At 37.2% G+C, this 72,089-nt stretch overlaps 3 protein-coding genes across 4 annotated transcripts in view; 2 read left to right on the top strand and 1 right to left on the bottom strand.

Annotated features, from left to right (window-relative positions):
- Hil (peptidase hillarin) overlaps positions 1-10,585 on the top strand; it is a 233,271-nt gene extending 222,686 nt beyond the window's left edge. Inside the window, exon 11 of the mRNA XM_069825515.1 lies at positions 1,167-10,585. Coding sequence (XP_069681616.1) covers positions 1,167-1,469 — 303 coding nt within the window. The 3' untranslated portion in view covers positions 1,470-10,585. The remainder of the gene's footprint in view (positions 1-1,166) is intronic.
- A 2,929-nt stretch (positions 10,586-13,514) lies between these two features.
- LOC138699543 (dystrophin-like) lies at positions 13,515-45,965 on the bottom strand. 2 transcript variants are annotated; one of them, XM_069825518.1, is made up of 12 exons: positions 45,836-45,965; positions 42,470-42,534; positions 37,891-38,027; positions 36,121-36,328; positions 32,711-32,954; positions 32,303-32,414; positions 30,790-30,956; positions 30,229-30,347; positions 27,041-27,217; positions 22,248-22,368; positions 19,564-20,053; positions 13,515-14,505 (listed from the first exon to the last, which is right to left on the bottom strand). In XM_069825518.1, exons 2-12 carry the CDS (start codon positions 42,505-42,507, stop codon positions 14,387-14,389), a joined length of 1,932 nt encoding a protein of 643 aa, XP_069681619.1. In that variant the 5' UTR covers positions 42,508-42,534; positions 45,836-45,965; the 3' UTR covers positions 13,515-14,386. The 2 variants fall into 2 exon arrangements, with proteins under 2 accessions (XP_069681619.1, XP_069681620.1); XM_069825519.1 differs by lacking the exons at positions 42,470-42,534; positions 45,836-45,965 and adding an exon at positions 40,666-40,827.
- Positions 45,966-46,068: 103 nt separating this feature from the next.
- RpL12 (ribosomal protein L12) lies at positions 46,069-52,518 on the top strand. The gene is made up of 6 exons (XM_069825520.1): positions 46,069-46,236; positions 46,375-46,448; positions 46,535-46,715; positions 48,435-48,553; positions 48,669-48,763; positions 52,484-52,518. Exons 1-5 carry the CDS (start codon positions 46,200-46,202, stop codon positions 48,753-48,755), a joined length of 498 nt encoding a protein of 165 aa, XP_069681621.1. The 5' UTR covers positions 46,069-46,199; the 3' UTR covers positions 48,756-48,763; positions 52,484-52,518.
- The last annotated feature ends 19,571 nt before the right edge of the window (positions 52,519-72,089 follow it).

Here is a 72,089-nt window from a genome sequence, read left to right as displayed (position 1 = left end):
TTGAAAATATTGACATGGAAAATATTTGTAAGAAAATTAATTAATAAAGGAACTACTGTTTAGGTGAGGGGTTTGGACTTTTTCCATTGCTGGTTGTCACAATAAAAAATTAAGACACAACGTTTTGAAGGGTGGTTCTCCCTTCGTCTTCAGGTGGAAGGAAGGAGAGAAGAGAAAAAACCTACTGTTGGGATCATTACGTACAGCTATTGTGAATGACTGATTTTGGTTTTTTTCTCTTCTCTCCTTCCTTCCACCTGAAGACGAAGGGAGAACCACCCTTCGAAACGTTGTCTTAATTTTTTATTGTGACAACCAGCAATGGAAAAAGCCCAAACCCCTCACCTAAACATTAACAATCCACATTGCTTTCCAACCCCTCATTTAGATCAAAGGAACTACTGTTACATCATAAACAAAGATATGTGCCCATGTGTTGTAAAACTGTCAGCTTGAGCAGATTTCGAGAAAATAATTTAATATTCTGATGATTGGAAATTGCGCACCAATGTCACCTTAAAAGCATAATGCGATAAGGGTTTTGTTATGTAATATTAGTTACATATACCTACGTAATTTTGCTTTGTACTGTAATATTGTTTTGATTAGTTTATTGATTACTTTTATAAGGCTAAAGATACGATCAATATCAATTCTAACTTACCATGTCATACTTAATCTCTTTCTTTGGGATACCACTTTCTTTATGAATGATGTTTCATTCACTTACTATAGTAAAGTTTTACTACTATGAAATTTATGTGAATATTCCTTCTTAACTCTTGATTATGTTATTGACTGCAATATTAAGAAACTGGTGTTAGTACTTTGTTTTACAGACAATATAGATAATACCAAACAACAAATAGCCATATAAAATAACGACATAATATTTCACGTTCTGTTTGAAGTTTGTACACCATTGTTTTCTTAATCCAATAGGCTCCTTATTCATATACATAATTCTTGCTCCTTCCATATCTAGCGCTTGATGCCCGTGCACGTCAAGGTCAGAAAAATGCGCTTGCTTTGACATCACTGGTGTAGGTGATAATACAGCCCCTTGAGGAACACCTGCATTAATTAGGTTTTTTGAGGAAAATGTGTCTTTTATGTTATGAAACATCGGTAATAGCGATACTAATGCTCTCTTTGTTGTTCATCAGGATGCTCTAGTGTTTGCGGGCCGAGAACTCGAGCTTCAGTTCCGTATGTCACGGCCTCTGACAGACTTCATGGCAACATTGCACAAGAATGGTGTAGAAGAGAAGCGACTTTCTAAGTTTGTGTCACATTCTGTGTCAGATGACGACGTGGTTACTTTTGTCATCAGTTTTCCCGAGGAGGGACAATACGGATTGGACATCTACACCCGAGAGCTAGGGGGTAGTCAGACTGATGGCAGTGGAGAAAAACATCTGCTCACACACTGCTGCAAGTACCTCATCAACTCGTCCAAGAGAAATTGACGTGCAAGTATGGAGTTTGATTAATAAAATTAGCCTTTATCAAGCAGCAAGAATGCCTGCCAAAGCGACACCAATTCTCTTTTGTACATTTCCGTTTATTGCATAAGCTAGCCGTGTGATTATGGCTGAAATAGAAAGAAACATTCGATGAATAAATGGATTTCAGAGCAAAAAGATGATATGAGCACTTGTGGAAGGAAAAAAAATGGAACTATGCTCATGCAAGGATGAGTAGGAAGCAAAATAGTGGATGTACAAAGCCAAAATATTGCGGTGAATGAGATGAACAAATGAAAAGCAGCCTCCGAGACAGATTGCCAGTATATATATAAAATGTTACATACTACATTTCCTGCCTACACAATATTTCATATTTCTCTTCTTTCACTGTCAGAATTATATCTATAAATCCGAAAAAGGAAGGCATTTACTGTACACAAATACATAGCGTTCGCCTACGGGTGAGGCCAGGAAAGCGGCATGTACTGATACGCCGCTTTGTGCGCACAGTTGTTGAGACACGCTCGACAATCAAGGACATCAAGGTCGACAAGTTATCAGTTGTGAGCCAGATGTTGCAGTATTTAACACGTACCTACAGTGCAGTTCCTTGGCACAGTTGCTTAAATATTCAGCGTGTGTGTAAAATTTGTTAACAATGCAAAACGCAAAATTCACGCTTGAACAGAGAGTTTTTATGTATGATGCATATGTGAAAACAGAGTCATGTAGAGAGGTGCGTAGGCAATTTGAAGTGAAATATTCAGGTGCTCCAATTCAGGGTAGAGAAGCTGTTAGACGTCTTGTTAACAAATGAAGGACAGCAGGGTCGATAAATGCTACAATTCCTAAGCAAAAACGAGGAGTATTGACAGGAGAAAAATTGATGAAATCAGTGCATTATTTACACGCTCTCCTAATAAATCTCTAAGACGTGTTTCACAGGAAGTTAGTGTTTCAAAAACATCAGTCTTTACTGCTGCTACACTTTTAAAATGAAAACTCTACAGAGTATAGTATAGAAAGCGGAAGCTTACGGATAGACGATTTCCGCAAGCGACACCGCAGGCAGGCCGCTTTCCTGGCCCCACCCGTAGGCGAACGCTCTGTACAAACGTGAAACTTTGTTCCATCCATTTAAATGTAAGTGTAGTATGAACAAGGGGATGTCGCAATGATGAAACGCAATGACACTTATACCAAATTGTAGGGTTTAAAAAGTAAACTCAAATATATCTAGGTTACGAGGTCTGTCCAGCCATTTTTCAGTTACCTCGTTATGCTCTTTCCTGGTTTGCACAATTTGCCAATTTCATCATCATTGTCTTTTTGACAGGAGGACATCACACTTTGCTAGTAACATTGTCGTTTAGACATGTTGAACCAGACATCTGTGGCGTAAAGAAAAGAATTAGTCTTCATTTAATCACTAAACCATTAAATAATTGCAAAATAAACTAAATTCAAAAGAAATAAAAGACTCGGTTACCTTAGAATTATAATTCGTCATTGTACTTACATACAAAAATGTTAAAACAAAATTAATGAGGTTATAAGTTAAATTAAAATTCATTTTTGTCAAAAATTTTATGTTCTCGACTGACTAAAAATAAAGGACTTTATTAATAGTCGCAGTTTTAAGGGACACTACCGTAAAGAGGGGTGACTTTGAATGGCGAGGTGACTTTGAACAGTAATTTAGCGCCTTTCAAATTAAATGCTGTGCCCAATTGCGATAAAACTGTTTAAGTTGTCAATAAATTAGTTCAGTTCTTTCGCAATAGGATCCAACATTTAATTTAGAAGGGCGCTAAATTACTGTTCAAAGTCACCCCACTTTACGGTACCTTTAAAAAGACATTTGAACACAATGAACTGCCCCACAATTGTCTCAGTATTGTGAACAGTGGGAGAAAATAATGCAGGATGGGTGGGAAATAATTACAGAGGATGAGGTGGAATTAGGGTTTTGTTTGCATTTCATCTGAGTGCACATATTAGGTGGTCTGCTATAGCTGACATCAATTTGGCCACAATGACTCATTGTATATGTAGCTGCAGCTTGAGAATAGTCCCAATGCCATACAACCACTGTTTTAAAAAGTGATTTTTATAACTGTCTAGGCATATAACGTAGATGTGACTGATACTTCCAAACCCTTACAATTTCATTCGACTTTAATTAAAATACATATCGCATTTCCACATTGCGACTTGTGCATCTCTCTTTTCAGAAGAAATATGCATTAAATTTAATTCTAATCATTTAAAGCAGTTCTCCAGGTCTATAAAGACTAAAGGGAATAAATATTCAAGTTTGGAATTAAATCTTAAAACTTCTCAATTCGAGAAAAACATATATTCAACACACTTTCTGTTTCGTGCTGCAGTACACATTTTACAAATTTAGTTTTATAGAATGCAAAGATATTGATTCATAAGAAATAATTTGATACGATATTTTCATAACATGGGACATGTATGTCCAATCAAAGATAATGTAACTATGACTTAACAAAAGCGATCACAATTTTGAAGTATAAATTAATAATTGAAGGTAAGTTTGTGAAGTTATTTTATTATTTTGTAGTTTTCCTAACACGAGTTAACAATGACAATATGAGACAGTGAAGAAATCACCATTATAATAGCAGAGTCAGTGTAAAAAACATCACTCCATTACTAGTAGTTATAAATCTTTCCTAAACAACATGAATGAAGTATGTTAGGTTAGTGTCACAATGTGAGCAACTTTTCAGAGGATATGTTTAAATTCTACACACAGACTGAGTCAAAATAGCATTATCGATTATAGATATTTATTGAACAAAGGATACTGAGCACAACAAAATGCAGCATAATTATTTGAAACAGTTCTTAAAACTTGTTTATCCTCATTTAATGTGTGTAGCTTACATCAAAATCAAAGTGATAGCAATTTTTTGCCACAATGAAACTAGCTGCGGATCAGTAATTTGAACTATCCTTAATATTCTATTCAAATCATTTACGTTTTATGGTAAACTTGTCTGTATCTTCTGTATATTTTATTCTTACATATTTCTACAGAAAGGAAATCTATCTAAAGATATAAGATTCAGTGGCAATGTAGGTCAAGTGCTGAGACTCATTTGGCACATCCATCTTCCAGAAAATTGTATGTTTAGGAAGCAAGACTGTTAGATGTAAAGAGGTGCTCCATCTTGCTTAAAGATAGCAATGGATTTGCCTTCTACACTATGAGTTGTTCGAAATATTGAAATTTATATTTTTCTGATTACAATTGTTTTTCTTTTAAAAAATTCTGAAATTGCTGACATCTTCAGAAGCTACAGAATATCTTTAAGTTTGCACTTTATTATATATTTTATGCAATTCTTTTGTTGTCTGTTTAAAAATTTATTTTTTTATGTATTGTGTGTTGTTAATTGGTTTCAAATAATGTATACTGCATTTTTTGTGTTAAATAGCTTCCATTCAATAAATATTTATAATAATTGCTCGCATGACTTTGAATCTCTTTATATACACATATATTCCAGAAATCTTCATAATCTACCGAAGTACCTGCAAATTAAGCACAAATTCAATGAAATAATATTCAGGTATTAATACACCAGTTATGTTGTCACTAGCGTAAGTTCAATACGAAATTACAGAACAATATTCCCCAAAACTAATCAACTAGTTCTAGAATTCTAAGCCTTAAACTTCCTTTACTTACATTATTAACTTTTCTTTAAGTTTCAGAAAATATTAAAAGAAGCTTTCCTCGTTGACTCTGGGTTTAACTTTGATCTGGCTGCATTTTACATGTTATCGTTAATGTAGTAATTAATTATAATACTTAAAATACTTTCATTTTCTTGCAGTATGAAAGTTCGTTAGTTATATTCATACAATGTTGGGGGAGATTACAGTAGTTTACGCTTACAGAACCTCATTATCAGTTCCCACTGTGACATTTGACAGTAATATAATATTCTGTATCATTTCTTCTCTTTTTTTTTATTATTTTTTTACAGCTGTGATTCGCAACACTGACACTAAATTTTCAGTTTAAGCTGGATATTCATATTTTTAATATCATTATTTCTTTAGAAATGTATACAATTTCCAAAGAATGATATACTATGCAGTTCCAGAAAAAAAAAAAAAGGCCCGCCTGAATTTTCTAAGTTCCAGGTTCATCACATTGCCCATGCTCAGTGCTCCAAACCAGTGGTACAGCTGGCGCCAGCGTTTTTGGCGTGTGTCCTAGAGTATAATGCCCAGTTTATGAGCATATTGCTAGTGGAGCTCAGAATGGTACCACTTCCTATGCATGTCAGATCAACCATTTGCCAAACACAGTTGTCAGACTGACTGTGGCAAAAGTAAAACACCTGTACTTAATGTTCCCATTACTTATTTCACACGCCAAAAACGGTGACGTGGACTGTACACATGAGATCGCTTTGGCAGTTATTGATATTCATTTTACTTCGATTGTTGTAATAACCCGAAAGGCATTTAAAAAGATGCGTTGAAAATTGATCTATTTTTAATAGTAAATGGGTATTTATAAATCGTGCAATAAAGCAGAATGATGGTAAACGAAATTAACCAGCATAATTAATTAAAAAAAATAAATCTTTCCTCAACAGTATCCAGATCCTGAACTGCGAGCAAGCACACTAGCACAGAGCTATTGGAATGCTTGCGATGAATTGTCATACTGTATCACGTTTGTTTCATAATGGCTCTTAGGCATCAATTTGATCTTTCAGATTAATTTCGTGCTTTTAGTTGTGAAATACCTTCCTGTAATACTATTCAAATAATACTGGATTGAGAACCTTTGTTAAATCGTTATGGTGTGAATCATGCTCTGTAAGGAGCTTCAAGTGTCGGGCTAATTGTTTTTTTTTCTGGGACTGTACATAAAATACTAACCAATAATGAAAGCAAAGCCAATTTACTATCAAGTCTTCCATTTTTTATCTTTCAGTTTTTAGATCATAATTTTTTTTTTTTGTATAATTTATGTCACCTGGAATCTACGTATTCTGCTTGCAAAACGCACATTTTTTGCAATCACTGTACAGTGTCGTTTTCAGAGGAGGAAGCCACTGTTTTTGTTCTTTTCTTATTATAAGTAGGAATGGTAGGGAGGAGTAAGAGACGAAGACTTGTGACTTATGTTCAGTCATTACACAGCAACTTCAGCTTATCAGATGATGTCACAGTTTGCTTCTATAGATAGTCATTGGCACATATAAAATGAACTATCACTACCTAATGTAACAGCCATAGTTTACAGGAAGTTTCGGCTTTACCCCATTAGGCACTCTAATACTTTTTCATATTTAATTTATCCTGCATGTAGAGTAGAAGTTACAAATAATCCATAATTATTTGATTCATTCATATTTCTCTTATTTTCATATAAGGAAATTCAGGGAAACCATATTAGTAATCCAGGAGAACCACATTTACAGAAGTTAGGAAAATTGTTTTGGTGATATTTTTCTAGACAAAGGAAAGAAATTCTAAGCAATGACTTATAGTAAAAAAAAAAAAAAAAAAAACACTCAACTGTGCAACAACTTTTTATTGAACAGTACATTCTGGTTTCTCTTAAAGGAGTATAGATTTGATATTTTGTGTCATGTGTACTGTCTGTCCAAGTGGTTATGTTGCAGGATTGTCGGAAGAGGTGAAATCACATAACAGTTACTTAACAGGACACTTTTCTTTAAATTATTTTAAACAGTTGTATAATATTACGTAGCTTCCAATTCGGTACAGCAAATATTTTCAGGAAAGATCCTAATGGCCCAGCCACTAACCTCTACAGAGGGGCCAGCAGAAATAGGTTGGGGAAACCGGAATGTGACATAACCACTTGAACAGACAGTAGTTTACTGTGATTATCAAACAGTGTATCATTTACAAGAATCCTGAATGTGACAAGACCATTAACATCATATAGGTATGCAGTGTCGCAGTATTGTGATTTTAGTACAACTGCACACATTCTGACAATAAAAGACAGTTATTAAAAATTTTAATTAAAATAAAGAAACTGCATCACAGAAAGGATTGCTATTATTTGGAATTATTTTTAGTAAACATACTGAAAGATTTTTTAACATTACTAAACGCTGAAAGTAATATAATATGAATCTTAACTACTATTGTAACGAATTTCATGTAAACTTGTACCCTCTTGTTACAAGAAGAATTATGTAGGCATTGTTAACTCGGTTGCTAATGACAACAGAGAAAAGTTGTATAAATTCAGTTGGCAGAGGCAAAGACGTTTCTTTTCATATTCATTTCACTTCTTTTCCAGAAAAAAAAAAGTGGCTTAATTTCGAGACTGATCACTGAAGGACATGTAAAGTTCACTTTCATGGTTGCTGTAAATTAATTTAGGCAGCTATGAAACACGAATATAACAATTATTTCCACAGGTCATTTCTATGAAGAGTGTTTTTTGCCAATTGTGTCTTGTTCCAATAGGTCATAATTTATTTGTGAAAATTTCTGCCTGCCAGAATAATTTCTCCTACAATACGTCCATTTCATACCACTGAATTTATTCATGCTCTACTTTCATTCTGTTCCTCAGTCTTGCATACAGTAAAGGCTGGTTCACAATAAACCAGGAACAGAAACGGCAACGAGAACGAGAACGGAAATATTGTTAAAATAAATGTATTTAAATGTGAAGATTCATAATTGAATATTGTGAACGTTCACATTTATGGTCTGTCCAAAACTACTTCCGACTGACAAATGGCGCCTTTAGCGTGTTACCATGGCAACCATTCAAATCAACCAATCACGAGAGAAGCGTAACCATGGTAACGGGACGGTGTTGCCGTGTCTATGTTTATAAGTAGCACGTGAATACCATGGCCTAGTGGTGAATAGTGCACGGAATGACTTTGAGTTGGCTGGTTAGCGCGTGCTTTGTGTGAATTAAAATATTATTTAGAAGTATTATTGTTTTAGTGTATCGATAATTATGTTTAAATTATATTACACGTATTATCTTCGTTGTTATTGATGGAGTGTGTGACTAGTGTGCGTTTTCTAGTTTCTGCGAGATTTTCTAAACGGGTGACTTGTGCAGTGTCGGAAGGACGGAGAACAAAGAATATTGGACAAGGTGCCCCGTTAAAGAGTCAAGCGCGAGAGATGGTGTGTTATGTGATAGAGTATTTTGAAAGGAAAAAGATAATGACGGGCTTCTTTTACCTTTGGCGCAAGTCGTAATGAGAACTGCTGCTTGTGTTAAAATTAATAAGATCTCTGTTAACGATATTGGAAAAGAAAAAGGCCGTGCAGATTTTTAATCATAAATATTTTTACATTTTTTCAACGCCTTTGTAACAATATTACATTGAAGAATACCGGCACTCATACAGGTAAAGGCTTCGTATTAAATTTAAATCTATTTTTAAAGTTTAGAGTCCTTTCGACGCTTTTCTAACGGTATTACATTGAAGAATATGGTACTACTACTATTAATTATAATAATAGACTAATAAAATAATAATGTAGACAAATTTTAATGCCTAGTGTTCAACAAATTGGTTAGAAATGTATGTGTTTATGTCAGCCGTTCATTACTGCACTCTATCGGCAGCGTGCTCGCTTACACGAAAGATGGGCAACATGACAACATTGCTCCCCCTTCTCTGTAAACTGTCAAGTCGGAAGTAGTTTTGGTCAAGGTATAAATACATTTATTTTAACATTATTTCCGTTCTCGTTCTCGTTGCCGTTTCCGGTTTATTGTGAACCAGCCTTAAGCTGTAGCAATTTCATACTCCCCAAACATAACTCTGAACGTGGTACAAGAACTTGTAGCTAACAAAGATATTTCATTTGAAATGTGTAAACAAGATGGCCAATCAAGTGGACTTAACATTTTGTAATAGCCTAAAAGAATGGTATATTACCTTTTCCATCTGAAGATGAAGATAGATTGAACATTCCAAATGTGTTTTTTGTAATTCATCGACAGTAGGAAAGGATCAATTAAAACGCTTCCTATTACTTCTTCACCTCAAATCAGTAGAATTAAAGAGCGTTTATAATTTTGTTACTGAAGATCCATTAATACAGTATCATGACATGCAATAATTCAAATGTAATAACGTTTATATGTAAGCATGTTACACAACATGGTTATGGGAGCAAAGATAAGCTAGTTTTACTATTAAATTAGACAATCATCATGTGTCGGTGTTAATTCAAATGTAAATAACATATTTTGTCATTTATTATCCACAAGTTTCTGGCTGAACCATTTTGTCATGTTGAAACTGATCAAAACAGGTAGGATCTATTACATAGGTATTGTAGTTATTGTATCAAGACGAATTCATTCCTCAATTGTAAATACAACCGAGAGGCTCAGAGCTACCTTAAGCTGTACATTCAAGTCATTTAACACTCTGAGGCTGACAGGTTAGACTATGACACGGTCTTGCTACTTTGTACATATCTTATCTCCATGCTTGATATATTTTCTACTACTTAACAAATTCTAGTGATTGTCATAAGGGATAGGTATAAGAAAAATCTCACCCCAACATATTTGGGAATAGTATATTTAAATCACACACAAAACAGTCATAACCTGCATATGTATTAACATATTTTGTTGATCTTCCAATACCGACTGACAGACATTTTCTATATATGAATCATATTTAATTAATTTATACTGACCATGGAAGAGAGTCATAATATATATAAATAGGTATTATATTAAATGAATGTAATGCTCTAACATGTAAAACTGAAAGATTGCAAAGCCTCTGTTTTTTACTGATCATAGTTCAAGGACTACACAGTATTTCTGTACTTTAGCTTAGACAACTTTGGAGTATCAATCAGTGCATTCCAATAATATTTTGATACTTGAGAGCTTTAATTTTACATAATTATACTGTGATTGCTTAGTCACACAAACACACACATACATTTATACATACATTACAATCCTACTGAAAATTGCACATTGTTTTCTGGTATTATTGTACATTTGTTATTCTGTCTTTGGATTTGTATTTTAAGATAACATGTTGCTTTTAATAAATACAGTGAAAACCATATTCCATTGTAAGTACAGGAATCTCTGCACACAGAATACTGGTTTGATAATGTTGCTATTTCCTCACATCTTTTTATTATGTTATTGTGTGTATTAAGACGTATCCAGACTTGCAACCGAACATCATCTCGTTGCGTTTCTTTCTGAACTGCACTTCGTAACTTCAGCATGCGACCTGAGCCCATAAACTGAACATTGTGGATCAGGTTGCACTGCGTTCCATTGCTTGTCGGTTTTTCCGCATCACATCAAAGGATCCAGCATGCCCAATTTGCGGTAAGTGTGGACGTGCATAGAACCTGGATGCATAATAGTGTGACTAGTGGCCATGGAGTGGGAAAAGCAAAACACACTGCATTTTAATAAAATTTTAAAGGAATCATGCTTGGGATAAGCTGGAAACCGAGCTGAATACAATGGCCAAGGAATGGCAGAAGAAAATGACCACCTTGCTTTCTTCATTCCGATGTGAAAAAGGAAAAGTGAAGAAAAGTATGGGAACACTAGTTGTCAGAAATCTCACTGTCACTGCCAGTCTAATGAAACAACCTCTCTGAATGTGGTATCTTTCTTTGTCCAAATTAATTGAATATTCAGAGTGTGTAGATGACATTCTGGTAAAATTTTTATAATGTCAAAAAATTGTTTGAAACTTCATGTCAGCTAGCAAATTTGAAACACCACATACTTCTACGTTTGTATAACTGTGTTTGCCATCATGTCTCTGTTTCCGTTTCTTTTTGCACGCAAATGCAAATAAATATAACCTGCTAAAGACATGTCCATGTTTGAAGGCAGCAGTATCTTAACTGACAGAATACTGGTAATTGCGTGTTACTAAAAGTTGGAAAAATTTACTATGTAATCACAATGTGTAACCTCACCTCATTTTATCTCGATTGTGGTATGGGGTTCAATGTGCTTGTCTGTATGTGCCTTTACACAATATATGTAGGAAGATTTAGTTTTTAAATATCAATATACATTGGTAACACAAATTAACTTCACTTGTTAAGACAGTAATCTCATAATAAGATTTTAGAAGTAAAATATTGCACTACCTCAGAATGGTACAAGTTGAGATATAAAATACAGAGATAAAAAAAAAAAAAATACTATACAGTAATGGATGCAGCTCTTAACATCACAGGTTAAGTTACTTTCTAATACATATTATCTGGAATCATTAATGCTCAAAAGCTTTTTCATGACAGTAGTGAAAGAAAATAATTTTCCTTAAATGTGCCTTCATATTAATTCCAGCTAGGACTATGATGAAGAGCATTTGTCTTTATCATAATACACTAATCTAACAATATCGGTAATTAAAAAAAGGAATTCAAAATATCATAAAATGATCCTGCTGATCATACAGGATTATGATCCTGAATCACTCAATTTTTGTACACTTTATTACAGTTCAAATCTTGCACAAAAATTGGCACTTGTCTTGGAATTCGATAGAATTCCTATATAGCCTTAATAGCAATAGTTTCAACATACAGAGAACAGACTTCATCTTCTGAATGTTACTATCCAGTATACAAAAATATCTCAGAAGAAAAGGTGTGGAAGAACTGTTAATGGTTAGGCCCTTCAAATATGAGATGGATACTATTTCTAATACAAAACCCTGTGTAAAGGGTGTTTGAGTGAAATTTTTACAAACTCTGGGGAATGACAGGAAGTGTGAAAATAACAAATTTTATCAGTCAACCCATATCCAGTGGCATTCCAGTATGACGCCCTTAAAAGTGTTACACTTAGCTCAACAATATCCTGTAAGGTGGATCTGAGGTGGAGATTATATTAGTTGAACACCATGATCCCCAAACCTCGACTATTTGATCTAAAGCCTTGTAAAAATCCAATCTATGAAATGCCAGTGATCAACCGGGAACTTTTAGCGAGAATATCAGCAGCTTGTGATGATGTTGAAATGAAACCAAGCATTTGAAAGAATCAGACAGTCAACAGTGCAACAATCAAATGTTTTCTGTAAGCTGGACGTGCACCATTATCAGACCTTCCTCTGAACCATAAGCAATAAAATCTCCATTAACCAAAAACCAGTATAACCGAAACGTGTAAGTTGTGTAACTGAATTTTTATAAAGAAATTTTAAAAGTTATACTACGTACTGCATGTACAAATATACATATGATGTATGGTACACTCATATTCATTTTAACTTCAACACTTTATGACTAAAAAATAAGGCAATTAATATTTGAGGAGAATAATTCGCTCCGGTGCCAGGGATTGAACCCAGGCCCTTGGTTCTACGTACCAAGTGTTCTGACCACTGAGCTAAACCGAATTCAATCCACAGCACCGGATCGAATCTTCCTCCTTCAGTGTTTCCCTTTGTGGCCTGACTCCGAGTTAGGCATATGCTGACATATATGTCTAGTGTCAATTGCCATTATACTAGGAGCGCACTCAGTTGAGTGACTTATTTGGCTGGGATTCCGCAGTTGAGTGACTTATTTGGCCGGGATTCCGCAGTTATGATGCACTGCTAGCTATGAGAATATTATGGATTTATTAATTTGTCCTACAGAATAATCTCTGTAATGTTGGCAATTGAATTCGGCGTAGCTCAGTGGTCAGTGCGCTTGGTACGTAGAACCAAGGACCCGGGTTCGATCCCCGGCGCTGAAGCGAATTTTTCTCCTCAAATATTAATTGTCAACATTACAGATTACTAGATAAGTATAGACGGTATATTTCAATTTTAACATTGTATTACAGAGATTATTCTTAGGACAAATTAATAAATCCATAATAAAAAATAAGCAGTTCCAAAGACAAGTAGTTGTCACTAACTAGGTCAGAAGAATGCATATGAGGGCAGCATGTCCTATTGTTTATGCGAGCTGGCTAAACCCACCTCTAACACTAAGAAGATGTGACATTTCTGCCAGAAAAAAAAAAAATTCTGATTTTTCTTAAAGCAATAATAAAGAATCAATGGTTAGATTTGGCAATATTGTACCTACAGTACATGCTGTATCAACTTTTTTAATACACGTGATGTTTTCATGTGCACAACTTTTGAGTCAGTTTCTAACCTTTTAACTCTAAAAAAGGGTATACATATATTAACCGAAATAGAGTCAGCCCCTTCAGTGGTTAACAGAGGTTTTACTGTAATTATAACGTTATATTAATAATTATGTAAATAATATTATACACGATTAAAACACAAATAAAAATTAATTAATTAAGAGTGTGGTCTTAATACAAATTACCACCTAGCTCTACATATTCCACTATGCAAATGAGCAAGAGAGTTGTTTAATGGCTAGGAGTTCAACGACTTTCTAAGGATATGCAGCATCATAGTAGAGTATCACTGGGTATGGATTTATTAGCAAAACTTGTTCCTTTTTTGACTCCTGTCATTTTCTAAAGTTTGTAACAAATTCACCTAAACACTTATATAATACAAAATAGAACATTATTTATTTGGAACCTAGAAGTCCATAATTCCAAATGATCTGGACTATCATTCCTGTTCTATTTACATTACAAAAATAAAGGTTTATGAACACTAATCGAATATAACAATGAAATTTTATATAATGTACTGATGCAGGAAGTTGGTAAATTTATTATATTACCTCTTGTGACTTTTGACTCTTTGAAAGGAATTAGATTTGCATGCTTTAAGAATAACAGTTCAAACAATTACATAAATGTGATGACTCCAGTTATACTATATAACACATGAACAGGTTTATAACTTTTATACTTTTCTATAAGTCAGAGAGTAAAATAGTAATGTGAAGTGCAGTTACTACTTCAAATTTGAATAAGTCTTCTGAGTCTCAACACTCTTGATTAGTCCAGCCAGCAGATCCTCTACTTCTCTTGCCCCTTGCTGCAGCTGGGTGTTGTCCCTTCCAGTGAAGGACTCTGCAAAAACGTAAAACTGTTAGTGGTATCTTTACAACATATTCATTCACATTCTTAGCCATTGCAATTTTTTTTTTAAATACTGTAATTAATTAAAATTAAATCCATAGTGCGACAGTCAATGAAAGTCCAAGACTGACCATCCAGCACTGGCCTCACATTCACATGCCTCAGCAAAATTCAACTGGAACAGAGGTATCGTGTGGCTAGTGCAATGTCCCTGTACCATTTTTTTTTTTGTGTGAAATACTCGTGATATAAACAGAAAAACAATTAGAATAATTTAAAGGGAAAAATTGTTCCGGGGCCGGGTATTGATCCCGGGACCTCTGGTTGAACGTACCAGCGCTCTGCCAACTGAGCTACCCAGGAACTCCACCCGACAACATCTCAACTTTTCCCCTTATATCCACACAACTCGCGTGGGCTGACAAAACGCCAGAGACCCACATCGAGTGCATACAATCTCTGTGTGACTTGGAATTGTGGTTTTCTGTTAACATACACAGTACACATACACAGTGTGTGGATATAAGGGGAAAAGTTGAGACGTTTTCGGGTGGAGTTCCTGGGTAGCTCAGTTGGCAGAGCGCTGGTACGTTCAAGCAGAGGTCCCGGGATCGATACCCGGCCCCAGAACAATTTTTCCCTTTAAATTATTCAAATCTGCTTTACAGGGAGCTTTACCTGAAAGATCACGGATCGTTATGTACTAAATCCAGAGATGCTATAACTGTGATCGTCTTTGCTAAGAATGGGATGCTTATTATTATCATTTCGCAGCTAATTCTAATTGCAGAAAATAGAGTTTCGATCATTTTCTATTAAAAGATGACAAAAAGTATGGAAGGCAAGAATTCCGCTAATTCAATGTTGTGTACTGGGGGACTCTCATCTAAAAATAGTTCTTTTCTTTTAATTATTAATTTATGTACGTTATTTATTATACTTTTAATCAAAGCTACATGTTGAAATTGTAATTAACTATTTCAATACCCAAATAAATTCCATTTCCTTTCTTTTTGGCGAAAATTTAAATTAAATCTCTAGTTTTATTATTCGTCTGCACTGTCACTTTTCATCTTAACCTCATTGATGTGAACAGTCGAGCATGTCTTTCTTCAGTATCCAGGAGACATTGGTGAACTCCAGGAGACATTGGTGAACTTATGCGCATGCGCGTCTCGCGTACTCTTCCATACATGCCTCAATCTGCGGACTATTTCTGACCGTTCCAAACCCGTGTCAAAAGCTTGTTGGAACGCCTGACTGCAGTACATGTTTCCGGTTCAGGACTAGTTTGGATTGTGTTGGAACGCTTTTTCTGTACTGCGCATGCTCACGATGGTTACGGACAGTTCCTGACTGCTGTTGGAACGAACCTCATGTTTAATGTTAAGTTATGTGTGCCTAATAGATCTTCTATTTAACATTTTTTATGAAACTAAAAATGATAAAGTTTTTTTTACACTACCGATACTGGTACTTATCTTCTAAATATTGGGTTCATGGCATTTTTCGTTGCTATGGTAGCTGTGTCACTATAGTAATATTAAATGAATGCAAGTACAGAAAAACGCTACGTACTTATGCACCAATCCAATAAATAATTGCTATAATATATTTATAATTACTGCATGTCAGTATTAAAGAAAAGTAAATTATATATCAAGCAGTGTTTTATTTACAAATAATAGGTAATTTTGTCAAGAATAACTTTTTAAAATGTAGAAAAAGTAAACAATTCCGTACAGAATAATTCATTGTGTATACACAATAAAAGAGTCAGACACGTACGTACTTACTATTCTGCATAGATAACTGGATTCGAAGATTATGTCATAAGGCTGTACTGTATTGTATTGTAATATTCTTTCTTCTCTCACCTCGAAGACATTTCTAACATAAATAATTTCTCTAATTTCTTGTATTTCTACCTTTATCCCTCGATTTTCGAGAGGCCTTCCTCCAAAAATCCACCTTGGCTACTAATAACTTTTCCTTTTGTATAATCTGGATCAGCTTACTTAATACCCTAAGGGTAAAACCTAACCATTTTTCCCCTATTACTATACGTGCAAATGGATTATAGTGATTTTCTAGCTCTCAGGTTGAATTCTCTTTTACTAACTTCGTTTCGAATTTTGGGTACTGACAAATACTACAACTGGCAGTTATTTTCTAACTGTTATGTTGGCACCAATAACTTGGAGTTTGTAGTAAAGTAAACTGATGAAAATGCAAGTACCTCGGTTTGTGAATTAATGATTAATTATTAATATTAATACACAATTCAGTTCTGTTGCGTTGTGATTCCAGTTCAACTCTATATTCTGGTAAGTGCAATTAAATAAGAAATACCTTATAGACTTACTTCGTATGAAACATGCACAAAAATATATTTGACATTTTAATGAAATTCTTTTGTGTTTAGATTTTTATTATAATGTTCAAGAGAGGAAAGAGCATGGTAGTGACTTCTCCAAGAAAGAAAGTGCTTGTAAGTATTTTAAGTAAGCTATACATTTTAAAGTGGTGTTCTGAATTCGTACTAATTATCTCACATGATCAAACTGCATTTTCAGGTTAGGTCTCGTGAATCGTAAACTGTTTAGCGAAAGCAATGAATTTCATGTTGCCAGGCAAAATAAATTTTTAATATTAGATCATACTAATCCTAATTACCAACATAATATGCGAGAAGTCCAGGAGGAAAATAAACTATTTCATAATTTTTTAACCATTCAGAAAACACCTCGCAACATAAAGATGAGATGTGGTAAATAAGTAAGACATTGTTATTGTTAATTACGATATTATTTCAGTATGTAGCATTGTGATTTTTCCCTCTTTGGTGATAACCAGTATTAGTTGGCAACACTGAAAAGACTGCCAAATTAGACTTTTAGGAACTACACTTATGTGATCCTCACTATAGCTAATGTCTACCTTTCCATTCTCCATATTTGTTTTGTTCAAAATGTTTCTACTCCATAGTAGAGCCCGGACGAGAAGTTATGGCACCAGCGCGAGGGACGCATTTTAGTTCGTTTGCTTGGACTCGCCCTCACACTCAACTGGAGGGGTGTTGGGTTAGTTGGTTACTAGCATTCCGAGTGTTCAGATCGTTCTGCTACTACCGCTATTGCTAATACTGAAAACATTGTCCTTCTGAGCGCCCTCATTATGGCATTGTCTAAGGTGTGAAATCATAGAGTAGTTCATAGTCAAGGTCATGAAATAGCATTCGTTGTATGGAAATTCATGTCAGAAGAGGCTGTAAATGGAATACCAATTCCATTGAAAAGCGTGTGTGCAAGAGTACTGGCTGCCACTGGTATTTCAAAGCGAACCTTGGCAAGAATCAGGAAAGAAGGGAAAAATATTGAGGCAGGAACAGTAGATTCTTTCTCCAGTCCGGAAAAATCACAGCCGAAGAAGAAGATTGTTGCAGCTGTAGACAGTTTTGATGAGGAAGTCATAAGAAGACTCATCTATAATTTCTATGCTACGCATAAGCAGAGGCCAATTCTGCAATCGCTTCTTCCAAGAATGGATATGATTATGTGAAGAAAGTAGAGAACAATTACATTGAAAGTGAGCACGTGATGGACAGTACTTTGGAGAACATTTCTATGAACTTAGGGACATCTGATTCCAGCACAGAACAGTCATCTGATTCGGACGGAGAATAAGAATGTAAAGATGGAATAGCGGGCGTAGTTCCATTAGGTACCTTCGGACTCTTGAGTAGGAAAGTGGTGATACTAAGGTAAGACGAATGTTTTTAGAAAGAGATGAAACGGATATGCCTGCCGCTCTGAGCTTGAGAACCGTAACCCAAACAACCCCCACTCCTCTACCCTGCTGGCCGGTAATTTAAAACTTCGCGCAGGTTGGTGCCATAACAACTCGTCTTAGCTCTAGTATCGAATTTAACATTTCAATTATTTTTCTTATTTAACTTACTGGTACTCTTTTTTTATATTCCAAATGTACTATGGTGGACAAAAAGATTGCCCAGTTGGAATATTTTCTAAAAGTCAAAGAAATAAGCACAGCACATGCCCAACATCAAAACCTCTGTTCACAACACACATTTTCAGAAATACCCAAGCAAAATTGACGAGTAGGTAAACTGCAGGAGGCAAAGTACTATAAGCAAAAAGATATGAAATCGTTAAACTATTTTCAACTGACATGCAGTTTCTGAAGCTCATGTGATCCGCATCTTAGGATTTAATTATTTCATAGCATGCAATTCTTTTGTCCAGCATGGTACTTGTTCCATCAGCCTCTAATACCTATCCCAAATAATTGAAGTTATTGTCTTAATTTCCTCTTTTTCAATATCCAGTTTTCATCAATACTGGGTGTTCATTTCAAAGTGTGTCATGACGTCACTGTTGTGAGTCAGCAATTTGAAGCGAGTTTCAGCTTTTATGTCAGAGAAGTTGCCTATTATTCAAGGCGTTCAACCTGAACAACTCATAGCAACAGATGGCGGTCTGTACGGTCTGTGTGCTACCATAACCTCTTTCGAACTGTGTTTTGCGCGGGCAAGTCGTACGCAGGGTATTTGTTATCATCGGTTGCTTACGGCAACATTCCACAACACAAATCAAATGCTCTGTGTCCATGTTGATCGTCCAAGTTAATGTCAACAAATATGTAAGTAATCGTCTTAACCCTCTCCACATATCCCGACAGTAAGAAAAAACTTACCTCTGTACGTGTTTCCAAACAGTTCACATTCCTGTCACTACAGGTGTTACCGTACGTATCGGTACGTACTCTTCAGAATGAACGCCGTACTTGCTAGGCAACTTCTCTGGCTCATAGGTAATACGCCTTTGCGGAAGTGTAGGAAGATTGAATTCTCTAGGCTCATTGGCCAGTCACATGACGACATACAGCGAGCCATGACACACTTTGAACTGAACACGCAGTACTGATCTTCAATTATAAATATTATGTTTTACTGAAATAATAATAATAATAATAATAATAATAATAATAATAATAATAATAATAATAGCCTAACACATTACTATGTACCTTCCAGTGAAAAACTTGAAGCTAGCATTTCTTGTAATCTTTCTAATATTTCGTCAAGATCTTTATTCAGTCCTTCCAAATTTTGTTTGGACCTGCTGTGTCCTGCCTCCTGTATCCAGGTAGAAAACCCACTAGGTTCCTTATTTGGAACTCTTTCCATAGCTCCTCCTCCTACCCACGTACTGATATCTCTTGCTGACACGTCTGACAATGATGGCAGCATTGGAGTGGCATCGTTGACGTCAGTTGAGTGAGTTTCATTTTCTTCGCTGTCCTGGCTGTCTCTCTTCATCTGCCAAGTTAAGAGCTGCAGTTCCCGCATTCCAGCAGACAGTTTGTTGACTTCTGTTTCCTTGACAATTGGACTAATATCATCGAAGCAAGAAGATTCTTTATGCTTCTGTGTGCCTGTAAGCAGAGGTGTACTTTGTAGATGTTCCCAACTGGAGATCTGTTGGTGTCGATGTGGATGTTTCTTTGAAAAGTGACGCTGAAATCACATCATCAAAAGTAAACTTAAATAATTGTCAGTCAAAAACACTATTTACTACCTAACTACCTTCCTACTGCCTACATGTTTTCCAGACCCAAAATAAGTTCTAATTTTATGGTGATTATATAATTCCGTGTAACAGAAAATGGCCACAGTTCAGAAGTACCAAGGACTTTACTGTACTGCATACAGGGTTAGGGTTGTATCAATATAAGTAATCGGAATGTTTCAATTTCAATTTGTATACTTTGCTAGTGGTATATATATTATATTCTGTTAATTTAAATTACAATTTTCATGTGAAACTTGTTGATATGACAAATTTGAGATTCTATTCAGGACTGTCATTTCAGTTTTTGCTTCGGTGGAGGGGGGCGGGGAAGAGGCAAGATTTTTTTAGGGAAGGCCTTGTATGATATATCAAGTGGCGTACTTCCTCCAGAAGAAGTAATTTTATTATACACTGAAGACAATGTTTCAGTTTCACTTCTTTTTTTTTTTTGTTCCATGATATTTAATATTTCTTTTTAAGAGTTGAGTTGAAATGGGTTGTATTTCCTTTGAAATGAACTATTTCCCATACCGTAAACTTGACCATAAAAAATGTTATAAACCATGACATCAGATGCATGGATAAATTTTGAAGTCCATCATTTTTTTTCCAATTTCTTAATTATTTTTCATTATTTTAAGTCACAAATAGAGCTGATATCATTGTTTAATTCTTTAATTTTTTGTCTTATAGTCAAGTGGAATATCTTAATATTACAAATACAGTTCTCTTTTTCAATCTTAAACTTGAGCAGGGGGGGCAATTGCTCTACTCTGTCTCTGATTCTATTATCTTACTGATAAAATGCAGTATTAGGTAGTATTAGTACTGATCGAATCGAAAGAGGGAAAGAAAATAACATCGATGTTCTTACATAAAATCTCACATTGTCATTTTAAAGATATGGACATTTTTGTATGGTACTTAACTTGCGTCATTCACCTAAGCATTCCCCTCTAGGAGTGACACCATAGTTGTGGATCTTTTTGCTGCCATAATGTTACCCTTGGTGCACCAAGGGAAATGACCTACATAGCAGCTGATGATGATGATGATGATTAATGGAATACCGATACAGAAAATGTGACTGCCCATGTAAACCTACCACTGAGCACCACTCTATCCACCACAAATTCCACTTGAACTCGCCAGGATTCGAACATGGGTTACCAGTATGGGAAACCAAAACTCTGGCCATTTGGCTTTAATGGTATGCCCGAGAAGCAGTATTGAATGAGAAAATTTAGTCATATAAATTTTTTATCATTACTGTGAAGAAAATTATAGGTATACGAGTTTTATTAGAATTCAGCTTGTCCATTTTTTTTTTCCAAAAAGCCTGAACAAAAAACTGCAACAAGTTATTTTAAGACAACCATTCCTAAAAGTAGATATTTTAATGCTAGGCAATCGTGTTAAAAATTGACTGTTATATGGTAGCATGAGAAAAGTACTTTTAAGACTAGTGTGAACAGTATTTTTAACACTGATTTTCACCTGTTTGCACTGATTGTCAATTGTTTCTCACCAATGTCACATGGCAGCAGTCACAACTGATGACTAAAGCAGTTCAAATAATGCAAGACCTACTTATAAAATAACTGTTTTTTGGTTAAGAAATGTACATAAACTAAATAATTTGCTTCAAGAATAATTTTGATAACTCTATGAAACAATTAACAATTAAATGTGATTATAAAAAATTAGCAGACAACCAAGTTTGAACGGATACCTCTCAGTTTGTAATCCAATGCCCTACTGAACTACATCATCTGCTTTTAAAGTAATGAAAACTATTACAAAAGAGAAATACAGCCATATAGAAGTCAGAAAAATTGTCTCTATACCAGCACAGATGAATGGCTGTCTAAAAAAGTGTATGATACAAATGTTAAAAATGGTTTTATTTTGCTCATAGGGTTGCTACACTCGGCCTACAGCCTCGTTCGCAAACATCCCTACTTACGAAATAAGATAGCATTTTCAACACTTGTATCGTAAATACCTCACTATTATAGCTTCTTTATGTTATATGACGTACACAAATAGTAGCATATTGCACTGTTTTACCTGTAAAATAATATCCTCGACAATATAAATGTGATGACTGCAATATATTATTATTGTTGGCTGTATTACCTTGAGTTTTTTGAGACGTTCCACTTGTGCCTGCACAAGGACATGGTGCTTCCTAAGACAATCACACATGTCACGTCTTTCCTCTTTTCCACTTAGTTTGTCTATAGTCTGCTGCAGGTGCCTGTAGCAAAAAAAGTATTGTTGGTAAGTAACATATTGAAATAAAGATAGTACCGGTACAGCTTAAAATTTGAATTTTAGTAAGACTCAGATTTTCAATCACGTAAATAAGTGTCAGAAATGAATAATTTGTTGTTATTTTTATTAGCTGCCCAAAGAAAACTTGAAAATTCATACTGAAGTAAGAGACAATGAAATTCTATAGTCAAACATTGCAACAAAATATTACCAAAGTTTACATCTTTTGTTTCTAAAAAGCTGATGATTTATTTTTGTGTAAAAGTATAAATTAATTCTTTTCATGATAGTAATATGAAGGAGCCATTAGCTAACATTTAATTAAAATTATTTTTTAAAATAAGGTTTGAAATGTAAATTTGGTCACATAAATAAAATTTATAACATTAAGGTACTAATAGTAGTAGAATATTGATTTTTTTTTTTGAAGGAAGACTCATTGTTTGGCTTTGACATTTAATTTTTTCTAGATTTTGTAAAATTTACCAACCATGTGACGGACAATAAATAATGTTTCCTTTCTGAGATCATGTTAAAAGTCGGTGAGTATGTTAATTACTGCAATGGACATGTGATTTAGGCCATCAGTCAGTCATGCAAGAGGTCTGTGTTCGAGTAATTGAAAATATGTTGTGACATTTGTAATAAACAGTCATAGTAAAGTTTGAGTTTTTCTCGGAGTTCTCCTGTTTCCCCAATATAGGCATCGATATCATTCTGTCAACATCTCTCCATTCCATTATTATATTTATCAGCATCTCTGATCACCAGTCAGTGACTTGGGGAAGATGCTGGTTCAGGGCCATGTTGGGTAGTAGACCCTGTATGCACCCTGGACACACAGTACCTTAGCACAGTCGACTGATGTGGTGAGTGTACGCCTACTTGGAGGTTAGTACAATGCAACAGAGAATGGTTAAGTGCTGGGTCATCTACATGGATACTCACAGAGAATTTTCCCCAGAGGGGTGTCAACCCACGCATTTTTTCAACAGTTGAATTATACATTCGTGACCTCCATGATATTATATGGAGGCCACATTACTTAACAACAAAGAGTATTAGGTAGTGTAAAAATCACAGAATGAAATAATAACGCCGTATTTCAAAGCTCAAGTCTATACTACACACTAGGGAGTTTTAGACATGTATGCTTGAAACACGGCCTTCTTCATAGATTATTTTTTTAAAAACCATGACATCATTGTGAAGCAGTGTCCTAATGCAGTTTCATTACGAGTTACAGTCAGAGGCGGCTTTTCAGGTGAACCAAGTGAAGCACAACTTCACCATAGAATTTTTAAAAATTGAAAAATTCACTTTACTTTTACTATACATCACAGTGTGACTGATTTTATATTATTTATATTTATGTACATTCAAAAATCGCGCCACACTGAAGAATTAACAAACATAGCGTCGGTGAATCCACTTCTTGCATTGCAACTATCTATTTCGCTTGCTATGGTTACCGTAGCAACAAAACTCCGATACGTTTAAGTTCTGCGCCGGTGAAGTGAGCTCGATTTTCCTCCTGTTAGTGTTTCACTCAGCTATGGTTACCATGGCAGCAAGGCTACACCCCTCACCCTGCAACAACAGTTAGTATCGTGGCTTTGGTCGGACGTGAAATAGTAGAAGAGATGAATTCACAACGTTCCGCCAATCAACGACAAAGGGACTATTCAGGGTAGCCAACTCTAACAATGAAAATTACAGAAATTTAAAGGCGTAAAATTAATTTCACCCATAGAAAAGTTATAGGCCTACTAAATGAATATATATTTGTAATTTTTTTTAACTGTTTTGCTAAATAAGCAAGCACGAGTCTTGAGAAAAGTGGAAATATAATGTAAGAGGAATTGAAAAAACATGGCTATCTTGTTGTAGGTACTACTGTAGCGTGTAGCCTATGTACAAAGTTAAATTTTTTCCGCGGTTTCGTGAGCAAGTGTGCATAAAGATCGCGTTGTGTGCATTTTAATATTATTTTCTCTAGTGTTCTTATTACATTAATTATTAGGACTATTTTAAATAATTACGAGTAATATATTTTGTTCATAAAAATCAACGTGCTTTAGGGATTTGGGCTGTTTATTAACAAATTTTTCCGCGGGAAGAGGTTTTTCTTATATGAATTGCATGTCACAACAAAAACGCTCGTCAATCGCAAAATATTTCTATGCAGAAGAAAATTGTGCACAAAATTATGAAAAAATCAGCTTTTCCACAACAATGTTACTGATAAATTCGTTGCCATGAACAGAAGGATTCAACTTGTCTTAAAAATTGGTATGATTATTTATTACCGCTAATTTATGATTTTATTATTATTATTAGGCTTACTATTACTATTATTATCGTCATCATCATTAATGTCACGTATTTTAAATATACCGGTATTTAATATAGGCCTACATAAGCCTATACATGATTTTTGTTATAAAATTAGAAGTCGACCTAACACTGCTTCACATGCCTTTTACATCACGAGCCACCACTGGTTACAGTATGTGGAAAATTGAATTGTAGATTTTAGAAATTTCAGTAGAGCAATGCCTTAAAGTGAATGGGGAAGGTGCTGTAGTGGGGGGACGAGTTTGTTAAAAATAGGTCAGTTGAATGTATAAATAGGACAGAGAAGAATGGATGAGGTTTTTGTGGGTTATAATTATAATAGTATAAATAATATAAAAACATAGCAAAAACACATGTCTGAGAGGAGTAAAATAGTAGAACGTTATAGGTAGCCTGTATACAGCAATGTGGTGGCAAACCATAGCCTGTACGTAGGCCCATGTATGAAAAATGAATATTTATTTCTAAAGCTGCTTGTACACAATCAAGTTTTCGTCAAATTGAATGCTTCACCAGACTTTTCAAAACTTGCCAATATTTTACAAGTTTTATTGTCAAATCACTTACAAAATTTTTTGATTGTCTTGAAAGTAAATAAGAACATGTTCTAATTGGTCAGAGACTTTACAATTCTTCGAAGGGATTCGAAAATATTGTGACAGCCGGGAAACGATCTCACGACCGGCAGAAGGAGGGCAAAGTCGGCCATGGTTCGCCGCGGAAGTTGCGCGCACATCTGCTTCCTGGGGCATGTGCTGTGGCGTAGAGAGGAGAGGAGAGTTGGCGACCGTGGCAGTGAGGGGAGAAATCCAGAGAATTCGAGAGGTGCCATCTTCTGGACATCCGTAGAAATTCCCAGTATCGTACTCTCTGGAAACTATGGTTTGGTTATAAAAGAAGAGAGGCAAGTGAGCGAGCAGCAGTTGTTGTTGTAGTCGTTGGACAGCAAGCCAGCCAGCCAGCTTTGTGTAGCAGTGAAGCCAGCTTCGAGACCGGAGTTCGACTTGAGTGTGTCCGCAGCTGTGTGAGCGTCCGAAGTCCTGAGTTCGAGTGCAATGGACCGCAGTTGGGGGACCTGAGTTCGAAGTTCAGTGGACTGTCTCTGAAGGTCTGGGGTTCGAGATACTGTGAACTCGAGTGACAGAGCTAGAAGAATTAGCCAAGGCAAACGAACTGTGAACTGAGAACTGACAGTTCTGATTTGTGAACATTAGTTAAGATTAACAGCTGTTGTTCTCAATAATCCAAGTAAATTGTCATTGTCGTCTGTGGAGTGCAATAACGAATACTGTGTTGCTGTGTGGAGTGCAAATCCCATTGTTGACGGGAGTAGAATTAAATTGTAGAAAGTGATTATTATCGGTGTGAGAATAAAATTACATATTGTTTTGTATAAAAGTCACAATATTATGGTGCCAAGAACCACAAAAAAACATGGTGTCCTGGCTGAGCAAAGTTGTTTGTGAGTTAATTCAAATATATAAATTAAACTCATGACTGAACACCATGGATTCTATGGAAAACTACAATAAAATGAAGAAAAATAATGCGTATGAGGAAATTGCACGGCAGATATCTCGAGTTAAGTATCAATCCATGTATCTTTCGAGAAAGGAGATTCTACTCTATAACCTAGGTAAATAATGATCGTAAATATTTTTTAAAACAATATGCAATCGTAAAATTCTTTGTTTTCGTACAGTTAATTACTGGTAATACAAATATTGTTTTGTATAGCCTAGTTATTCTCCAAAGGATTTACTTATTTATTTTGTGATGTTTGGTAGGTAGGCCTACATATGTTACAATGAACTTGAAGCACATGTTTTAAAATATTGTCAAATCTTTAGCAACATGAAAGAGTCTTCAACAAAGTTTTCTTGCGATGTATTGAATTAGAAGAAAAATTTGATCGTGTGGAAGTAGCTTTAGCTTAATGCAAGTTTCAGTCAATTCCTTTTCGAAGATAAATAAAATCTGAGAGATGACGCCATTCTTGTTTTATTCTAAAAATGGGTCAGTAAGTAGTTCACGAGAAGTACTCTAAAGCTGTCAACTACTAGCATCTTCACCTTAAAGTAAATGTTGTGAAGAAACTAACTGTTTTAAACAAAAACAGTATAAGCCCCCAAAAATAAATAAATATGACAAAGCATTTATATTACTGCAGAGAAATTGTGTAAAAACTTCCATGTCAACAATAATATAATATCGCCATTTCTATTATAAAAATGGTCTACCTACTGTATGTGCGACAGAATAGTTTTTATTATAACCTGTAATGGTGAATAATTCACCTGTTTTCTTCCTCTAGTCTGCTGATGATGCTTTGCAGTTCTTTCAGTGGCTGACTATCCAGACTGCTTGAATCATGAACAAGAGTCGTAGATGATGCTTCAGTCTCATTTAATAGTGATTCCTTCTCCTCATCGTGTATGCGGCTTGGGACAAGTACGACATCGTCACCACTGTGGCTGAAACACGTGAGCACTGCCTACAATTTTCTGCCATCCAATGTAATGCACTGACATTAATATTGCAATTGTCCATAATTTCTATATCATTTTAAGAATAAAACCTATTATCTGTGTGACTAGAAATTCACATAACTAATTCCTGACAGCTACACAGAAATCTTAAAAAGTGGGGGATAAAATGAAATTAGAATGTATGATAAATACACAGTTTATCAAAATTATGGTAATACTTTCATATGATTATTATTAAGTAAGTATTAAGGTACGGTCACACGTCGCTACTTTTGCAGCGCTACTTTTATACTGCAGCTGCAAAAGTTGCGTGTCGTGTTCACACGTAAGCCAAAAGTAGCGCGCTGCACGCTACTTTTCGTGCTGCGCAACCCAAGTGCTGCAAAAGTTGCAACTGGAGGTTGCGAGTCTGTTCACATGCAAGGCACTACTTTTGCAGCCGCAGTCATGCTGCAGGTTCCCATCTCCGTGTTGACTTCTCAATATACATTTTGTGGTTATGTTCGCATTATTAAGAAACTCATGCGAAAGCTTCCTTATCTATTATTTGCTTTTCTGTTGTATCTAGTATTCAGAAATTGACATTATTTTTACTATAAAGCTTTATAAACGCCTATATACTTAAATGATAACCAACAGTATATTCACGTAATCAATGTTGGCAACCCTCCTGTTTGGAACTACGCTACGGAAAATTAAAAAAATGAATTATATCGTCACCAATTATGCTCAGACTGTATTGTGTATTTAATAACTGTTACAAATAATTTATTTTCATCACATTTAACATTAAAATATATCCAAACAATAAAAGTATCATTGGCACATTTGGGTGGTAACACTGGTTGCAACCGCAGCAAAAGTTTCAACAAAACCAATATCAAAAATGCTGCGGCTGCAACCCTGAGAATCCTGTTCACACGTCGCTACTTTTAACTTGCGCGCAGCATGGAAAAGTAGCAGGCAGCAGGTTCGGCAGCCGCTACTTTTCGGGTTGCACCGTTGTTCACACGTCGCAGTACAAGAGTTGCGCAGTTTTTTGTACTGCAGCGCTGCAAAAGTAGCGACGTGTGATCGTACCTTTATTAGTCAAATTGTTGCCACACACTCTCCAAAATATCTCTATTTATGGATGCAATCCCGGAAATAATCCAATATCTTACATCTTCAAGATCTTAAGAGTAACGCTAGCATACAAACTGCATCCTTCACATACTCCGAAAGAAAGAAATCACATGGTTTAGTCTGATGACCTGGGACAATCAGAGAGATAGACATCAGCGGTGATAGTATGTTCAGTCCAACAATGTGGTAGATGGTCAATTCGAAAATTTTACAAAACAACTTTTGTTACCATTGTTAATAAATTTGTTTTCGCAAGCTGCAGAATGTAAAACGATTTATGCTGTGGAGTTGCCATTTTTCAACATGTCTTCCATGGTAACAGAAATAATACATTTTCCGAAACTTAAAATTTGAAACTTTGATTATCAAATGACATGTACCATGTTAATTTCTCATTAAAACTTGCTTAATATCAATTGTATGAAAATGTTACCATTATTTTGAAACATGGTGTACATCAGAAACCGAAAATGTGTGCTGCATAAATATGCTATGGTTTTCAATCCTTATTATGTTTCTTGCAACACTGTCTTCCAAGATCTCCATTAAAACACTCACTCTCTCCCTCTCTCCCCCTCCTTTTTTCAAGTGGTGTATGCTTAATAGATCTCGTATTTAACATTTTTAATGAAACTAAAAAAGATAAAGTTACAAGCAATACTTTTTGTTTACCCTGTATACTGAAAATACCGGTATTTATCTTACAAATAAATAATATTGCTATAATTTACTTATGATTACTATATGGCAATGTTAAAGGAATAGTACATTATGCAACGAGCCTATAAAAAAAGGTAAAGGTATCCCCGTAACATGCCATGAAGGCACTTGGGGGGCATGGAGGTAGAGCCCCATGCTTTCCATGACCTCGGCACTAGTATGAGGTGGTGTGGTCGGCACCACGCTCTGACCGCCTTTTACCCCCGGGAAAGACCCGGTACTCAATTTTATAGGAGGCTGAGTGAACCTCGGGGCCGTTCTGAAAGTTTGGCAACGAGAAAAAATCCTGTCACCACCTGGGATCGAACCCAGGACCTTCCAGTCCGTAGCCAGCTGCTCTACCAACTGAGCTACCCGGCATGCAACGAGCCTATAATGATAGTAATTAAGAAGTGAGTATGGATGTTTATGAAACGAGCACAAGCTCATTTCATAATTTTCATACGAGCTTCTTAATTACCATTATAGGCGAGTTTCATACGACTTTTTATGCTCGACCATATTTCTAACTTGAAATTATTCATTTTATTTGTATCTAACTGACCTTGAGCAATACCTCGTAAATTGTGAAATGTGCGCAGACGCAAAAGTATTGATTTTTTCCGAGGAACAGATGTCCACATTGACCTTGATAGCCTATAAGAACCTACAGAGTAAACTAAATATTAACTTTGATATAACATTGAAATTAAATTAGACATTGAAAAACGAGATGACAAAACTGAATTTATTTGAATATTATTTACAATTAACGCTAATTATTACAGTAACAGAACATAACCTTCTGCGACAATATTGGATTTCCGACCTCCGTGACTTTTCGCTAATTCTCTTTCGATTGCATATCCGAGAATAATCGATACTTGCGGTTTTATAACGGTACAAAGCTGACTTGTTATTGGCTGAACACCTGTACTTTAATGACATGCATTAAAGGACTGCTACCAGGTGTATAATTACTACATTTCGGCATGGTCGAGCATAAAATAAATTACATATTATGAAGCAATGCTTTATTTATAAATAATAGGTAATTGTCAGAAATACCTTCTTTTGTTTTTTAATGTATAAAAGGTAAAGAATTTCATACAGAATAATTCAACAAAACAGTTACACACGCATGCACATACTATATTATTTTGCATTGTTACCTGGATTCGAAGATTATGTCAAAAGGCTGTACTGAGAGGTATTGTAATTTCGATGAATTCCCACATAACTTGTTCTTCAACATTTTGAAAAATGCAAGTGTTGATTCCCTGGATGACGTCTGGAAACATCCAATGAAAGCATGAATGCATAACAAAACACAGGGATATAGAAGTCATCGGATTAATGGTGGCCGCTAGAGGGACCATAACAAAATAATTCGTGTCATTCTGTCATGAATTTGGAGTCCCAACAACAATTAAGGAAATTTCTATGATAGCTTTGAAGGGTTCTCTGCAGATTTTATGGCGACACTTGTATTTCAATTCAAATTACAGTTGAATTTTCTCATTGTATTTTTTTATCTCTATTACTGTAAATTTTCATTATGTGAAATATTATCTACTGTAAATTTTAGTTTATTGTAAACAAATTTTTTGTGAGACATTTTAATGTCATCTTAAATGTTACTGTTTAACATTCTTTGTCTTTGGCAACCTCACCAAGTTGAGAAAGATTAAATGTTATTGTTATTGTAAAGTTTCTGCAGTGGCAACAATTACCTCATAGCAATATTCCTGAATTGGGTGCCTCAATTTGTGCCTCTTGCTAACTTTACCCACAAAGAAACAGGTCTGACACTGGTTGTACCTCAGACACTCCAGACACCGGTAGCGCAGCCCCATGATGGGGTACACTTTGCAGACTCCACATTTAACGCTATGGCTCACTGAAAAAGTATTCAAGACTTTATTAAAAATCAAATTTAATAAGTTTTTAAATGGTGGAATGATTACACTTTCATTATTCCTTCAATAGAGGGGGACATTGTCTTTTCTATCAATATGGATTCTCAGTTCCAAAAATAACAGATAAAAACCTTCAATCCTCTCTTGTATGAACTGACATTCTATATTGAAAGAAAATATATTATTTCGAATAATGTACATTTTTACTGAAACTGTGGGAAGATAATTTTTCTGGGAATGGAGAAGTGGTTTTGTTTAATTGACTCGCTTCAGCCTATAAAATTAATTGAAACATGGGACAACAATCACTGTTAATATACAATATATTGTGACAGCTGCATCGGGATTCGAACGTGCGTCCAACGAAATGTTAGTCACTGTGGTGTAGCACAACGTAAGGGGAACGATGGCACGCTGGGCCGTGGCGGAGAGGGGGAAGTAAAGCAGCTGCGATGTCGGGGAGAAATCCAAAGAAGTCTCGAGAGGCGCCATCCTCTTGGTATCTGTAGAAATTTCGAGCATTGTATTTTCTGGAAACTATGGTTTAGTGATAAAAAGGAGACGTGAAGAAGGAGTCAGTCAGTAGTTGCTAGTATTGGACAGCGAGTGAACCAGCAGTGCCCAGGAGTCTAGGGTTCGACATTCGAGTGAACTTGAGCAGCGTCCTGGCGGAAGCAACGCAGTTGGAAGACTTGAGTTCGAGTGCAGTGGACTGTCTCCGGAAGTCCTGAGTTCGAATGCAGTGGACTGTCTCTAGAAGCCTTGGGTTCGATATACTGTGAACTTGAGTGAATGAGCTAGAGGAACTAGCCAAGGCAACGAACTGTGAACTGACAGTTTTGTTTTGTAAATAGTGCTATGTAAACATTAGTTGTGATTGTTGTTCTCAATAATCCAAGTGAATTGTCATTGTCGTCTGTGGAGTGCAATAACGAATACTGTGTTGCTGTGTGGAGTGCAAATCCCATTGTTGACAGGAGTGTTTAAATTAAATTATAGAAAGTGATTATTGTTGTGACAAATAAAGTTACATTATTGCTTTTGAATAAAAGTTACAATATAATGTACAACACTTCATGATATATGAAAGTCTAAGTGAACCAACATATTTAACAGGCAGTTGTACTAGGATCATGTTTAGCTTTCTTCAAAAATGTATCGCGTGCAATGAGAGTCAATGAGCATTTCAGAGATACAAGAAACTCAGAAAGAATAATACACATTGTAAAATTCAAAATTTCATTGATTTCGTTAAAATGACAAATGTCTCAATAAACTACTATTCTGAATATGATTAGTTTAACTCATATTCATACAACATACTCACCTGATTCTGCCACTTGCATTCGGAACATCGTTGAGAGCCAAATCAGAAGCTGTGGTTCGTGTAGAAGCCAACCAACGAAAATATCTTCAGTTATACCTATTGTTCCATGTGACTGAAAATAATAATAATAATAACAATAATAATAATAATAGTGATGATGATGATGATGATGATGATGATGATGATGATGATGATGATGATGATGATGATGTGCGATGTGTGAACTTACGAACTTATTACCCAATGAAATGACAAACTATGCCAGACCCTGTTACTCCCATGCAATCACATGAGTGAACTGCTCTGTACATGGGCACACTTCGTGTACCCTTTACAGAATCCCTGCCTACATCCCATACCCTCAATAATAGCGTATTTATCCAGCAAGCAGAAGTCCTGAGATGTTACCTGCTGAAAGCAGCTGTCCACTGATGAAGTAACAAATTTAGAGCCAAAAACAGTGGATTCATTCAAGTATTCTGTGATGTGCGTGAGATTCTTGAGCAGGATCTCAAACTTGTTGCTGGAGATGCAGTTATTGTGATCTGCTAGCTGACTGAACAGATACCGGTATTTCTCTTGGAGATCAGCCGAGCTTAACACAGTCAAAGCCACTTTTACAGAGAGAACCTGAAGCATACCGTTCTTTTTCCTGCAACACAATTTCACCTCTTAGTAGATTCAGAGAATTTCTAAGTTTTAATGAAATTTATGTTCAATATCATAGTTCATATTTTATAATCTGTAGAATACAAAAACTGTTTATGGTGGTGGTTGATTTCCAAAGCTGTTTCACATCTATTGGTTATGAACTGATTCAGTTTGACTGATACCTATTTTTGCAGTTTACGCACCTCATTCATGTACATTAGTGGGATTGGTATATAAAGGTATCCCCATAACATGCCATTAAGGCACTTGGGGGCATGAAGGTAGAGCCCCATGCTTTCCATGACCTCGGCACTAGAATGAGGTGGTGTGGTCGGCACCACGCTCTGACCGCCTTTTACCCCCGGGAAAGACCCGGTACTCAATTTTATAGGAGGCTGAGTGAACCTCGGGGCCATTCTGAAAGTTTGGCAACGAGAAAAAAATTCCTGTCACCACCTGGGATCGAACCCCAGACCTTCCAGTCCATAGCCAGCTGCTCTACCAACTGAGCTACCCGGTCGCCGCTATATATATATATATATAGTAGCAAAATCTAATCCATTCATACAGCTATTATTTTTAGTCAACTGTTATACCGTACATCTGAAGTCTGATTAATGGAATATGTTACTAGACAGAGATATATGCAATGAAGGGGGAAGGAACTGACCACCTTACCCCATTATCTTCTGGCTTAGTTGCCTCACGAGTGGTAACTTATTGGTGTCACTTATGAGGTTCAAATCTGTCTTCAGAGAGTTGACTAAACAACAACTATGTAACATAATATTTTACTATAGAGAATCAACTGCATTATGAAGACAATAAATTACAAACAGAACTGTAAGGTGAAGAAGATAGATAGCCTACAGCAGTGGATGCCAAACACCACGAAATTGTGACGTAATAGAAATGCAACCCGCACACCATTATCGCAGGGAGAGGGGTGAAGTGGGTATCTCCTCAGGTAATGCAGCGAATAACAGTGCAGAGACGGACTGTGACCAAAAAACAATATAATATTCTTGTACTTATTAACTACACACACTTTTTTTCATGTTAATTTTTTATCCTCCTATTCATTCTTTTCGTATTATTAATAAAATAAAATAAATGTATTTTCTTATTTACCATAAAAAGAACATGTACTTTACATCAGCAGATATTTGAAATTAGAAAAACGTACCAGGCTGGTCACGAAGTTTTAAGTTACACTACATACTTGAAAAAAGTCGAAGTATTTTACTCCGATTAAGACATAGAAGCCGATACTTTTTATTGTTTATTTATTAATGAAATATTCAAATTACACTACATACGTCGAAAAAAACGTGGAAGTATTTTACACTGATTAAGACATAGAGAAAAAGTCGAAGTATTTTACCCCGATTAAGACATAGAAGCCGATACTTTTTATTGTTCGTTTATTAATGAAATATTCAAGTTGCAGGTAAGGGCGTGGTAGTCTTCATAACAAGAAGAATAATGACAACGGAGGCTACATTGTTCTTTTATACTTCATTTAAAATTTTAGAAAGAATTAAGTATCTCTTATTTTTGCCATCTGCACAAAATAAGTACTTTTCCTCCCATGCTCCTTAAAATTAAGTTTTTACTTATTATCTATTTTCGAAAATACATCGAAACATATTATCCTACAAGTTTTTATGTGTACGTCCGCTGCTGATAAATGTCTTTACTTATATCAAAGTAATGGCTGTAAACAGAGGGTGTGGGTATGATGTCATGGTTATGCTTGAGTGGAGGCAGGGGCATGTGTCGCGACACAGCTTTTGGCGATCACTGGCCTACAGTATCTGCAATTAAATGAGATGTATTCAATGATGATATAAAATAGATAAACTCTGATAAATGAGAACTCACAATTGATACAGATTCCCAAACATCTGCTTGTGTTTTGTTTTATACGAACAGTTTCACTGTAACTCAATTGGTAGCCTTCCTAGCTGTAAATAGTCAGCTAAGGTTCAATTCCTAACAGGGAAGATAGTAATTTACCTCCCTTGTATTGAGATTCGTTTTGTGTTGTCCCACACTGTGCTGATCACATAATCAGGAAGTTCCACTACTTCCGAGTGCTCAGTGTTAGTTCAGAATTTTCACCAAAAGAAGAACAGAATGGGTCAATGAGCCCAATCCTTGCAGAGATGATGATGATAGTTAATAGTTTAACTTACTTTGATCTTGTAATAACACAAATTCTCAAAATTGTATGATGTATGATAGTAACCATTTGCTTCCATTGCTGTTTAGGGGCTAATGTCTTTCTTTTTTTTGTGTGTGTGTGTGTGTGTGTACAGATCAGTAATTTCACTTTTAATGTCGCTAATAAAATACACTGCCTTTGAAAAAAGAAAAAAAAAAAAAGCGTAACATTTCAGTAAATTGAGAATTTTACCTTAAGCTGTTTTAATGCATACGAACAGAAACTTAAAATTATCACAATGGAAGAACGACATTCAGGAACTCAAAACATGCATTTATACAATCGAATGTTGGTATTTTATTTCCATATGTCTTTTAATCTCCTTTAAGACAACAAACAATGGATATGTTAAGTATAGATTTCAAAGTGTTATGCTTTTTTGGAGGGCATTGTATATAGGCTAACTCTGTCAAATTCTTTATTAATACAACTTATTTTTCTTGAAAGCCAGCCCAGAATATTACTAAACCGATTTCTGAAATTTCTAACATGAGGTTCTGGTGTGTTATTTTCCAATTTTGTGTTAATACCATATAAGGGAAATATCAAATCATAGATTGGGATTGTATATACGCCAGAGAATAACAAAAATATGTATTGAGACTCTTACTATCTGTAATCAATGAAGCACTCAATGAATCACTCAATTAATCAATAAATTAATCTATCATTATTGTGCATATTTTCAGCCTCAGTGAAACCTTTTCATAAGGCTTTGTTTTTTTTTTTTGCCTTCAGCACAAAATTACTGTTAACATTATCATCATTATAAATTTTAGTGAGAAACAGAATAGAGCACTAAGATGATGGAATTAGGTATAGGCGTGCATTTAAATGAGTGTTTACAAATGTTCATACGTTTATATCACTAGTACTTATTTCAGATTTTATAAACAGAAGCAATCTTCTGAAAGTATAAATCTCTTAATGTAAGAATTACCCATCATAAATGTTGAGAAGCAGATTTATCATGAGCTCTGTAGTCAAGTCCACATCTCTTCGTGATAAATTTTCCTTCTGAGCAGCAAAAAAAATATCAAAAATGACAGCTTCCAATTCATCATACTCCAAGTCAACTCCATTCTCTGTGATTTTCAAATTATGTTTCTCAAATACACCAGCAACTAAGCCAAGCCTTACACTGTCCACTGCAATAAAAAGTATAACACAGCGAGTTCAGAAATAATAATAATAATAATAATAATAATAATAATAATAATAATAATAATAATGATGATGATGATGATGATGATGATGATGATGATGATGATGATGATGATGATGATGATGATGATGATAATAATAATGATGATGATGATGATAATAATAATAAAAATAATAATAATAATAATAATAATAATAATAATAATAATAATAATAATAATAATAATAATAATAGCAGCAGCAGCAGTGGTTCGATTTCATAACATTCTGCACAAAGGAATCAATCCATAAAGTTATAAAACTGGGCCAACCACGTAACTTCGTTCCCATACTTTCATTTCAATTTTAGAACTTATTTTTGCAGAATATGACACATTTTATAATTTTATAATGGTGTTTATTGTTAAAACTGTGAAGAATTATATATATATTGTGACAGTCGGGAGTTAATCGCGTCCCACAGAGGTCAGGGGCACACGAGAAAACGCGGTGAAGAAGGTTGCGGCCCCTCAGGTCTGGAGGGGACAGACGTAAGAGGGGGCATGAGGTGGAGGCGCGGACGTGACGAAGGGTGAGAGGAGAGAGAGCGACCGCGGCAGAGAGGGGAGAAATCCAGAGAAGTCTGGATAGGCGTCATCTTCTAGGTATCTGTCGACTGATCGCGAACTCTCCAGAAACTATGGTTTAGTTATAAATACAACACGCGAGTGAACTTGAGCAGTTGTTGTTATAATCGTTGGACAGCAAGCCAGCCAGTCTTGTATAGCAGTGAAGCCAGATTCGAGACCGGAGTTCGACTTGAGTTGTGTCCGTAACTGTGGAGCCGGAAGTTCTGAGTTTGAGTGCAGTGGACCGCAGTTGGGGGACCTGAGTTCGAAGTTCAGCGGATTGTCTCTGAAGGTCTGGGGTTCGAGATACTGTGAACTCGAGTGACTGAGCTAGAAGAACTAGCCAAGGCAAACTAACTGTGAACTGAGAACTGACAGTTCTGTTTTGTAAATAGTGCTTTGTGAACATTAGTTAAGATTAACAGTTCATTGTTGTTCTCAATAATCCAAGTATATTGTCATTGTCGTCTGTGGAGTGCAATAACGAATACTGTGTTACTGTGTGTAGTGGAAATCCCATTGTTGACGGGAGTAGAATTAAATTGTAGAAAGTGATTATTATTGTCGTAAAAATAAAGTTACATTCTTGTTTTGAATAAAAGTTACAGTATATATATATATATATATATATATATATATATATATATATATATATATATATATATATATTCAAATATCCAATTCACTTACAAAGAAATATATGCACCACTTCTATCTATATTTATATATTCGTGCATTCAAGAAGACAACATACATGTTCACAGTATTTTTATCTGCGTTAGATTACTATATCTGCATCAAGATCTTAACTCTGCTGGGAATGAGGTGAGGAGACTTCAACGAAACACAATGTTTAGTGTTATATAATATGAACATCATATTCAAACACATGAATTATTATTTCCATCATTATAAGCAATTTGCCTCTTCTGACTTACTATATAGTGCTCTTTGCAGTACTCGCAGCTTGGCAGCAGTACGGTAAGCTGCGTATTTAATTATGTTGCATCCATTTATCATTTTCAAAATGTTCCTGAAGTGTGGGTGATCCTGTTGGTACTTCACATCTGAACAACTGCAAAAGAATGTGTAATATAAGATAAATATATACTTTAAGATATAGTTTAAGTACTGTGCTTTAACAATAATGCTAACTGTTTTATTCTAGGGCATTAAGGGGATGCGCTACTGAAAATGACAGTTTTTCAAGAAATGTCATGTTTTTTTTTTATTTTACTATTCATATGCTAAATTCCAATGCTCCGTTACCACAACCTGTGTTTCAGCTATAATATGCACTATAAAAAAACATAGAAAACTCTTGTTTTAGATTCCAAAAAACGGTTTCCAAAAATAAACGTGTTATTTTCAAATTTTATTTTTAAAAGAGTTATTTCTTGACTTAGATCCTTCAAATTTTCCTGATTAATTCATAATCATGATCATAATATGCTGTTCAAATTTCAATACATTATTTTTTAAAATGTAGAAATTAGAAAATTCAGTAGCGCATCCCCTTAAGTTAGATGAAGTCCAATAAAGACCATAAAAAGATAGCATAATTGGATTACAAAACTATTGAATTAATAATATTATTGGAATTGTTCTCAATATGACACTCGGGAGGAAATTAAACGCAGAATAAATATGGGAAATGCCTGTTATTATTCGGTTGAGGAGCTTTTGTCATCTAGTCTGCTGTAAAAAAATCTGAAAGTTAGAATTTATAAAACAGTTATATTACCGGTTGTTCTGTATGGCTGTGAAACTTGGACTCTCACTTTGAGAGAGGAACAGAGATTGAGGGTTTTTGAGAATAAGGTTCTTAGGAAAATATTTGGGGCTAAGAGGGATGAAGTTACAGGAGAATGGAGAAAGTAATACAATGCAGAGCTGCACGCATTGCATCCTTCACCTGACATAATTAGGAACATTAAATCCAGACGTTTGCGATGGGCAGGGCATGTAGCACGTATGGGCGAATCCAGAAATGCATATAGAGTGTTAGTTGGGAGGCCAGAGGGGAAAAGACCTTTGGGAAGGCCGAGACGTAGATGGGAGAATAATATTAAAATGGATTTGAGGGAGGTGGGATATGATGGTAGAGACTGGATTAATCTTGCTCAGGATAGGGACCAATGGCGGGCTTATGTGAGGGCGGCAGTGAACCTCCAGGTTCCTTAAAAGCCAGTAAGTAAGTAAGTATTGGAATTGTTCTCACAGTTTATTTAAATTAATGAATATTGAAAACAGATTAGAATGAAATTTATTCACTGCTGATGAAATAAAGAACATCGAAACAGACAGCAGCTATCTTGAGAGAAATTTCGAAGGGAGCCAGATCGAAATTGCATTTTGGAAGGATATTTTGTGTGATTGAGTTAAAGTATTTGAGTAAGTAAATCGCAATTTATCCATAAGCAGATTAAGGATTTATGGCATTAAAAATGAGAACTTAGGTTGGTTTACATATTACTTATCAAATAGAAAACATAAACTGGAAATGAAATATCAAATAGTTACAAAGTTATTCACTCAAAATTGAAATATTAAACATAGAGTTCCCTAGGGATCAATTTTAAGTCCATTATTGTTTCTAGTTTATATTTATGACTTAACCTCAACAATAAAGAATTTATCCCAGATGATACAAGTTGATTACCTCAAGTAAACAATATGATTGCTTTATAAATACCTACTTCTAATAGTGTTAAATTTAATTAATGGTTTAGTGAGAATAAATTAGCACTTAATGTTGATGAAACCAGTGTAATCAAATTTAGTACAAACAACAGTGCTCAAGTTTTCCTACAATATTAGATTATATGGAACTGATCTCAAAAAATCTATAAGAACAAAGTTTCTTGGTTTGAAATTGTATAATTAATTGAACTGGAAAATGCACATATAATATATTATTCCTAAATTGAGCTCTTGTCTGTTATAGCCCTGCATTAAGACCCTCATATTCTATAGGCCATATAAACACGTTTAAAATTGCATACTTTGCATAGTTCCTTTCTATAATGAAATATGGATTAATATTTTGGGACAACGCATTTGAAGCTAAACATATTTTGTTTTATGAAAGAAAGCCCCAAGAATAATGACAAGTTATTGTCGGACCATTGGATCTGTGCCCCTTCAGCGCTGTCGTCGTTCTTGGAAAAGTTAACGCCTGTACTCACTCCATTCCACCCACTTTCCTCCCACCACGTTAACAGCAGGCCACGAACCTTGCCGAATAGGGATATTGCCAAACTTCCATCAAACGATGTCATAAATAACTGGTCCTCCATGCTACAATATTATTTCTTTCAATCAAAATACATCTTGTATTTCTACATTTTTATACCTAAATCCCATGTCTCGAATCACTTTTCGTAGTTTTTCTCTCCAACCTTGGATATTATTACTTCTCTCGCAAGCTTCAGTAATTTCTTCAATGTTGAAACTTCTTTCTGAACGGTATACAATTCTTGTATCTTTCTTCTTAATATACATCAGTTCATATCATCTACAATAATTAAAAGTTCCCTTGTCAGTTTTTCTCTGGTGATTCTAGCTTTTCATCTCCTGCACAGACTCCCTCTCTCCTGATTTTCTTTATTAGGAGTTCTGACTTGTCTATATAAATTACATAAAATGTATTATTAGTATTAGTTAAGTAAGTAATTTTAATACATAATCAATTGAAATAAAATAAGCCTCACCTGTGATATCAGTTGCTCTTTTCGTTGCCTGATTTATAGGAAACAGATATTGACCTCTTTGTTTCTCTTCATCGCAAAATGCTATTATGTACTTGCTTAATAATATTTCTTTCACCACTCCGTGCTACAGTATTCATGTTGAGTTGACAACACTGGACTGCAAGTGCAAATATTGTAAACTGTCCCGTAAGAAGGCCAAAATTGTGAGTAGTGGGGGACAGAAAGGGAGAGAGATAGAAAAGAGAGAGATAGGAATGCAGGGAGAGAAATGAATTACCGAGGCTGAGAAGGAATTAGGGTTCAGTTCGCATATCTTATGGGGGCACAGATCCGATGGTCCAACTATAGCATAAAAGGACATCATGTAAAAAAATTTTCCAAAATGTATAGGACATTCTTTCCCTGATTACATTTTATGTTAAAACCAAGATACATTTAGCACTCAACATAACATTTAAAATTTTAAGACAAGACACAAATCAGAGCTCCATCTACTGTCTGTTAGTCTCAGCTGTTATAAGAAAAAAAGTTCACTATTTCATGTATTAGTCTTCAAGGCACTGCCTAAATATCTTAAAGCTTTGAAGGACCAAGAGAAAAAGTTCAGAATAGAATTAACAAAATTTCTCTACATTCATACCTTCTACTCAACCGAAGAACTGTCTAGCTTGTGAATTTAATTAATCTGCTTGTTATGTATGTATTTTTGTATGGCTTGTGACACATCCCAGAGGTACAAGGAACGACCACTCATATAAATTGAGGGAAAGAAGGGAGAGGACGGACACTGGAAAGTTTTCTTTTCTCAATCGTACTATCAGGGACTGGAATGCTTTACCTGCAGACTTACTAAAGGCTTTACCAACAAACAAAAATGTATTTAAAAATAGGCTTAAGGACTTTACTAATAGACGGTAATTATACACAGTATTTAAAGGGTGTAAATGATATGTTGTTACTGAAGTGTTGTATCAGTGAAGAATTATGTTGTGTCAGTGAAGTGTGTAGTGTAAGTGAAACGTGTTCCTGTCAGTGAAGCTTTATAGTTTATAGTGGCAGTGCAAAGTATTTGAACAGTGAAATGTTTTTTAAGTGTTAGTGAAATCAGGATAGAATCAGTGAAATATGTCGTAGTTCCAGTGCAGTGAGTGAGTTGACAGCGAAATGAGTGTAATGTTGAAAGGTACTTGTGTAGATATGAACATATCATACTCGTGGGTTTTAGTTCGATCTTAGGTTTAAGATACAAATTAGATTTATTTCAAATGTTATTTTAAATGATCGTTTCATTTAATTTAGGATATTCCCTGTTGTTGTTATTATTATTATTATTATTATTATTATTATTATTATTATTATAAATTATTGTTAGTATTAATTATTAGTATTATTATTAATTGTATTTTTAATTAAGTTTATTATTGTCATTATTGAGTGTAATTAGTTACCACTGCCACCGGGTATATACCCATTGCAGTGTGAATAAATACATACATATACAATGCTGATAGGCTATAAGATGTATGGAATACAATGAATTAAATGAAAAAAAAAAATGAAATACCGGTAATTCAAATAAGCTACTGCTTTCCCTACCATATACCTATTGTTCAAAAAGCATAATACTTCTGAAATTATCACAAAATATGATGAGATGCAACTTCTGCCTGAATATCAGATACCTGTAATACATTGTACATAAGAACCTAAAGGCTAGACTAAGAAATAAATGCAAGATCGTTTTCAGTGGTATAACATGTAACATTTTTGCCTCAAATTCCTCCAGAAATAATGCCGAACTCACTGGATGGTGAAAGATGATTCTGTTCTCCTTGTTTCCATTTTTCTTCTCTGAGAAGTCACATTTGTCTGAAAATGTTACATATGTTTTAAACATACATCGTAAATTTCAGTCCTTACTTCTATAAAATAAATAATTAAATAAATGCATGTAAGTCAGTTAAGGGAACTCTTATACAATACTTTAACAATCACAAGAAAGACAATATTCCGATGACACTGCACAATCTCATGCAATATATTACACATAAGAATACTTCAAGTCATTAAGTAAAGATTCTAGGATTATCCTCAAATGGCCCAGTCAATAGCTATAAAGGAAGTCACATCCAACAGTATCGGTGTTTAATACATTGAAGAACCAAATGGAAAGTAAGTTCCCATGTGAACAGTTATAGGCTAATACAGTCAGTACATTGAGTTAAGTATGATTATTTATTCTTTTCGTTTTATTACACTGAAGAGACCATTAAGTTCATCATACAGAGCACAAGACTTCTAAATGGGTATATTTGCATTTATGGAAACTCGAACTTTAATTTTATGTATGGTATTTATTTTGCAGGCATCTATACTAATAATAAATCTGTAGCCGAAATTTTTCTGGTAATTTTCGATTTTCCAAAAAATAATTGATCCTAACATATATAATTAACCACCCTGAAACCGAAAATCGCTTTTTTGAAATTTTTGTTTGTATGTCTGTCTGTCTGGATGTTTGTTAATTTTTCACGCGATAATGGCTGAACCGATTTATATGAAAATTGGAATATAAATTAAGTTCGTTGTAACTTAGAATTTAGGATATATGGCATTCAAAATATTTTATTTAAAAAGTGGGTTATAAGGGGGCTTGAATTAATTAAATCGAAATATCTCCCTCATTATTAATTTTCATGAAAAATATTACATAACAAAAGTTTCTTTAAAACTAATTTCCGATAAGTTTTACTCTATGCAAAATTTTGATAGGACTGATATTTAATGAGATAAATGAGTTTCAAAATTACAATAACAATGCCATCTAAGGTGGTGTAATGAAATAAAAAACAAATGACTTCGTCTATAAGGGGCCTTGGACAACAACAATCGAAAGCTATGAAACATAGCCTACAGAGAATGTTTCTGTGTTTGTATGAAGTAATATCGGAAGCTAAATTAACCGATTTGTATAATTAATTATTAATTCACCATTGGAAAGTGTAGCTTCTCTAGATGGACATAATGCTATAATGTTATTACAGTAACTTCTGAGTGAATCGAGGACAGGTAAGATTAAAATAGCTTCTTATGCACAGAAAACTTGATAGGCTATTCTGTAAATTCGTTTCCTGTATTTCCTAAAATAATTTTTATGACCAAATGAGTGGTCTCTGGATCAAAATGATCGCATTTTAATTTTTTTAATACAATTTAAATTAAATAACATAATAAACGATTTATCCTTCTATCAAACACGAATGTTCCCTGGATCAAATGTCCTATTTTAATTATGTAATTACTTTATATTTATTTCTAACGTGTGCAGCGGAGCACACAGGTACGGCTAGTGGCTTAATATAACTTCCTCCTCTACACTCAGAGGCAGCCAGAGTTGTCAGTTAATAATGAACAGACAGTTCTTGCACTGACTACAAAACTGTAACAGTATAGTAAAAGTGGTAGTGATTGTAGTAGTACCAGTGCTGATAATTATTGTAAGAGTAGCTGTAACACTAGTAGTAGACCTACCAGTAACAGTAATAAAAGTAACAGTAGCCTACTAGTTAGTAGTAGAGGTGTAGCTGCTGCTGCTGTAGTACTAGTAGTGACAGTGGTAACTGCAGCAGCAATATTGTGACAATGGAATTTTAGCTTTCATAGTAGCGGTACCTACTTCATTTTGAAAATTAGGGGCAAGGAGAATGTCATACAGTATCCAGAAATAACACTAATATGCTGATAAAGAAATTGTGAATACCTGTACCATTTACTCCCTGTCTCTGTTCGCGTAACGTCGTAGTTGGAAGTACTGGTATCGTAATATTTATTGTGATGACCAGGGGCTTGAAAAAAGCATTCCACTGTAAGGAGTGAAAAAAGTTCTGATTTTTTAATTACGCTTCTGTAGTTCGACTATTCTAACTAGTGAATTTTTCGTCTGGTAAGTTACCATAATTTTTTTTATTAAAGCCGTGGTGATGAGTGTGATGACATTCTCACATTCATGCATTACTTAGTAAAAATGATGACAAGTTTTAAAATTCTTCTACTGCCCACATCGGGAATCGAACCACGAACTTTTGGGTTGGGAAGCGCATATGCCACTACAATCTACATTAAAACACATGTAGCCTAATTATGTTTTTTCTTCCTACGTTGTATGTGTTCATTGTTTTTGGAAAATTGATTATATTTCAACTGCGTCTGCATTAAAAAAAAAGTGATTACATGCCGTAATTGGGAAGGTTTTGTGAAATTATAGCATCCGAAATGAAAATATCTAGGTGAATCTGGAGTCAATAACGTCTTTGTCTACCGCAAACCTGGAAATAAGTCATAAATTTACCTGAAAAGGAAAAATGTAGGCCTATGCTGCAGTAATAATTATAATGAAGTAGGTTACCCTAAATCAATTAAAATACATATAACTTATCGTCTACAACAAAATATAAAAAAGCTGTAGGATGCCTATTTATATTGCATCGCTTTAATTATTATACGGGTGTGGGGCTATGAAAGAAAACTCTGCGAAACTGCGATTCAGCTAACTTTCAATTTTTATGATAGCCTACAAGTCCGCCAATGTGGCTATGTGAATAGCATGTGCGCTTCCCAACCCAACAGTCCGTGGTTCGATCCCCTCTATTGACAATAGAATAATTTTATTAATATTTAGTCCACGAGACAAATCTGCTCTTTTTAGTATTTTTAAGACATAATTTGGTAGGTGCAATCCGTGTTCTAAAATTTTCCCGTAATGTCTTTCATTCCCATACTACGGAAGGAAACATGGCAAACCACCGCAATATCATCCCTGTCTACCCAAGGGAGGTCGTGTTTCGCATTCCCATGACCTCAACTAAGGGATATGCCTGCCTTCAGGCAATCACCCGCCAATAACTGCAGGCGTACCGAGACATGAAATTTAACATCATAATAAAAGCTGTACGATAAGTTTTTTATCTGGCGCTAAGCTACAGTCCCCTTTGTGCATCGTCAACGACCAATCGACATTTGGTACAGACATTTAAATTAACTTTGACCGTTAATTTATTGGTATTTGAAATGAATATTGATATACATTAATTATCATCTTGAACTGAAGATCCACATGCAACATGCAGTATGCTAAACAAAAAATTAGATCTTTTGTTACAAACTATATTACCTCGTACAACGTATATTTATATTGGCGCCTTATTATATATATACATATCCTATAACGTTGGCGGCCTGTAGATTATACGTCGCAATATTTTTGAACGTACATACATGACACCACAGATAGTAGCTCGTTGGATGACACAGAGGAATGGTTCATAATCCTCTCCTCCATGTTCATGACGTATTTCCTGTTCTCATGATCCTCCGTGGTAGCTTTTGTGCTCTTTGGAAATATCGATTTCCGTCTTTTTATAGCGTGAGTGATTACACGTGGAAGTGCTGTTGGTTAGATCTTAGAAAGCTATCAATATCCATCATTAATTTTGATTTGTGTTATATCTTAAGATATTGTAAAATAATAATATAATATGCCTCCCAAATTTGATCCAAGCGAAGTGAAAGTTGGTAAGAAATTACTTCCAATTAAATGTCATTTTAGTATTGGACATGTATATGTTCGTGCGCTTTCCTATTACTATTTTAGTGTTGCTGTATGCGAGAGTTGTTAAAGTTATGACAATATGTAACATCCCTTGTTTTCAGTGTTTCTGAGGTGTGTTGGTGGTGAAGTGGGAGCGACGTCGTCGTTGGCTCCAAAAATTGGACCCTTGGGTCTTGTAAGTAGAAACATTGTTATCGTTTTTCGGTATTTAAAAGTGTGCCTCTTGAATTCATCTTGTTGATTAATTTTGTTTGTCTTCAGTCTCCCAAGAAAGTAGGTGATGATATTGCAAAGGCGACATCGGACTGGAAGGGCTTGAAAATTACTGTTAAGCTGACTATTCAGAATAGGCAAGCAGCGATATCAGTTTGCCCATCGGCAGCATCCCTTATCATTAAAGCTCTCAAGGAACCTCCTCGAGATAGAAAGAAGCAGAAGAACAGTGAGTATTTTACTTAATTATAAGCTTTGGATAATTTCCATAGTATTTGCTGAATCTAAATACATGCAGTTTTAAAAATTGTGAAACATTTGTAAGCTCACAATATGTAAGGTTATTGGATGAAGAATATGCCCGTCACTATAAGAACTTGATAAAATACCTTGAAAATGCCTTTAATTTATAGTGTTGATTAGTAGAAATTTATGTGATCATTGATAAAGCTGTAAGCCCATCCAACACGCCCTAAATACGTACCTTATTTATATATGAAAATTGTGCATGAACGAAGAATACAGTCATATTTCGTTAATGTAACTGGGTTTGTGTCGCCAACATAGTAATAATATTACACACCTAACCAAACATAACCTAATCTGTCAATACTACACATCTGTAGTAACATTCCTTACATTTAGAGATAAAATTTCAGAACACGGATTCCTTCCGTTCCCTCTTACTTCAAAATTCCAACCGTGTGCACAAAAAATACATTATTGGCATGAAAAGTGCCTTTCCGTAAGCATGGTGATGCGGATTTAACAAACGCAGACAAATCTGCTATTTTTTAGTATTTTAAGATATAATTGTCAGTGAGGAATCCGTATACTGAAATTACCGTGACCTATTTTTCTATTTGCACATCACTTCGGCGAGTCACGCTGTACATGATGTGTATATGTGGAGTGTTATGTCTTGTTCTAGGGTGAGTGTAAGTGTAGTGTATGGTATGGAATGATTGGTGATGAAGGGAGAAGGGGGAATCCAGTGCCGGCACATAGCCTACTCTTGTCGAATACCGTGCGTTTTTTTTTTTAAAGCAAGACGTAAAGCGCTGCAGCAAGACCGTTCTTTTATTACATTCACCGTCGCTGCAGCAGCAGCCCTGTAGCAAGCATGCAACAAATTAAAACTTCGCTTTACGAGTTTCCTGCACGATCCATCATGGTGGAATGTGTGTTTTGGAGCGTTTATTATTGTCAAAATCGTCTAGTAATAATAATTCCATGTCATTATCATGGAAGTCGAAACTATTTAACATGTTCAGTTCTTTTAGGGTTAAATTTATTACAGAAGAAATAGAAGCCAATATTAATTGTCCACCATTTTGCAGTCAGTTCACCTACTTACGTTTTTTTTTTTTTTTCGACCCTCATTTTGCTGCAGCAAAGGCATGAAGCGCTTTACTGAAGTGCTTTAAAAAACGCACAGATAGCACCAAGGGGGCCGCTAGGCTTGACGTGCCCGTTTGATGGACGAATCACTATCAACAGTGACATACGCCTTCTCTTCATATGCACTGCTGAGAGATTTGGGATTTAACCCAGACATATTAATGCACAATCTAGTGATTAAAAGTTGTGCACTGCCATCTCTCCTAGTCCCGAAGTAGAAATTTTACAAGAAAATTTCTGACCCAGCCAGGGATCGAACCCGGGCCGGCTAGTCTGGAGGCAGACACACTAACTCGGCGGACGTTATTATTATTATTATTATTATTATATGTATATATGTGATTTTTTTCAACAAATAAGTTTACTCTTTACATAAATTTGTTCAAATATAGGCTATAACCAGTTTCAAACTATTGTTGAAGGCAGTTTCAACTTGTATCATAAACAGACCAAGTTACATGCAAGATTTTAAACTTGAACTTCTCTTATCAGGGCTGCTCACTTTATTTTGTAATTTGACTAAGCAATTTGTTGTTTATGTTTACAGTCAAACACAGTGGAAATCTTTCCTTTGATGATATCTTGAACATCGCCAAAACAATGAGAGACAGGTCTATGTCGAGAAAAATGGAGGGTACTGTGAAGGAAATTCTAGGAACATGTCAGGTATTCATTTAATTTAATGCTCTATGAATAAGTATATTCATAGTTTTGTATATGTTTACTGAACTTGCATTGTACTTATGTATATACAATTTTTAATCTTATTGTTCCATTCTAGTCTGTTGGATGTACAGTAGAGGGAAAGCACCCACATGATGTAATTGATCAGATCAACAACGGCGAGCTGGAAGTTCCAGAAGATTAATTTTTAACGTAAGTATGCTGTGGAGCTGCTAAGTTTCTGGAAACAACTTAATATGCATACGAAAATCTTGTTCACTTTTATAATTTTTCCACTACCATCTTGGATAGAACTGATCATACATTCTTACGAAAATGACTGTCTGTGAACACTGTGATTGCATCTCCATATTAACATGTCACAATTATAACATTAATTCTCATTGCATACAAGAACACTCCATATATCAACAAACAATGCAAGATTCGGGAGCACTTTCGAACAGGGGCAGTGGCATTTTCCCTAAGGTTAGAGCCCAGTTTAGGTGTGTTTATATTAATCGGAAAAAAGTCATATAAACATGCGTCCTATTCTCAATATTTTGTAGCTCCTAATTTTCGATTAATACACACACACCTAAACTGGGCTCTAACTTTAGAGGAAATGCCGCTGCCCCTGTTCGGAAGTGTACCCGTAAACAGTGACAGAAATTGATCGGTGACGCATCCATAGATAGATTACACAACCGCCTTGTTATATTATTATGACGCCCTATTGTAAATGGTCTGCTATGGACCCGGCCTACAAATGACAGCCTTTATTAGTTTTCCAACTGCTACAAATATATTTGCTTCTTGTGTTAGGAAAATGACAATTTTCTATTAAGACTTTGAAAATATATAACAGATTTGCTTTCATACATTGAAGTAATTAACATCTTGTAGGCGACATAGAGAGGTTCTTTGTTCTGCAGCCAATAGGAAGCATTTGTTTACATGTGGAGTTTTGGATGGAATGAAGAATAGAAATCTTTTTGCAGTATTCAGACCATTTTTTTATTACAACTCGTTCAGTTCGTCTGTTTAGCATTCTCTTCCCCATTGCTTTCTCATTTAAACTTGTCATGCAAAGGTGACTTTTCTGTACATGTATGAACAAATTGTGGCATTTGGCGTGTCATGTGTATTTCTCTGTGTAGTCTCTTATTGACTGTTGGAATGATTTTGATAGTTGTTCTCTTTATTCAGCTTATACATATTTCAGTTATTTTCCAGAATGTGTCGCTTATTTCTAGAGGAATTTGCATGTTGATAAGTGATGTACGAATTTATGATGTCATAAAGTTACGTTCCGCCATATTTGATTGCAATTTCTAAGTTTCTTAATTAAATATAGTATATCCCTGTTTAAAAAAACGTATTTAGTTACTAATACACTTTGAACTTGAAAGTATTAATAATTATTTATTAGTATATATATATTTATTTATTTATTTATACACTTTAATTTTGTATGCTGCATTCTTTTTTGCAGTTGTTACATTTTAAGCAATACAGAAAATATTTACTTCTTGAATGTACTTGCCATTGAACTTTTTTTAAATTTCCACTATATACACTATCTTTTGTTTCTTTATTAGGTAATAAACCTTTGCTGATAAACCACTTAATGTATGCATCTTTTGTTACTTTGCATAATTTGCGAGTGTTAAAATGGGTTGATGTTGAAACACTTAGAACTGTACTTCACATTACTAGTTTCGTTGTTGTGTATGATAGAACTACCTACTGGACATCTGATAAAGTAATATAAACCTATTATTTTTTTTTTACTTTAAAATGGAATCGCGATAATCAGCGACACATTCTGGGAAATTACCAATATTTCACATCACTGGAAGCCAGCCTCAGTAGCACAGTCGGTATAGCGCTGGCCTTCTGTGCCCGAGGTTGCGGGTTAGATCCCAGCGCAGGTCAATGGCATTTGAGTATGCTTAAATGCGACAGGCTCATGTCAGTAGATTTACTGGCATGTAAAAGAACTCCTACGGGACAAAATTCCGGCACACCGGCGATGCTGATATAACCTCTGCAGTTGCGAGCATTGTTAAATAAACTATAATTTTATTTAATCATATCATTGAAAAACTCCACTTTACTCAGCCCATTATGTCGAAATTTTGAATAGTAACGCTAGTTTTCTTAAAATTTGATGTAACAATATTTTCTTCCCAGTTTTTCCTTTTGAAGTGAGACATATCACGTAGGTCTGCACTGTTACAGTACGTTGTGTAAAATCAAATGTGTCCTTGTTTAACATAACTAATGGACCAATGCTTCTTCTATACTGTAAAGAGATTATACAGAAAGATTTCTGTTTGTAGTCTTTAAAGTTGTGGAGCCAAGGGAAACAATGTTTATGTACTGTATATTCATGGAGGAAGAATCAGACTCATTACTGGTGGAATCAAAACAACTCCAATAGATTCTATAAGATTCCTCACTAATATTAACAGCATCAAAATGACAATAGAAGAAAAAGCACTGATTCAATATGAAAAACTTATTAGATTACCAGGAAACAATTGGCATTCATACAGTCCTCTCTGTAGATTGAAAACTCAAAAAAGTTTCATATCCATTGTTCAAGAATTACAACAGAAAATCAATATCCCGAATTTAAAAGAAAACCTACAAATTAACCCAAACCCTTTAACTCTATTAAATATGGAATATAATCTAAATTTAACAGAAGAAATACTGAAATCAGAAGTAAACACTGAAATACTAAAACAATTGTCTTTAGAGACAATTAATATTAGATACCCTCCACAAAACTGGCTTTATTTATACACTGACGGATCCTTGATCTACAGAGAACAAGGTGCCGGTGCAGGTGTTACGTGCTGTCTCTTCTCACTTTATAGATCTCTTGGGTAAGGAACAATAAGTTTTGATGGAGAAATCATTGCAATAAATGAAAGTCTCGGGAATCTTCCATGCCACATCAGTAAATTTAAAAATGCAGTTATATTGGCGACAATTATGCTTATTGACATATCCATCCAGATGAAAATGGGCTTCATCACTGAAGATAATGTTGTTAAAATCATTGAAACGAGTTAACATTTCATCTGCAAAAGCAAGTCGATCAGCGTAATCAGTTATCTTCAGCGTCTGCACTAACTGGATTTTGTATGGATGTAAACCCAGGTCAATTTTCAATATGCGCCGCATACTGGATCGGTGCAAATTTAGTTTTGCAGCCCGTTTGCGTACTGATCAGTGTGGATCCACTGCCACAGATTGCCGAACACGCTCAATGTTATCTTCGCTCCTGCGGCAACCTACAGGTCATCTGTTGTGTTACCAGTTGTCTCGAATTTCCTTACCCATTGTTTAATCACATTTGCACTTGGACATTGTCTAATGTCGTGCAGGCGAAAATGTGCACGAAATAAACGTTGAGAGTTTTGTAGGAATTGTTGTTTTGGTAATACAACTGCACACAGAAAGCACGCTCTGCACCGTTGAAGCGAACCATCTCTACTAAATTTCCAAGTTCACTTCTCCTGCCAGGAAACAGTGTTGCAACGCCCTCTCTTATATTTTCCGCGTAATTTGAAAAACAAAAATGCATTCCTTTCTGAGCCACCCAGTAGAAAGACTTCTGCAAGTTGAATGCAGTGCAGTGTACAGCTGCATGTTTTTTTCACATGAGTGTTTCCAGACCTTGGTGCTCGACAGCAATTTGGTAGGGGTTGGCATCCCATCCACCCACTCTGGCCTCTTCTATTTCATATAAGTTTTTTTTTTTTTTTTTTTTTTTTTTTTTTTTTTTTTTTTTTTTTTTTTTAAGAGGCTTTGTGAAGTGGGCAACTTTTGGCCACTGGGGAGAAAACCTCAACAACAAATCAATAAATCTGCAATTTGATAATTTTGTATTCTAATTGTAAACTTTTTCTTTTTTAGGATTGGAGTGAAGAAATAAACACAATATAATAACAGTGGTTGTTTTTTTTTTATTTCCCAGTAATTCCTATTCCTGCCTTAAATTAATGATTCTTAACAATATTGCTGTTATAAATCCGAACATTGCTAATTCTACACATTGTGCTTGCATTAGGAAACAAAGATACGAGGGTCACTCCAAAAGTAATAGACATCATTTATTTAAAAATTACATTTTTTTCCTACAGCTTTATTAGTTTCATCCTTTAGGAACAAAATGTCACTTTTCCACACAATCCTCATCTCTTTCAACTGCCTTATGTCACCTTGGAACGAGGGCCTGTATACCTGCACAGTAAAAGTCTGGACCAACACGCCTGAGCTACTCTAGGAGAGTGCACGAGGGAGTTATCTTCAAACCTCGTTCTGCAAGGAGATTCGTTCTTATATGGTTTCAAGTCAGGACTGTAAGGTCAGTGTTTCAGTGTTCATCTAAGTTTTCTGATCTGGTCTGTTGTCTTGTGACTGACATGTGGCTGTGCATTGTGCAATATCAGAACAACCTGCTTCCCCTAATGTCGAACACAACTCAATTGAGCTTGAAGTTTCTTGAGAGTTGCCACACACGTGTCGGAATTAATGGTGGTTCTGAGTGGCATGATTTCCACAAACACAGTAGCCGTAACTTTTCTTGCCAAAGGTGCAATTTTTGAATTTCTTTTTCTTTGGTGAATTTGCATGATGCTACTCCATTGTCTCCCTCTTTGTCTCTGGTTCAAAATGGTGGAGCCATGTTTCATCTCTGTCACAATTCTCATACTGGTCAAAAAGTTTGTTGCACACTTTTGGGGGGGGGGGGGTTCTTTGTGGGCTTCTGTAAACATCCTCGAAACCCACCTAGTACAAACCTTTCTTTAATCCCAACTGTTTATATATTCTGCACACGCTTCTCTTGCTTCAACTTCGAGTGACAATTTTTTCACTTACGCGTTTATCAGTCACAACCATGTTAACATGCTGCACATTGTCAGGACTTCGTGTAGTGCAGGATCTGCTGCTTCGAGAAGTATGCTGAATATTGGAGTGCCTTCATCAGATAATCTGCTTGCCCACCAACTAACTACTGCGATCGACAGCTGCATCTCCATACACACTTTTCAACCTCTCGTGAATGTTTCCCAGTGTCTTTTTCTCACAGCACAGGAACGTGATGATAGCACATTGCTTTTGATAAATGTCGAGTACAGCAGCCATCTTGAAGAGATGCTATATGGCGCCACTCACAAGAACGTCTTAAATTAAATTTTAATACATGCGGGAAGGCTGTATCGTGACCTCCATAAATGGCGAAGTTGTATAATAAAAAGAAATGTGCATTACTTTTGGAGTGACCCTCGTATATCTGTGTTGAACAAAGTTCATTCTTATATGAAATTATTTGCAGTGATTCAGTTTTATTTGTATACCGACTCAGTTTTAATGGATTGGAAAAATCGTATACAGAAGGAAGGAATTTCAGTGAATACAGATTTGAAATTAGACTATTTTTGGTAGGTGGCATTGTCATGCTAGCGAAAAGTGAAAGAGCTTCAGAATTGTCTTGGAGGAAGAACTACGGGAAGACCTTGGAAAAGATGGACTCCTGCCTTAGACACAGGCTGATTAGCCTAATCTATGCAGTTGATTATGGTCTAATTTTATTTTTTGTAAGGTTTTCCTCAACTGGCGAACTGATGCATGAAAAGACTAATTGATGGATATTTTCGTTTCCTCCTACCAGCATTTCAATGGATTCTTATGCAGAAAATGCTTTCCTCTGTCCACATTTGATGTTGGAAACCAGTGTCTCTCCACACATCCTCATTCTCTACTAGATCTGAATATTCTTTTACTTTGTTTCGTAAAACAGTACGACTGAGAGTTCGCAACACATTTATGAAAGGGAGCAAAAAAGACTAGAACTGCACTAAATTGCATTCTTGGGGTACATTTCATAATTCTCGTGATAGATGGAACTTATTTTTGCAGCTTTATTTTGTTTAATTATGGTACATTTAAGTATATGACACCTGAAATATTTCCGAGTTTATCATTTGTTAAAAATAAGGCCCCTAACCACAAAATGCGCATGAAGTCCCTCTCCCAATAGTGTTCATGTCAAAGGTTTTCCATGATAATTACGGACAAGGGAGGCTGAAAGTCAACAGGTGCTAAATCTACAATATTTGTCTATTTTGGAATTCAGATAAACATGTTAAATTACTGAACTGGCTTTTTTTGTCTTGTACGGAGGAGGGACCTGACGGCTTGCACTGCAGCCTGAGGCTTATTGTGCTTACCATTCCTATTATTGAATGATTGAGTAGCTGAATGGCCACACTTGTGCAAGTACAGCACACTGCAATGTGAACTGAACCCGGGCTATGGTATGGATGATAAAATGTGAATGAATGATGACAAAATGAGTCCGAGGTCCAACGCCGAAAGTTACCCAGCAACTTTGCTTCAAGTGGTTGAGGGAAAACACCAACCAGGATTCGAACTCTAGTCCACTTGTTTCACAGACGTCCACAGGAGTGGATAACCAAAGGTGATACAGCAAAAATGCATGCAGGAGACAAAGTGAATTTCTTCAAATTACTACCTTATAATTTTTATAGAATAAATAGATGGATAGATAGATATTTTATTGATCGTTGGAGTACAATTATTCATGGCGTCGTCAGTGTACATTAATCTAACAATGATACAATAATATTACAGTCATCTTAATCTGTGGTAACATGTCATGCTTATTTAATAGAATACTAGTTACTTTGAATATAATGTATTTAATCACTAAGCAAATAACGTTCTGCTAATTCAGTCAGTAATGCATAACACACTAGAATAGTTACTTGTAAATAAGATGTTGACTTTATTTTAAGAGATACACAATTACTTTGTAATCACACACTAGCAGGCAATTGATTTTCTTTCTTCTGAGTCTTGCTGCGCCTCTTCCAGTAGGGTCTTCAGGCACATGAAACGAGAGAACTAAGTATAAGAGAAGATTTTGATGATGATCCCCAGAATATGATACCATATGATATGACTGAATGTACATAGCCAAAATAAAGTGACAATAGTAGCTCAATCGGTGATATTTTTGAAAGGACTCAGAATACATACAGTAGCATAGTCGAGATATTTTTTCAGTTAAGAACTGAATGTGGCTTTCCCATGTCAGGTCTATCAACCCAGGTACCTAGAAATTTCGTGTTTTTAACTTCTTTAATTATGGTGCCACTAAGTGTAATCTGTACAAGGTCTTGCAACCTTTGTTGATTGAAATTCATAAATACTGTTTTATTTGCATTTAATTTGAGCTGCTTATCTGTTAACCATTGCTCAAGGGTTTTGGAAGTTTCGTTAATTTTTTGTTGCAAGTCTCTATTCCTGTAGTCATGTACAATGTTTGTGTCATCTGCAAATAATACTGTTTCGGCTGGGCATGTGGTTAATGAAAGGTCGTTTATGTACAGAAGAAATAATACTGGACCAAGAATAGATCCTTCAGGTACACCATGTTCTATTGAAGTAATGCCTGATTTGACTGATTCGATTTCTACAATTTGCTTCCTGTTACTTAGGTATGATGTAAACCATTCCCCTGCCAATCCCCTTAAACCAAAATTCTGTAGTTTCTAATTAGTATTTTATGATTAACCATATCAAATGCTTTACTAAGATCCAAGAAAATACTAGTAAGTTATAAAACTATCGTGAATTTAATGGTTTCAAAGGGAGGAATAAGACAAGAGTGTAGGTGATTACTTTTTACTAATTGTTTTTAGCCTTGTTAATCTTTTAGGTCAGGTTTAGTTGTTTTTATGATTTATAGTCAGGGTGCGAACTAAGATTTCTGATGGGGGGGGGGGGGGAGAATAGAATCGTAGGTAAAGAATACCGCACATAAAATTAGTTATGCATCTTGATTACACAACTTTTAACACTATCACTTCAGAATATCTATGGTAAGACTTTCCTGTGTTAAATTTCAACGTACCTCGTTTACATTTTCGACCTATTTATGGGCCATCTTCAGAACTGGTCGTTGTTGGTCTTGGCACCACTTGTTCTGTTTCCTGTGAGGGTGGGGTCCTTGTGGTAAAGTGTAGAATCAAAGAGTGTGTGTGTGTGTTGAGAATTCCGTTGGGGTGTCTTTTTGTGTGTCTGTATATTTCATATTGTTCTAGTGTGTTTAGTTTCTGGCTTTTTGGTTGGATGTGTAGTCTTTCCATTCTGTGTTGATGTCTCTGTGGGTGTGGTTAGCATTTGTGATGCGTAGAGGTGTTTTGTAATTTTCAGGAGAAAGAAAAGAGCATTATCATTTTTAATTCCCTTAATTTTCGAAGCTAGTTTCGGTATAATTTCATTTTTTTTTTGTCTTCAATTTTTAACAGTTTTTCTTGCCACGTATACAGTAGATTAAATTAAGCATTAATATTTAACATGTATGTTTTCCGAGTATTGTGTAATTTGGGTGTTTGTTAATGAAATTTTCTTTTGTATCTTCTTTGAAGCAGTAAAGGGTATAAGAATATTATTTGTTGCACAATTTATATGTTCACTTTCCTTCTTATTAACAACTAGCTGTATCCGTGTGCTCTGCTGCACCCGTTAGAAATAAATATAAAGTAATTACATAATTAAAATAGGACATTTGATCCAGGGAACATTCGTGTTTGATAGAAGGATAACTCGTTTAATATTTTACTTAATTTAAATTGCATCCAAATAATTAAAATGCGATCAATTTGGTCCAGAGACCACTCATTGGTGCAATGACAATTCCTTTAATATGTTTCTAATTTTTATTACATGCAGCCATAGTTTAATGAAGATTGACATCATTTAGATTTAATGTATATATCTTATGTTACTTGTTATAGGTTTCCATTGAATTATGGTAATGACTTAATTTTAACCCTTGTTTTCTACGTATTCAGTAAATGGCGTTTGGCCCACTATGGTTCTGAACCCTTCAAATAACTTATATTATGTTATATTATATTATATTACATCAGAAGTTACTGTAATAACATTATAGCATTATGTCCATCCAGAGAAACTACACTTTCCAATGATGAAATAATAATTAATTATACAGATCGGTTAATGTAGCTTTCGATATTACTTCATACAAACACAGAAACATTCTCTGTAGGCTATCTTTCATAGCTTTCGATTGTTGCTGTCCAAGGCCCCTTATAGACGAAGTCATTTGTTTTTTATTTCATTATACGGCCTTAGATGGCAGTTATTTTAATTTTAAAACTCATTTATCTCATTAAATATCAGTCCTATCAAATTTTTCAAGGAATAAAACTTATCGCAAATTATTTTTAAAGAAACTTTTGTTATGTAACATTTTTCACAAAAATCAATAATAAGCGAGATATTTCGATTTATTTAATTCAGGCTCCCTTATAACCCCCCCCTTTTTAAATAATGTATTTTGAATGCCATATAGCCTAAAATCTAAGTTACAACGAACATAATTTATGTTCCAATTTTCATCGAAATCCGTTCATCCATTATCGCGTGAAAAGGTAACACACATACAGACAAACAAACAAAAAATTTCAAAAAAGCGACTTTCGGTTTCAGGGTGGTTAATTTTTGGAAAATCGAAAATTACCAGAAAAATTTCGGCTACAGATTTATTATTAATATAGATAAGAGAAATATTCGCCTACCGATGTCATATCTACTGCATGGTTTAGATTTTATGACTTATTTGCAGATAACGGCATAATATTTGCCATAATGATGGAACATACTTAATTTTAGACCATATCACATACAGAATAATAGTATTTCAGAAGTTGGATTCAGGAACTACTGAAAAAAAAAAAAATCTAAAAATCTATGTCTCTTTTTTTATCCTCTCAGGTTTCTGTCAAAATTTTTTTTTTAAACTTTAAATTACCACCTAATAAAGCAAAATAACTAGAAATACAGTTTACAATAAATTTTGTGTAATTATATCTTCAAACATTTGTTTCATTGGCCATTTCAAATAAAACTGGCAATAAAGTTTATTTAATTCGTACGTGTAGTGTACATAAATCATTTTGAATTGACCACCAATGGCGAGGACATTTCAATGATGGTTGGTAGCCGTGAGTGAAAATAAACGGAAACCACGAAAGTAGAAATGAATGTCGCAGTTGTGCCGTCTTTGGTCAGCTTTGTTTCATGATCTATTGCTATATAATTTCTAATATGCAATAGTTTAAATGCTTCAATATGAAGGAATATTAGAATTTGACTAACTTTTATATGCATATTAGTTTTGCCCAACTCTTTTAGTCGCTGGTTCCGTCTGTACTCAGTAAAAGCAGGGTGGTAAACCTTATGGATAATACACAGTGTACAAAACAATAGGCAGGGCTGTTGAAATGAAACAATTAAAAATGACAACAGCTAAAAATATCAAAAGACGATGTAAATCGTAATTTCCGCCAGAAAATCCGTCACCCGTTAAAGCCATTTTTTTTTTCCCGTCTGCTACGTTGATCAAAACCCTAGATCATATATGTAACAGATAACTCCTCGCTACGTTAAAATCGGCAGCACTTTGACGAGAACAACCGCCAGGATCGCCACCCGTCCGCCGTAAACGAACACGAGATGGCAGCGCAGTCGCTAATGCTATTCAAATGGGAATGATGACGTGACTCCTTATGTAACAACTAGATGGCAGCGTAATAAACCTGACAACAGTTGTTAACCTTAAAGCCTATAAGCCCGACATATCTGTTACATATATGATCCAGGTCAAAACTGACAGATATTCCGGTTGGTTGGCAACACTGCCGAATTCCAACATAGCTGCTACAAAGGGATTTAGGAAAGATTACGTCCTTTAATTTTAGGAAATAGCTATCAGAATATTAAATTCCATGAAGTTAGTGCTATATTACCTATGAAAGTAATTGTTTCAATGCCTGTATGTAGTAACATTGAGTGGAAATATAGTCTATTAAAGTAGTCATCCACTGTTAAAGGAAATATTAGGTTATGTAACGTTTGTTAAAAAAATATATATTAATTTTATTCCATAATTTTAAAAAAATGTTTTTATTTTAAAATGAAACTTAGTATTATCCTACTTCCTCATGTAACCTCTGTGTAATAACATAACCAAGTCCAATATTACAATATAGCGTGTGAAAATCACTTCATTCTCGCAAACAAAATACACTTATCAATATTATGTAACTATTAAATCAGTACAAAATACCAAAATCCCAATTTGCCACTGCCCCTATACGGAAGCGCGTCATTATTATTTTACATAACAGTCTTTAGCCACTGAAATTGTGTAATAGACCTTAGAGCCTTGGCTTAGAGTTAACAAATTTTTTTTATTATAAAAAGGCTTGTTAATGAGCCAATTAATTTACAGATAACATTTATAAATTCACCACTGCTTAAAGTAAATAAATAGCCTATGTACGTACTTTATTAGGCACTTACATTGCCATTATCTCAAAGTTATTGCTGGTTTTTGTTAGTCGACGTTTTGGTCGATGAAACATACTTAATTACATAGTGTTATGATCATGACAATCTTTCCTAAAAGTGTAGGTCCAATTATTAAAATTTTGCTTCATATACATTAATAATTGAAAAATATATAAACTTGTGACAACTAAGATCTTCTCGTTAATAAATAAAGGACGACAATGTTCATGATAATGAAAATTGGTGATAGACTAATCCTGATGCCTTTTTTCTATAATTTAAAAATCTTGATGATGTGAGCACTGTTGCCCCATAATAAGATGCCATATTTTAATGTACTGTTAAAATATGCGTAATCGGCAGTCTTAATATATGTTAATGGTAAAATATTTTTAAACTTAAAAAAAAAAATAAATCCTGGATAGTTTAATACTTCAAAGCTCAATACGTTGTCCGAAGTTAGCTTTGTGTCAACCACAATTCCAAGCATGTTATATGAACAATTTGTTGAGCAAGATTTTTAATTAGCGTAAATGTTAATGATTCTGTTTTCATTTCATTTAAAACTAAAGCATTAGCTTCAAAATAAATTTTTAACTTGTACAATATAAGTCAGTGTTTCACTTTGAAGCAACGGTATTACCTTAATGATTGTATAGTTTAGAATTATTAACTTGTTATCTACACTACAGAAAGTGACGCATTATCTATTCATTTCAGACTGTGTGACATCTTATTTATGGATTCAAACATCTTATATGTGAAAAATATGCTTTCTATGGGTAGTAAGTGGTAACAATTCAATGTGTTAAGTAAGAAAATCTTGCTGTACTGAGTTTGGAGACTGGCAATAGTTTCGGAAGAATGCTTATAAAAGAATAAGTACAATTTCCTCTCTATTATTTGCACGATAGATTTTCATTAGTAGCATACAAATTAGCAAATAACAATCTTTGGAAATGGAGGGTAGTTATCAGTTACTAGAAGTTATTTTCCTTTTCTATATACCTGTAATATAAAAGTAAAGTATTGGCTATAATGTAATACAGAGGGTAGATGAAGTTAATAAACTGGGACTGTGCAGAAGGGGAGAGAGAAAATTATGGAATTGAGTTGTGGTAAACCAAGATGCCATTGAGCAATGATTTGTAGAAGTATATTTCCAGGACTGGTACTTGATTTGCAACTGTTGTTTTAACAAGTGGTACGTCTTGATTTGGTAATCTTGTTGCAGGTGGCTCACTGACTCCAGAAGGAGAAGTGGAGTTGGCAAAGTGGAGACAAGAAATTGTTCATTCGAACACACAGCTCACAAGAAGGTCAGAGACACCCAAAGTTAACAGATTCTGCTTTGCCAAGATTTCGTCTCCTGCCCAAGGTAAGTGTGAACTGTTCACTTTTTAATGTTTGATCATCTGTTTCGTTTTCGAGGACCTGCCTACAACCCAGGCCCAGATACACTGTAACTAGTTTTTACTACTTTAATATTTTCTACCTCTTGTTAACTTTCTATGTGCTTTGTACTATGAAGGAACAACTGTGAAACAAGCTTTACCGTTAGATTTTTTTTTTTTTTTCAAGTTGATAGCAACATTTATTACATTCTCATGCTTTTTGTGGTCTTGTCGTTCTGAATATTAGTTGGCGACTTCATTGTGATATGTGGACAGGTACAGTAGTGGCTTAGTGCATAATGATTGCTAAATACTTTCCAGGACTTATACAACTTTTGTTTAGTGATTGTGTAGAATAACAGACTTTACACTAATGGTTTTAGAGCATTTATAGGGACTGAAGTGTAGGTTCATTATTTTCCAAATTCATAGTAAGGTTTATTACATTGGATGCTGCTTGTAGTGTTGTCGTTTTGAATATTACTGAGGACTTGTTTCTGACACTTGGAGAAGTGCAATAGGGACTATGGTCTTGCATAATGATTGTTAGATTCATGCCATAACTTTGTTTTGTTGCTTTACATAATAATTGGCTCAATCTACTAATTATAGAGCTGCATTACCGACTGAGTTGTTGCATGAATATGTACAAATTAAAATAATTAGAACTCCAATGGTCATTGTGGTGGTGTTGTTTTGAATAGTAATTGACGACTTCATACTGATACTTGAACATGTGCAATAATCATTGGTAAATTGATACCTGGACTTATACATCTCCACAGTACTTTTGTATAGCGGTTTACATAATAAATGACTTTACATTGATAGTTACAGAGCAGTTATATGGATTGATGTGTAGGTTACATATTATCCATAGCAATATTTGTTACATTCTTATGCTTGTTCAGGTGTTGTATATTGTTTGACGATTTCGTACTGACATTTGGACAGCTGCAATAGCTACAGGTAGTCTACAGTTGAATATTTAGTGCTAAATTGATGCCAGGGATTATGTAAGTCTCAGACTATGGTACCTTTGTTTTCTCTTTTACATAATATCTCATTTAATCTACTAATCATAGAGCTGCATTAGCGACTGAGTTCTTGCATGAATGTTTACAAATTAAAAAAAATGGAATTATCCATACATGTTGTGGTGTTATTCTTTTGAATAACAATAGACGATTTCATACTTGGACATGTGCAATAGGTCCTCTGTTCTTACATAATGATTGCTAAATTCATGCCATAACATATAGAATTATGACAGTACTTTTTTTTTGGTCCTTTTACATTATAAATGGATTGACATTGAGAGTTAAAGAGGTAGTAATGGCGAGTGAACTGTTTGAAAATATTTTCCAAATTCTTAGGGTCTTGTTGCTTTGAATAGAAATTGACGACTTTACTCTGATACTTTGACAGCTGCAATAGGGACTCTGGTCATGCATGAAGATTGCTAAATTCATGACGGGATTTATATGAATGTGGCAATACTTTAGTGCTTTGGTATAATAACTAATTTTATACTAATAGTTATAGAAAAATTAAAAAGACTAATGTGTATCTTAATTCATTTCCAAATGCATAGCAAGATTTATTACTTCCATTCATTGTTTGGTGTTGTAGTGTTCAATAATGTTTCAGCATTTCATACTAACACTTGGCAAGCTGCAGTGGTGGTGATCAGAGAGAGTGGGAAGAGAGGATAGAGAAAGCAGGGCGAGCACAGAGAAGCAGAGAGAGAGAGCACAGTGAGTACAGAGAGATAAGAGAGAAGGCAGAGAGAGCACATAGAGGGCAAAGAGAGGACAGAGAGAGAAGACAGAGAACAGAGAGAAAGTAGAGAGAAAAGAGAGGCCAAAATGAGTACAGACAGAGTACAGAGGAGGTAAATAGAATACAGAGAATGCAGATAGAGTTCAGAGAGGGCAACCAGAGTACAGATATCGCAGATAGAGAAAAGAGAGAAAGTAGACAGGAAAAATAGACAAAAGAGGGGACAGATAGAGCACAGAGAGAAAGTAGAGAGGATACAGAGATCACTGAGAGGGCAGAGAGAAAATAGATAGGAATGGGAGACAACAGAGAGGACAGGGAGAGCACAGAGGCTACAGAGAGCACAGAGACAGCACAGAGGGGACAGGGAGAGCACAGACGGAACAGGATGTGCACATAGGGTCAGAAGGAACACAGGGGGAAGAGGGAGAGCACACAGGGTACAGAGAGGAAAGAGAGGGGACAGGCAGAGCACAGAGGGGACAGAGAGGAAACATGGGACAGGGAGAGCACAGAGGGGACAGACAGAACAGAGGAAACAAGGAAGGCACAGAGGGTACAGGGAGAACATAGAAGAGAAAGAGAGGAAACTGATGGGACAGGGAGGGCACAGAGGGTACGGGCAGAACACAGAGGGTACAGAGAGGGCAAGGGAGAGCACAGAGAGGACAGAGATAGCACAGAGGGTGCAGAGAGAAAACAGAGGAGGCAGGGAGAGACCAGAGGGAACAGAGAGAAGAGAGAGGAGACAGGGAGAAACCAGAGGGTACATGAAGAACACAGAGACGAGAGAGAGGAGATACAGGGGACAGGGAGAGGCCAGAGGGGGCAGAAGACAACAGAGGGAACAGGGAGAAAACAGAGTTTACGAGGAGATAGCAGAGGGGACAGGATGAACACAGAGGGAAGAGAGATATGACAGAGGAGACAGGGAGAGACCAGAGGGGACAGAGAGACTAGAAGGGACAGGGACAACACAGAGGGAAGAGAGATTAGACAGAGGGGACAGGGAGAGACCAGAGGGCACAGGAAGAACACGGAGGGAAGAGAGATTAGACAGAGGGGTCAGGGAGAGACCAGAGGGGACAGGAGGTACATAGAGAGGAAAGAGAGAGACGAGAGGGGACAGGGAGACCACAAAGGGAATAGAGATTAGACAGAGGAGATAGGGAGAAACCAGAGGGGACAAGGAGGAACATAGAGACGATAGAGAGAAACCAGATGGGACAGGGAGATCACAGAGGCAAGAGAGATTAAACAGAGGGAACAGGAATTACACAGAGAACAGAGAGCGACCAGAGGGGAGAGGGAGAACACAGAGGGAAGAGAAATAAGACAGGGGAAAGGGAGAGACCAGAGGGTACAGGAAGAACACAGAGGACAGAGAGAGACCAGAGGGGACAGGGAGAACACAGAGGGAAGAGAGATAAGACAGAGGGGACAGGAAGAACAAAGAGAGGACAGAGAGAGACCAGTGGGGACAGGGAGAACACAGAGGGAGGAGAGATAAGACAGAGGGGACAGGGAGAACAAAGAGAGGACAGAGAGAGACCAGTGGGGACAGGGAGAACACAGAGGGAGGAGAGATAAGGCAGAGGGGACAGGGAGAGACTAGAGGGGACAAGGAAAAGACAGAGGCAAGAGAGACTAGACAGAGGGGACAGGGAGAGACTAGAGGGGACAAGGAAAGACAGAGGAAAGAGAGACTAGACAGAGGGGACAGGGAGAGACCAGAGAGCACAGGAAAAACACAGAAGGAAGAGATATTAGACAGAGGGGACAGGGCGAGACTAGAGGTCACAGGAAGAACGCAGAGGGAAGAGAGATTAGACAAATGGGCAAGGAAAGATCAGAGGGCAGAGGAAGAACGCAGAGGGAAGAGAGATTAGACAGAGGGGACAGGGAGAGAGCAGAGGTGACAGGGAGAACACAGAGGGAAGAGAGATTAGACAGAGGGGACAGGGAGAGAGCAGAGGGCACAGGAAGAACACAGAGTAAAGAGAGATTAGACAGAGGGGACAGGGAGAGACCAGAGGGCACAGGAAGAATACAGAGGTAAGAGAGATTAGACAGAGGAGAAAGGGAGAGACCAGAGGGGACAGTAGGAACACAGAGGGAAGAGAATTAAGACAGAGGTGCCAGGGGGAGACCAGAGGGGACATGGAGAACACAGATGGAAGAGAAATAAGACAGAGGGGAAAGGAAGAAACCAGAGGGGACAGGAGGAACACAGAGGGAAGAGAGATTAGACAGAGGAGTGAGGAAGAGACCAGAGGGGACAGGAAGAACACGGAGGGAAGAGAGATAAGACACAGGGGCCAGGGAGAAACCAGAAGGGACAGGAAGAACACAGAGGAAAGATAGATAAGACAGAGAGGACAGGGAGAAATCAGAGGGGTCAGAGAGAACACAGAGGGAACAGAGATAAGACGGAGGGAACAGGGAGAGACCAGAGGGGACAGGAAGAACACAGAGAGAGACGAGAGGGTACAGGGATAACCCAGAGGGAAGAGAGATAAGACAGAGGGGACAAGGAAGGGAGCAGAAGGAACAGGAGGAACATAGAGAGGACAGAGAGAGAAGAGAGGGGACAGGGAGAACACAAAGGGAAGAGAGATAAGATAGAGAGGACAGGGAGAGACCAAAGGGGACAGGGGGAAAGTAGAGACGACTGAGAGAGACCAGATGGGACAGGGAGAACACAAAGGGAAGAGAGATTAGACAGAGAAGATAGGGAGAGACCACAGGAGACAGGAAGAACACAGAGGGAAGAGAGATTAGACAGAGGAGACAGGGAGAGACCAGAGGGGAGAGGAGGAACACAGAGCGAAGAGAGTTAAGACAGAGGTGCCAGGGAGAGACCAGAGGGGACAGGGAGAAGATAGAGGGAAGAGAGATAAGACAGAGGAGAAGGGGAGAGACGAGAGGGGACAATAAGAACACAGGGGGAATAGAGATTAGACAGAGGGAACAGTGAGAGACCAGAGGGGACAGGAGGAACACAGAAGGGACAGAGATAAGTCTGAGGGGACAGGGAGAGCCCAGAGGGAACAGGAGGAACACAGCGGGAACAGACACAAGACAGAGGGGACAGGGAGAGACCAGAGGGACAGGAAGAATACAGAGGGAAGGGAGATTAGACAGAGGAGACAGGGAGAGATCAGAGGGGACAGGGAGAACACGGAGGGAAGAGAGATAAGACAGAGGCGACAGGAGGAACACAGAGGGAAGAGAGATAATCAGATGGGACAGGAAGAACACAGAGAGGACAGAGAGATACCAGAGGGGTCAGGGAGAACACAAAGGGAAGAGAGATTAAACAGAGGATATAGGGAGAGACCAGAGGGACAGGAAGAACACAGAGGGAAGAGAGATTCGACAGAGGAATCACATGGAGAGACCAGAGGGGAGAGGGAGAACACAGAGGGGAGGGAGATAAGACAGAGGGGTTAGGAGGAACAGAGAGAGAAGAGAGATAAGACAGAGGAGACAGGGAGAACACAGAGGGAACAGAGATAAGACAGGGAGAGCCCTGAGGGGACATGAAGAAAACTTTGAGGACAGAGAGAGACGAGAGGGTACAGGGAGAACACAGAGGGAAGAGAGATAAGACAGAGGGGACAGGGAGAACACGGAGGGAAGAGAGATGAGACAGAGGGGGCAGGGAGAGACCAGAGGCGACAGGAAGAACACAGAGATGACAGAGAGAGACCATATGGGACAGGAAGAACCCCGGGGAAGAGAGATAAGACAGAGGGGACAGGAAGAAAACGGAGAGGACAGAGAGAGACCAGAGGGAACAGGTAGAACACAGAGGGAAGAGAGATTAGACAGAGGAGACAGGGAGAACACAGAGAGAAGAGAGATAAGACAGAGGGGACAGGGAGAAACAATAAGAGACAGGGAGAACACAGAGGGAAGAGAGATAAGACAGAGGGGACAGGGAGAGACCAGAGGGGACAGGAAGAACACAGAGGGAAGAGATATAAGACTGAGGCGCCAGGGAGAACACAGATGGGACAGAGAGAGACCAGAGGGGATAGGGAGAACACAAAGGCAAGAGAGATAAGACAGGGGGAACTGGGAGAGACCAGACGGGACAGGAAGAACAAAGAGAGGATAGAGAGAAACCAGAGGGGACAAGAAGAACACAGAAATAAGAGAGATTAGACAGAGGAGCAGGGGAGGGACGAGAGGGGACAATGAGAACACAGGGTGAATAGAGATTAGACAGAGGGGACAGGAGGAACACAGAAGGGACAGAGATAAGTCTGAGGGGACAGGGAGAGCCCAGAGGGAACAGGAGGAACACAGCGGGAACAGACACAAGACCGAGGAGACAGGGAGAGACCAGAGGGACAGGAAGAATACAGAGGGAAGAGAGATTAGACAGAGAAGACAGGGAGAGATCAGAGGGGACAGGGAGAACACGGAGGGAAGCGTAATAAGTCAGAGGGGACAGGAGGAACACAGAGGGAAGAGAGATAATCAGATGGGACAGGAAAAACACAGAGAGATACCAGAGGGGTCAGGGAGAACACAAAGGAAAGAGAGATTTGACAGAGGATATAGGGAGAGACCAGGGGGACAGGAAGAAAACTTTGAAGACAGAGAGAGACGAGAGGGTACAGGGAGAACACAGAGGGAAGAGAGATAAGACAGAGGGGTCAGGGAGAGACCAAAGGGGCAGGAGGTACATAGAGATGACAGAGAGAGACGAGAGGGGACAGGGAGAACACGGAGGGAAGAGAGATAAGACAGAGGGGACAGGGAGAACACAGAGGGAAGAGGGATAAGACAGAGGGGACAGGGAGAAACCAGAGCGGACAGCGAGAACACAAAGGGAAGAGAGATTAGACAGAGGGGAGAGGGAGAACACAGAGGGAAGAGAGATGAGACAGAGGGGGCAGGGAGAGACCAGAGGGTACAGGAAGAACACAGAGAGGACAGAGAGAGACCATATGGGACAGGAAGAACCCGGGGGAAGAGAGATAAGACAGAGGGGACAGGAAGAACACGGAGAGGACAGAGAGAGACCAGAGGGAACAGGTAGAACACACAGGGAAGAGATATTAGACAGAGGAGACAGGGAGAGACCAGAGGGGACAGGGACAACACAGAGAGAAGAGAGATTAGGCGTAGGAGACAGGGAGAGACCAGAGGGGACAGGGAGAATACAGAGGGAAGAGAGATTAGACAGAGGAGAAAGGGAGAGACCAGAGGGGACAAGGAGAAGACAGAGGGATGAGAGATTAGTCAGAGGAGACTGGTAGAGACCAGAGGGGACAGGGAGAACACAGATTTAGGAGACATTAGACAGAGGGCACAGGGAGAGAGCAGAGGGTACAGGGAGAACACAGGGGAGAGAGATAAGACAGAGGGGACAGGGAGAGACCAGAGGGGTCAGGAAGAACACAGAGAGCGACCAGAGAGGACAGGGAGAACTCAGAGGGAAGAGAGATAAGTAGAGGGGACAGGGAGAGACCAGGCGGGACAAGGAGAACCAGAGGGAAGAGAGATTAGACAGAGGAGACAGGGGGAGACCAGAGGGCACAGGAAGAACACATAGGGAAGAGAGATTAGACAGTGGCAACAGGGAAAGAGCAGAGGGGACAAGGAGAACACAGAGGGAAGAGAGATTAGACGGTGGGGACAGGGAAGAAGCGGAGGGAACAGGGAGAACACAGAGAGAAGAGAGATAAGACAGAGGGGTCAGGGAGAGACCAGATGGTACAGGAAGAACGCAGAGGGAAGGGAGATTAGACTGAGGAGACAGAGAGAGACCAGAGGGGACAGGGAGACACCAGAGGGTACAGGGAGAACGCAGAGGGAAGAGAGATTAGACAAAGGAGAGAGAGAGAGACTAGAGGGGACAGGAGGAACACATAGGGAAGAGAGATAAAACAGAGGAGACAGGGAGAGCAGAGGGGACAGGAGAAACATAGAGAAGAGAGAGAGAGAGACGACAGGGGACAGGGAGAACACAAAGGGTAGAGAGATTAGACAGGGGAGATAGGGAGAGACCAGAGGGGACAGGAAGAACACAGAGAGAAGAGAGATAAGACAGAGGGGACAGGGAGAAACCATAGGAGACAGGGAGAACACAGAGGGAAGAGAAAAAAGACAGTGGTAACAGGAAGAACATAGAGAGACCAGAGGGCACAGGGAGAACAAAGAGGGAAGAGAGATAAGACTGAGGAGCCAGGGAGAACACAGATGGGACAGAGAGAGACCAGAGGGGACAGGGAGAACACAAAGGGAAGAGAGATTAGACAGAGGAGATGAGGAGAGACCAAAGGGGACAAGAAGAACACAGAGGGTAGAGAGATTAGACAGAGGAGACAGGAGGATCACAGAGGGAAGAGAGATAAGACAGAGGTGCCAGGGAGAGACCAGAGCGGACAGGGAGAACACAGAGGGAAGGGAGATAAGACAGAGGGGTCAGAGACAAACCAGAGGCGACAGGAGGATCACATAGGGAAGAGAGATTAGGCAGAGGAGACATGGAGAGACCAGAGGGGTCAGGGAGAACACAGAGGGAAGAGAGATTAGACAGGAGACAGGGAGATACCGAGAGGGGACAAGAACACACACGGAAGGGAGATTAGTCAGAGGAGACAGACAGAGAGCAGAGGGGACAGGGAGGACACAGAGGGAAGAGAGATAAAACAGAGGGGAAAGCGAGAGACCAGAGTGGACAAGGAGAACACAGACGGAACAGATATTAGAAAGAGGAGTAGGGAGAGACCAGAGGGGACAGGGAGAACACAGAGGGAAGAGAGATAAAACAGAAGGGAAAGCGAGAGACCAGAGTGGACAAGGAGAACACAGAGGGAACAGAGATTAGACAGAGGAGACAGGGAGAGACCAGAGAGGACAGTGAGAGAGCAGAGGGGACATGGAGGACACAGTAGACAGAGAGACCAGGGGGGACAGGGAGAACACAGAAGGAAGAGAGATAGGACAGAGGGGACAGGAAGAGACCAGAGGAGACAGGAAGAACACAGTGGACAGAGAGAGACCAGAGATGACAGGGAGAACACGGAGGGAATAGAGGTGTGGCAGAGGGGGCAGAGAGAGACCAGATGGGACGGGAAGAACACAGAGGACAGAGAGACACCAGAGTGGTCAGGGAGAGAGCAGAGGGCAGAGGAAGAACACAGAGGGAAGAGAGATTAGACAGCGGGGCAGGGAGAAAGGAGAGGGGACAGGGAGAACACAGAGGGAAGAGAGATTAGACAGTGGAGACAGGGAGAGACCTGAGGTGTCAGGAAGAACACAGAGAGGACAGGGAGAACACAGAGGGAAGAGAGAAAAGACAGAGGGGACGGGACGGGACCAGAGGGGACTGGAAGAGCACAGAGGACAGAGAGAGACCAGAGGGGACAGGAAGAACACAGAGAGGACAGAGAGAGACGAGAAGTGTCATGGAGAATACAGAGGGAAAAGAGATTAGACAGAGGAGACAGGGAGAGACCTGAGGGGACAGGAAGAACACACGGAGGACTGAGAGAGTCCGGAGGGGACAGGGAGAACACAGAGAGAAGTGAGATGAGACAGAGGGGGGAGGGAGACACCAAAGGGGACAGAGAGAGACCAGATGGGACAGGAAGAACCCAGGGGGAAGAGAGATATGACAGAGGGTACAGGGCGAGACTAGAGGGGACAGGAAGAACACAGAGAGGACAGAGAGACCAGAGGGGACAGGGAGAAAACAGAGGGAAGAGAGATAAGACAGAGGGGACAGGAAGAACACAGAGAACAGAGAGAGACCAGAGGGGACAGGGAGAACATAGAGGGAAGAGAGATGAGACAGAGGGGGCATGAAGAGACCAGAGGGGACAGGGAGAGACGAGAGGGTACAGGGAGAACACAGAAGTAAAAGAGATTAGACAGAGGAGGCAGGGAGAGACCAGAGGGGACAGGAAGCTCACAGAGAACAGAGAGAGACCAGAGGCGACAGAATGAACACAGAGGGAAGAGAGATGAGACAGAGGGGGCGGGAAGAAACCAGAGGGGACAGGAAGAACACAGAGAGGACAGAGAGAGACAAGAGGGGTCAGGGAGAACATAGAGGGAAGAGAGATTAGACAGAGGAGACAGGGAGAGACCAGAGGGGCAGGAAGATCACAGAGGACAGAAAGAGACCAAAGGGGACAGGGGGAACACTGAGGGAAGAGGGATGAGACAGAGGGGGCAAGGAGAGCAGAGTGGACAGGAAGAATATCGAGAGAAGACAGAGTGGCCAGGGAGAGATGAGAGGTGACAGGAAGAACACAGGAGACAGAGAGAAGACACGGGATACAGAGGGAACATGAGGAACATTGAGGAAACAGGGAGAAGGCAGAGTGGGCAGTGAGAGACAGGAGGGGACAGGAAGAGACCAGAGGGAACATCAAGAACACTGAGGAAACAGGGAGAAGGCAGACGGGGGCAGGGAGAGAGCAGAGGGGACAAGGAAGAACACGGGGTGTGAGAGAGAAGACAGAGGGAAAGGAAGAACACACAGGCAATAGGGAGAAAACAGAGGCGACAGGGAGAGGCCAGAGGAGACAATAAGAACCCAGGGGGGACAGAGAGAAGAAAGAGTGAGTAGGGAGAGACCTGAGGGAACAGGGAGAACACTGCGGGTGCAGAGGGAAAGCAGAGGGCACAGAAAGATCACAAAGGGGACAGCGAGGAGATAGAGGAGGCAGGAAGAAATCAGAGTGAATAGGAAGAACACAGAGGGAACAGAGAGATAGCAGAAGGGAGAGGGTGAGACGAGATGTGACAGGAAGAACACAGAGTGAACAGTGGGAAGACAGAGGCCACAGAAAAATCACGAAGGGGACAGAGAGGACACAGAGGAGGCAGGGAGGGATCAGAGGGGATAGGAAGAACACAGAAGGAATAGAGAGAAAACAGATGGGACAGGGAGAGACCAGATGGGACAG

The sequence above is a fragment of the Periplaneta americana genome, chromosome 5 (assembly GCF_040183065.1).
Source record: "Periplaneta americana isolate PAMFEO1 chromosome 5, P.americana_PAMFEO1_priV1, whole genome shotgun sequence".
Taxonomy (NCBI): domain Eukaryota; kingdom Metazoa; phylum Arthropoda; class Insecta; order Blattodea; family Blattidae; genus Periplaneta; species Periplaneta americana.
Note: the sequence above shows the minus strand (reverse complement) of the source record. Positions and strands in the feature narration are given on the sequence as shown.

Excerpts from the sequence above, each read along its gene's own strand:
- LOC138699543 (XM_069825518.1), bottom strand. The coding sequence starts at position 42,507 with ATGGAAACAAGGAGAACAGAATCATCTTTCACCATCCA. Across the intron at positions 32,415-32,710 it reads TGGACAGCTGCTTTCAGCAG|TCACATGGAACAATAGGTAT; the intron begins GTAACATCTCAG and ends TATTATTTTCAG. Across the intron at positions 20,054-22,247 it reads AACGTCTCAAAAAACTCAAG|CGTCACTTTTCAAAGAAACA; the intron begins GTAATACAGCCA and ends ATGTGATTTCAG.
- RpL12 (XM_069825520.1), top strand. The coding sequence starts at position 46,200 with ATGCCTCCCAAATTTGATCCAAGCGAAGTGAAAGTTG. Across the intron at positions 46,237-46,374 it reads TCCAAGCGAAGTGAAAGTTG|TGTTTCTGAGGTGTGTTGGT; the intron begins GTAAGAAATTAC and ends CCTTGTTTTCAG. Across the intron at positions 46,449-46,534 it reads AAATTGGACCCTTGGGTCTT|TCTCCCAAGAAAGTAGGTGA; the intron begins GTAAGTAGAAAC and ends GTTTGTCTTCAG.